The 72,089-nt window shown below is 38.7% G+C and overlaps 1 protein-coding gene across 1 annotated transcript; it reads right to left on the bottom strand.

Annotated features, from left to right (window-relative positions):
- Positions 1-32,537: 32,537 nt before the first annotated feature.
- Positions 32,538-65,009, bottom strand: LOC149300007 (lactadherin-like). Its single transcript, XM_089485499.1, has 11 exons — positions 65,002-65,009; positions 63,264-63,427; positions 54,546-54,668; positions 53,708-53,839; positions 48,987-49,100; positions 46,894-47,075; positions 41,341-41,496; positions 40,193-40,337; positions 38,024-38,208; positions 35,906-36,061; positions 32,538-32,681 (listed from the first exon to the last, which is right to left on the bottom strand). Exons 1-11 carry the CDS (start codon positions 65,007-65,009, stop codon positions 32,538-32,540), a joined length of 1,509 nt encoding a protein of 502 aa, XP_089341625.1.
- Positions 65,010-72,089: the final 7,080 nt, after the last annotated feature.

Genomic DNA, 72,089 nt, shown 5'->3' with positions numbered 1-72,089 from the left:
AAGCTAATGTCTACACCTTGATCCTCTCTCTAGAACATGCAAATACATCTCTCTCATTGTTTTGTATTGCTATATCACTTTCAGGGTTTTGCTTGTTGGGAGAATGAATTATGCATAATGACTTTAAACAACTGCTTTTCTGGAGTACATCTAGAAAAGATATATCACCTAATCCCCAAGCTGCATAGAAATTCATACTCACAGTTTAGAATGTAAAAAAAATAAAATAAAAGCCCTGATCTTGTGTCTGGAAGCCTTTGTATTTCCTGAACACCCTCTTCTGTGACTTGGTCTGAAGCTCTGTAGTAAAATGTGTTTGGGCTCCAGTCTAAATAAGTGTTCATTGGCAGAAAGGAAGCAGAACACGTCACATGAAACCAAACCCTCAATCAGACCTCAGCCACAGCCTCTTAAAGCCACACTGGGCAAATACCTCTTCCCATATGGTCCTCTGAATGGATGGGTGGTGATTGGGAGTAAGCCAAACAAACCATAGCTCCATCCATTAAGGCTTACAACTTGGTTGGTAATCTCTTCTGCATGTGCAGTTATGCAATCTAATTACTTCCACATTCCATTTGGTTCAGTGGTGAAGGGGTTAAGCCATTCTAGAAGACATCCTCTGCCCTGGATTGTGAATTCCCAAAGTTCTTTCTGATAGAAGTGTAACATTGTGCTGTGTTAGATGTACAAAGGAAAAGAGCAGATTTGGTAAAGATGATACCTTTATTGGATAACTGAAGTATAATAGAGTTTAAGCTTTCAATCGTGCCATATGTACGGTGTGATCTATTACAGATGTCCTCTATAAAGTACAACCTGCTGGGTTTTTTCCCAATATACCGATATAGAGTGTTAAATGAACATCTGTAAATAAACAATACATTTTTAAAGTTGCGGTTTTTAGTTTCCTGATATGCCACAGCGTTAATGAAGTGTCAGTCGGATATTACCACCGTCACTGATGCACACAGAGTGGGTATCTCTTTACATCCTCTTTATGGGCGACTGTATGTCTACAAAGTTGTCACCTATACAGAGACCTCTATATAGGGGAGCCGACAGTAAAATAAATGTTTGTATTGTTAATATGTTTAAGAGGCAGACCAAGGGATGAGCGGGTATTTAGACGGTTTATTTATTTATTATAGAGCTCATGAAGACCTTGGTTGCTTTCTAATATCGTTGTAGGAATGTTCGAGTGATGTCTTGTTCTTCTAAATATTCTAGAGATGTAATACAAAAAAAAAATAAAAAAAGTTCTCACCTAGATGCAAGGAGGGTCAAACATGCTTGAGGTTACCTTTAATTAGAAGAGTGCAAAAAACATCCCTAAATACACAGGAAATTTAATTTTGTTTGAAAAAACTTTATATTTTTTATTATAATTACTTTTTATTATTTTGATTTAATATTTTTTGGTAAAAGAGTATTGTAAATAGTCAGTATTGGGTTTTTTATGTTCGGAATTATATTATTTGGAATAAGGCTTTGCCGACCCTTTAAATGCTCTTCTAAATAACAGGCATATGAAAAAGAAAGCCCATGTAACATTCGGTAAGGAATCAAATAAAAAAAGAGTAATGTCTTACATAGAAACATAATTTGATAGCCTATTTATCCTGGTGTTGAGACGCAACAACTTGGTCTTGTGTTAGATTCAGGATAGCTTTATGCCTATCCCATGCATGTTTAAATTCCCTTACTGTATTAGCCTCTACCACCTCTGATGAGAGGCTGTTCCATTTATCTACCACCCTCTTCTGTCTTTAGATGCAAGTTATAAACTTGTCCATTATCAGCATAAGTGTAATTTATTTTGTTTCACTTTACTCAGACCTTGTCACTTGTTATCACACTTGCCATCCTATTACACCTTTAGAATTTTTACTTAAGTATACTTAAGAAATATATGAGCTCACGCTCAGGAAGAGGGGCTACAGATTCATCACATTCAGCATTTCTTTTTGGGAATAACACCAGCTGCACATTCCCATACAGCAATTTAAACCATTTGTCGCAGTTCCGCTTTTATTAGGAAAAACATTTACTTTTTAAACTGCGGTGGTAAAAACATAATACGTTAAAAACCCTGAGCTATATAGGTGGTATTTTAAAAGGTCACCTTAGTCGTGATCTTTTATACAAATTCTTGTGTTTTGTCCCTTTAAATATATGAAAACATAGATATAGCCATATTAGCCCATGAGGAGGTTTTAGTCCAAATTAATACCTTTATTGGGCAAACACAAATTATGAAAAATGACATGTGGTTCCAGGGCATTATGGGTCTCATGGTTAATGGCGTCTTTTTTTAGGGATTAATAATATATTGGTAATCCGTAGGGATTTTGGACCCCATAAAACAGACATGAGATTATTTGAACCAGAAATTCAAGCAAATAAAAGGTGTGAACAGGAGATGAAAGCTCAGAGTATGACATAAAACCTCAATCTTGGTTTATTTACTGGTTGTGATTCTCCAGTGAAGTATGTTAATGACATTGGCCTTTATTATTAATAAAGTGATAAACTGATATCGTGTGTCCAAGCATTGAGAAATGTTGGCGAACCATGGTTCTGCTATCAGGGTTGTATACAGAGCGCACATGGTGATGGTCATTTGGTCTTTTGGGCAGGGGTTGCTTGTCGGAAAGTGATTTGCATAGAAGTGCCCTGGCACGTTGCATGTTGAGGTGCCAGCGATAAATGGTACAGCAGATCAGTGGCGTCTCCAGGTTTCATATTTAGGGGGGGCACATGGGGGGCCAGGGACCAAAGTAGGGGGGCCAATTATAAAACGGTACATATACACTATATATATATATATATATATATATATATATATATATATATACACACACACACGTTAGACGTGCATTTTTAACTACATAATATGCACTTATCTCTTTGAAGTAAAGACTGTGATTAAAATATGATTTCAAAATAACAGCTAAAGTGACAGTTATTTTTCATTCTTTAATATTAGCCCCTGGTGACAATATATATAAATATTAGACCCTGCTGCAGATATATAGAAATATTACACCCTGCTTCCGATATATATTAATATTAACGCCTGCTGCGGATATATATTCTAATATTAGCCCCTGCTGCGGATACATACTTATATTATACCCTGCTGCCGATATACATAGAAATTATACCCTGCTGCCAACATATATTAATATTAGCGCCTACTGCCGATATATAGTATTAGTCCCTGCAGCCAATATATATAAATATTAGCCCCTGCAGCCAATATTTATTGATAATAGGCCCTGCAGCCAATATATATTAATATTAGCCCCTGTTGCCAATATATATAAACATTAGTCCCAGCTTCCGATATATATTAATATTAGCCCCTGCAGCCAATATATATTAATATTAGACCCTGCTGCCAATATATTTGCCACACTGACTGCAGATCAGGGGAAGACAGTGAGAGTCAGTGCAGTGTTCCCTCCTTCTGACTGCACCGTGACATTGAGAGGTCCTCTCCCCTGTAATCATCCCCAGAGTCCCTTTGTCCCCTCATTCACTAAACCATAGCGCTCTTTTACTTACACCCTGTAGTTCAGGTATAGATCAAATAAACAACACATGGAAACAGCACATGGAACTGAATGAGATAAAAAAAAAACTTGTATTTGCAGGTATACATAAATAATGTATGGAAACATAGCATTGCAGGTATAAACCAACAGAACACACAAACCCAGCATTGCAGGTATATATCAACTGGAAATCACATGTACACTCAGCACTGAAGGTTTAGATCAAATAATCAACACATGGAAACAGCACTCCAGGTATTGATCAACTGAATAAGACATGCAAATCCTATATTTGCAGGTAAACATTAATAATGTATGGAAATATAGCCGATACAGATGAACAGAATGACACAAAACCCAGCTTTGCAGGTATAAATCAATTGGAAATTACATATAAACTCTGCATTAAAGGTATAGATAAAACCCCCTAAATTACAAGCATAGATCACTGGTCACACACCCCAAAGCCAACCCTGGTGTCCACACTGCCCACATAGAACCTGACCAGCACCTAAGTTACACATTATGTCAACTTTGTCCCCAAACAGCTGAACGTACGCCGTTTTTGTCCCCCTCTCCCTGCCAATCTATCCCATCTACCCCCCTCTCCCTCCCAATCTATCCTATCTACCCCCTCTCCCTCCCAATCTATCCTATCTACCCCCTCTCCCTCCCAATCTATCCTTATCTACCCCTTCTCACTTCCTATCTACCTCTTCTGACTCTCTAACCCCCTCCTAACTTTCTAACCCCCCCTTTGAAGTTCACTTACCTTGGGCTTGTCCAGCGGTGAGATCGCGAGGTCTCTGTATCCCTGGTTCTGCCGGCTTCACTGCTGGGCGCCGGATATGACGACATATACCGGCGCTCGGCTTGAAATGCCGGCACTGCGAACCAGGAAGAGGCCTCGCGGTCGCGGAGAAGAGTGAGAGGCGCCGAACGGTTGCTGAGAACTTATTCCTCAGCAACCGCTCGGCGCCTCTCATTCTCTCCTCCGGGTCTATTTAAAAAAAAAAAAAAGACGGCGTTTCAATTGGGGGGGCACACCGGGGGGCACAGCATGATGTAGGGGGGGCCATGGCCCCCTCTGGCCCCCCCCTGCCGACGCCACTGCAGCAGATTGAAGTCTGTTCCTGACCAGAAGACTATGGAGACTGGCTGACAGTTTCTGAGATATGACCTGTGTAAGTGTCTGATCCTCAGATAGTATTTATTGAAACTTCTTATCTATGTCCTTGAATGGTTTTGTTACATTGTTATAGGTAACAACCAGTGCCTACTGGCTGAATATGCCCGGTTGCATGCCATATTTGCAGTCACCTATATCCAGCCATCGGCCGCACCCATGTCATCAGGCAGCCTCTGGACTTAAAGTGCAAGGACCACTTTATGATTGCCAGTCCAGTCCTGGTAACAGCTAGGAGAACATAGGTGTCCATTCCTGAGTATATTTAAGTTGTTCCAATTGCCCTGCTGAATGTCCTTGCCGGATTAACAAATCACTTAGACATGACTGGTGTGCGTCTCCAACTGCGTCTAAACCAGGACTGCTAGGAAGCAGGGCTACCGGGATTATATGTTAGGCTCTGCACTGTGATCAGATATAACAGGCAAATATGTTGGTCTCGAGAGATATGAATGCACACTCTGTGAATTCGAAAAACAAAATCTAAAAGTCCAAACCACAGATTTGTATGCAAATAGTTAGTTATATGAAACATGCAATCATTCTACACCATTGGTGGCTGTCTCTAAATACAAATATCATTATATAACTATGTAATTATATTAGATGCCATAGAAAACTACCATGCAGTAGCTTTTTTGGGGGGGAGTATTGCTTGTATGTACTGTCTCATTTCTTATACTGTACTTAAGTTTAAAAAAAATCATGGCAACTCTTTACATCAGATGTATCTTTTTCGCTAATGCAACTCTCCCCTAAATTTCTGCTGTTGAATTAACAGCCTATCTAATCTAATCTACCGCACAGGCCGGCTTTCATTTTCCAGAGCTGGCCTGCTTGTGGAGGCTGGGCTCAAATGGATCACATTACTTGGCCCTGTGGCAAGTGTGCATGCTGCCCTAAGGAAAGACTCATTCTCCGCTTAGGGTGAGCATGAATGTCAGTGTGTGTGTGTTACAGTGATTTCCTATCTGGGTGTTAGAGTGAGTAGTGTGTGACACAATGATTGGGTATATGTCTGTTGATATAAAACTATTATACAAGAAGGAACTTATCTTTTTTGCCAGTAAAGTTTTGTCTAATTAGTGAACAAAGCTGTGACAATATTATAACTTGCTTTACTTCAATTTATAACGTAAAAAGGAGAAATGTTAGAACAAGAAGGTCATAATCTAAAACTAGAGGGTCAGAGGCTTTTAGGTAATGCAATATGGTAGATATTTGGAAAAGTCTCTCAGCATATGTGGTAAAGAGGGAATTTAAACATGCATGGAGTAGGTGTAAGGCTATCCTGAGTCTAAGACAAGACCAAGGACTGATGAAGGTCTGAGTCTGTCATTGGGAAGCTAGATGGTCATCTTATCTGCCATCAAATTCTATGTTTCCTAAAACTGCATAAAACAATGCAAATTAGTAAAAAATCTTTAAAAGCACTTTAACAGCGCATTGGCTGTTTGCAAAAGGATAATTAATAGCTTGGCATAATTAGATTCATATTTTTGTGCTCACAACCATTTACAACCATCTAGATCATGACATATTTATTCACTATATCCTAATTCCAGTGAAATGCAACTCACAGGTTTAATTTATTCAAATAAACAGTCAAAGTTAAATCCACATGTTACAGTAAACCCAATATACAGAGAAAAAAACTTTACAGTGGGAAAACGATACACTCTTCCCATACAAAAAAACATCAGTAATATTATACACTAATCACGATCACATTTTTATTGACGAAACTGGCAGCATCCCAAGCGTGGTTACCTATTTTATAAAGGCACAGGTATGCAAATGGGAACCTCTGGAGTACAATGGACTTTCTGTTTCCTTGTGTTTACTGGGGTCTCTATATGCGTAAAACTGCGCTTAATACATTATTCTAATTACAGTCATGATTGGGTATACACAGCAGACGTCTATTAGTAGACTTCATATTTAAGGGAATAGTCCAAGAATGTAAGAAGAAACTTCACTGCAAGTTAGGTGTGTCGGTGAAAAATTAAAGGTGTACTTTGGAGGCTGATTTTCTTTTCTAAATGTGGAGGTAGCTGGAGATAAGAAGAGATAGCAAAAGACCGGGTCCATCTACCTCCATTTCAAAAGGTCAAGGTTTTGATCCATAAACAAATCCTTAACCCAGTGCTCTGGCATGTTAAACAAAGGTAATTAGGCAAATCAGTTATTTTATTGTTTCCTTGAAAGGAATAGGCATATACACACACAGATATTATATATTTTAACTATAGGTGCACTCTTACAACTAGAGGCTACAATTAAGGACTCCCTAACAAATATGCATAGATCAAATTTTCATTTAAGAAATATTTCTGGATGGCTTTTGGCATTCATTAGTACTGCGATTTATGCTTCTAAAGTCATATTTCTTTCTAAAGGTGTTATATCCGGCAGGTACCAGCTTACCACAACGGCTGATCACTGGTGTATTTTGATTGTGGGCTGCCCAAACCTGATGTTGACCCCAGTATAGAATGATGTGCAGCACCAGTAAGGAGCCTATGAATATTACTGGGTCTGATCACAAAGAAGCTCAAGATTTCCCTAACCAACCTAGTGAAAAGCGTCAAACTCGGGAGCCCAACAGATTCCATGCCCCCAAGGTCAACCTGGGTCAACGTCACAATCATGGGAGGTGAAGTCCATGTGGAACCCTAGTAACTGGAAATCTGGCTCAATCGGAACTTAGCTCATCTCCCCAAGAGAGTATATTTTGGTTACATTGTATAATTCATAAGTGCCCTTTATCTTACAAAGTCAAACATTCATTTGCAAGGTTTACATGCATGTCATTCATTTGCTTGCCTGTTATGATGATAGAGCTTTGTAGATGATGTAATGTGTTGTAATCTTCTTTGAACTTGTGTAAGATGTGACTGATCGCAACAATCTTATTAATAAACAAAGTGCATTCAGGAGACATGTTTTAATTCCCTTCGTATCTGAAGAGTCGCCATCAGCTATGTTCTCTCTCCGCATTTCATAACCAATCAACTAAAATACACAATAGTAAAACAACTTTGCCCGTGATTGCTGATCTGTAAACGTTTTGTTTACGCTACTCTACTTTTCATCAGTTTTCAGATGTTTTCATGCTTAGTTTGTAAATGTTTTTTCTTTACATTCGGCGTCATATTGTTCATTATTTATATAATAAGTTTGTTTGACTCTCCGAGTCTCTATTTATTTTAATACTTTTGCTTTATATTCTAAAACATAAGAAATGATAGATTTAAATAGACTTTCAGTGAAAGAGTACATTATCACATATTCTTTTATCTGAATAATCTTTTTTTTACAGACTAGGTGATGTTTAATTTCTTTATTAATCATTTTGTAGCCCATTTAGAATGGCACCAATGCATTTTCCTGCATGCAAATTGGCACATACATTCTTATTTTACATAAAAATAGGTCTGGAATGGTACTTAAAAAAACGTAAAAAAAAATGTCTTACTATCCAATCTGGGATTTCTCTTCATAAGTGTGATTATATATACAACATATAGTATATTTTAAACCTGTCTCAACATTTTTATGTTATGTTTGCATCTCCCGGGCTTTGAAGATGGAATGATCGTTCTGAGGTCTTCCTTTCCTTTGTTTTGTGTTAGTTCAGATTGCCCCGTACCCTGCCATTTTTTACCCCTTCCGATGCTTGTTTGGCAGACACCGGGTCCAGCTGCTTCACGCTCTGTTTAATCACTTGCTGGGAAATGTATTCTGTTTGAACCCAGGCTTCCTTCACCTGCCACAGCAAACAGAGGGGACAGCTTCTGATCCCAAGAGAGTAAAGTGTCTTCCCGAGGAACGCACAGCTCTCAGCCCTGTTCATTCATGTTTAAAAATTGTATCGGTAGCGGTCACCGTCTTTTACAAATAATAACATTTCTATGTCAACTGTCTTCTTGCAGGAATTATATCTTTGCGTGAGATTATGATTACAGCTGCAGAACTGAAAAAAATCAGAAAGTTTAACAAATTTACACGGCTTCTTGAAAGCTTTGTTCTAATATTATGAGAATATTATGAGTATCACAGAAGTATCTAATGTCAAGGCTGCAGGCCTTGCACACTTGTTTTTTATAAATAAGTAACATGTTGCACATATTGCTCGTTGTATGTGTTGACAAAGCCCCAAAACTTCTGGCAGGGTTATGGATCTCGATGATTAAATTCAATATCATATCATATCTAGTCCATTATCAGTTGACCACCTTTATTCTGTGTTTGGGGTTTAACTTGAAGTATGAGGGACGTTCGAAAAGTTTCGGCAATTTAAATTTAAATATAAAATATAATATATATATTTATAAAAGTGCGGAAACCTTTCGAAGTCCCTCGTATCTACTCGTTATCTGTATTTATAGTGTATTGTAATCATAAAGTGTAACACAGAGTGCTAACAGATCTATACAGGCAATATATTTATTACATATTGCATATTACAAAATAACTAAGCTTGCAAGCAGGGCCCTCTTCCCCCAATGTATTGGTTTGTCTTAGTCTGTCAATTCTAGTCTTGTCATACCCCTTGAATATATGTATTGTAAGAAGCGCTGCATAAAATTATTGGCTCTATATAAATAAATATATACAATAATAACTAAAATGTCTGTGTCCATTGGCTTAGAGACAAGACAGAACATATCCAGACATGGTTCGGGAATAACGCCTCTTTGATGCATGCTTGTCACATAGACACAAATCATAGCAAACAGCCTTCAGACACAGATAAGTTGTGTCACAGCTTATCAACCTCTTTCCTATTTAAACCTCCAGAAAGATCAGTGTAGAGGTCTGCCTTTCGGTTTATCCTGATCACTTGTTACAGAATGTATTCCTGCTTCTAAACTTGTTGCTTGCTCCTGAGATGACTATTTTGCCTCCTGAACTGACCCGGTTCCTCTACTGACCACCCTCTGCCTGACCCACCCCTGGTGCGTTGCTGCTATTATACTATCTGGCCTTACTTTTGGGGTCCACCACCAAGCCATATTGTGACAATGGCAGACAGGACACACATACACAGGGCTGATATTACACATAAGGCACATGTTTGCATGTTCTAGTTTTACGGATGTTTGTGTATTCTGTATTATATTTTCTTGCATGTTAGTGGAGTACTGTGTGAATAACATCTACATGGAAACTGAATGCAGAGTAGCATTGGTCCTGACTGGCCTCTTTTGCTTCATTTTTATTTTCTAATTGATTCACTCATGACTTTGGTTGCTATCAATCTGGACACATACACCTGACTATTATACCAACCTATTCCTTTACAACATTGCATTCTAAATACATAGACATTAATATGTAGTTGGTCCTTAGCAGCTATAACAGCCGCCACTCTTCTGGGAAGGCTTTCCGCAAGATTTTGGAGTGTTTGTGTGGGAGTTTTTGCCCATTTATCCAGTAGAGCATCTGTGAGGCCAGGACCTGATTTTGGATGAGAAGGCCTGGCTCGCAAACTCCATTCTAGTTCATCCCAAAGGTGTTTGATGGGGTTGAGCTCTGTGTGGGGCCGGTCAAGTTCTTCCACACCAAACTCATCCAACCGTGTATTTCTGGACCTTGCTTTTTACACTGGGGTACAGTCATGCTGGAATAGAAAAGGGCCTTCTCCAAACTGTTCCCGCAAAGTTAAAAGCACAGCATTGTCCAAAGTGTCTTCAGCATACCAAGACATTTTGGACAATGCTGTCCATATAGTCTAGCTTTACCAATAACTTATTTCACATCTTAATGCACGTCTCTGATCTAGAAATAATTTGGATAGAAATATTTCAGGAAACCCTTACGAAATTACCAAAAAATTGATTGCCATATGGGATTGAGTCTAAGCACATGCTGGAAAACTTCCTCCTGCCATAGGTTATTCAATCTGTTGCAGAGCTGTGTTTATTTTGGACAGATTAAAATACACGCAGGCATGTGTTGTGCTTGGCAAGAATATAAAGTATTTGAAGGACAGACAAAGAGAACAATTTAAATTTCTTCCGGTACAGAAAAGCGGAATTCACATACAAATCGCTGTTAATGCTATTTTCTTTCCTCCAGTTTTTTTGATCATAATTGTGGTTATATTTTTGTTCCCTGTTATTACAGTTAGACATTTAATCTAAGGCTTCCTTTAGCATCTAGAAGACCCATGTTTGAGTTTAAATGTTAATTTCGTGGTAGATGCATATTAACTACTGACTTCTGGATACTTTTTAGGACATTGAACAGCACATAAGGTCACCAGCAGTTCTGCCCACTGAACACAGAGCCTAACATTTTGCTTTTCTAATTCTATTAAGATATGCAGGAAATTCCTACTTGAACAAAGGTGGTTCCTTAAAGATTCCTTAAAATCTACTTAGTAAAAATGTTGTACCCTCACTCATTTTGATGGATTTCAGGGCCATAATTTTGAATGTTTCCCATGAATACACATACCATATCATAAAACATAACATTTTCATTGTAAATGAATATATATATTCTGTTAGTAGCTTGATACAATTTGTGTGTTCTGAAGCAATGCATTAACTGCACCAGTTTGAGTAAAGTGACAATTACCTTAAAGGTAAAGTATCCATCAAGATACCACCCACTACTACTTGCCCCTTTAAATTATTTCTCCCAAATATAAGAATAATTCAATGAAAACATTTTTAAATTTTAACTCTTACCCTGAGAATCCACACATAAAAAGTATGAATGCACATCAAGGGTTATTCATATAGGTGCCGCAACTGCAAACTTGCGCTTGATCTATAACATTTTTAAACCAAACGATTAAGATTTTGTGAATGTGATTGTCACGGACTGGGTCCAAACAGATGACTGAAAGGACCCAGTGCGACCGAAGATTGTATGCAGGAGTCCCAGTGCAGTAGTGGAGATGGACAGGGCCTGGTTGCAGGGCGACCACACTCACCCAGGTGTTGAGCACCTAGGGTAGTGCAGCCAAACACCAGCGCCCTGATATGGCAGCGGATGAAGTCCAGAATGAAGCGAGGTGATATCCTGCAGGCACCCTGGAGCAGGCATGAAGCAGATCACTAGAATCACATGCAGGATGCTGCAGGCTGGGAGTATGGAAGCTAAGCAAAGGATATAGCAGAAACATAACAAGCAAGGGAGAGGGAGACCAGGCACGAAACATAACCAGACAAGACATACATGTTACAGGGCACGACAGTGAACCAGACAAGGAATAAACATTACTAGACAAGATATACATGATACAAGGCACAACAAAGGACAGGGAACAAGACAAGGAACACAGGGGAAGGAGTGAGGAGCCGGAATCCTCGAACGCTTCTCCTTTAAGCAAGGATAGGTCATATTAACTAGGACAAAGGGAGAGGAGAGAGGAACCAGAATCCTCAGTGATACAAGGAAGAAGGGCAAAGGTACATAAGAGACAAACAAACATGAATACAGAAACTAGCCTAAGACTGTTTGATAACAATTGGAGTTTCCGTCACATGATATGGCCATAGTATGCTTAGCCCACCACTACGCCAAAGTACTCCAATGACGGTGGGTCCTAACGCTAATCCCTGCTGACAGTGGTACGAAGTAAACCAAACAAACATGTAAACCAAACACATAGCACTGAGACATACCTTAGACTGAAGACTGAGACAAACAGAACACATAGGAGGGGCACACCTTATAAAGGAAACAGAGCTGAAGCAAAGAGCTGAAGCAGAAGCAAGGAATGGAAGATCAGAACAAAGCAAAAGGAAATCCAGGAATGGATCGAAGCAAAACAGGGAAACTGAAACAAGACAGATATGCAGCTCCGCAGCCTGGGCAGAACGTGACAGTGATACCATCGGTTTAGCTGTGGCGATTGGTTGGGTAGGATTATTTGGCACAAAACCCCAAATATAATATGTATGGAAAAGCACCCCTTTTTATGGTGTGATTGTGTGTGTTTTCTTTACCATTTTAAATGTTGGATGTGAATATATCATTCCCGAAACTTCTGTTGCAAGCTTTATAAGTTCTGGCCATCAAATACTTCTTTCCATGCCTGGACACAGGTTAGTGAGACCAACTAACACGAATAAGTGAATGGTGGGTTATAAACTTGATCAGAGACAAACCAGGTGCTCTGAGTAACACTAAGTACATTGCTTCGTGATATATATACTGTAAATTAGAGACATCTTTAAACACCGGGCTCCGGTTTTAGCTAAGTAGGCAAGTATCGCACCCTGGACCTAGCGACATTGCTGACATTATTTAAACACCAAGCGCTATTATTTCCAGGGAAACCTTCAATGAGGAATGCAGCGGACACAAAATAGACAATTTATAGGAAACTTTCACATTGCGCAATTGTGTCAATTGCAGATGGGAATTCCTGGCAAAATGTTTAAAAGTCTATTTTAAATGGGTTATTTCATCAAGTTCAACAAAATGCCCCTTAGTTTCATTTAATGCCCTGGGACAATGCTTTTTTCTTCTACGTTAGAATCTTCCCCCATTACTAGTGCTGCAAGTATACTCTGGGTTGCATTGGTTGGTGATGACTGATCAGTAAAGGAATTTCTTTCTGCATAATGTCTAACGCTCATGAACACACGCCTCACAGACCCATATATAATGAGAGGCTGCAAGTGCATTTACTTTCATTCACTAGATACACATCAGTGTCACGCATGACTAGGCTCTTTATTCTTAAAGAAACATAGAAAGATTAAATAAAACACTAAATAGGTAATATCCATGTAGTGGCGCCTAATGGGTTATCGGTTGCGCATCAATCATTTGAGCAGAACTTTCCAGATTTTCTTGCAGGAACAGTCGTTGTCACGTAACTAATGATGATTGTTGAAACGTGGGCTTGCACTGGCATTTCATTAGATATGCTCTGATAACATTGTCAAGGAAGTTTTCTGGGTTAATGGGGCAGATCAGGAAATGTGAATTCCCCTGGCAGACACATCTAAAGGCACTTTCTCCCGCTGATGTTGGGCTGTTATTAGGATGCTGTTACACGGGTATCCCAGCTCCACCAGTAGGAGCAAAGATGTCTTAAGACATAGCAGTTTAGCAAATTCTTCACAAGACATAACACATCCTGGTTGAATTTTCCGTATTTTAAAATTTCATGTATTAACGACCCTTTCGTGTGATTTGTAATGTTAAAGTATAGTACAGCCTGTCTATTCATCCTGCCTGTGTATGCAGCTTATCAAGACTACACAAGCAAGTACCAGGCACTCAAAGACACAAATCCCACAGATGAATGACAATGGCCCAAACTCAGTATCACTAAAGGGCTCTAGGTGATTAGTGCTTAAAATGCAGAGCACTGTATGGCTGGGTACCAGGGCCTTGGCTACTGTCTAAGGCAATGAGGTGATACTTCCATATGTAGCAGATTTTATAACTGCTTAGGTTACATCACTATATTGTGTGTAATTGTTGTTGTCATCACTTTTATTAGAGGTAGGTTAGAGGTGCCCAAGGTCTTTGACATCCTAGAGCTACCTCTGGACAAGCCAGTGAGGGCAGATCACCAGGTTTCAAATTGTCACCCTACACACACTCACTATTACACAATGACAAGCTTTTCTTGCATCCTGCTCACACAATACTACTATTCCAAGGTCATGTAACATTACCTAGGGCACGAGATTAAATTAGGCAACACACTCTAGGTAGTTGGATGTTATCTAGGTGTTGAGGAGATGGTCTTGGGAATAATTATTTCTGAGGACATAAGGGTAAGCAGACAACGCAACAAAATGTTGGAAAAAGCAAGCAAGGTGCTGGGTTATATAGCTAGAGGCATTAGATCTATGGCCAGACCTCACCTACAGTATTAGGTACAGTTGTGGAGACCCCATCTTCAGAAGGATATTGACATATTGAAGAGAGGATGTCAAAATAAAACGCTAAACAGTTTTGCAGGATAAAACTTATCAGGAGAGACTAAGTGATCTCAATATGTATGCCGTGAAGAAAAGAAGAGATACACGGAATTAAGTTTATTTCAGAGGAGAAATGGACAAACTAGATGGGCTGAATAGTACTTACCTGCAGTAAAATTCTAAGTTCCTAGTACAACGCTTAGCCTCCACCCAGAAAGATGATGGTAGTTTATTTTCCAGTCTCATGGCTCATCATGGCTACTTCAGCTGACTTTTTGTAATGCTGGCTTAACATTTTTTCTTTGTTGACATTATTATTGATGTTTTCAGACAAACAAGTGTCATTCCATTGTTTCAACGTATAGGAAAAAGCTGCAGATTGCCCCTAATTTTAGAAGGTGAGTTTCCGTCCTGACTCTAATGTCCTAGATCTGCTGAGTTTTTAGGATTGATTTATATTCTTGTCATCACCTGTTCTTACATATTTCAGGGCTTTGACCAGTGTATGATACATGCAGACATGTATAAGATTAACGCTAAAGATCCATTCATTTTTTCACAGGTCTGCTTTAAAGCCACCCTCACACTTTCACTTACATGTATATGTGTGGCTAGAAACAGATCCATCCTTAAGGGAGTGCATGGAGGTGCCACCTGTTGCAGATCTGCCTCCTGTCGTTTTCCATCAGAATGTTCAGGGATGCTTTAAAGAAGCAGTAAATGCTAAATTTAAGGTAGTCTATTAAACCGACTGGTATATTTAGGTAACCTGTTCTTGTAAAAGAACATTTTACAGACAGCTTTTTCGTTACATGGTAATATTATCTCCTGGTTACTATCAGGCATGGGGTGATTCACACTGGTTGTAGTCAGGGAAAATATCTGGAGCCAGGTGTCAGTTTTAATGGGTTTTAATATATTTATATATACCTCTCATTTATATTATGTTTATATATTTGTTGCCAACTTTATTAGGTTAAGAAGCGCAGACAGTTTTTGTTTTTTGTATACATTGCACAGCCAATTCACTGTTTTTGCAGCATGCTTACACCTGTTTGGTAGGCCTTGTATTATACATTTGTATTATTTGGGCCTGTGACTAGCTTAGCGCACCGACATTTTTTCTTTTCCCTGTTTGGAAATAATACAGAACTGCCTTAAAATCACTGCTGCCTCCATGATACATTTTGTTAACCTGTGTGCCATTTACAGGATTCTTTGGGTAACCATATTTTTTATAATCTCAACATGATTTAATAAAGCATGGTAAGAGGGCTACTAGAAATAATTAGACACTAGAAAAATGTGATGGGAATTGTGAAGAATATGATATGTTATACATTAAAAAGATACATTATATAAACTATACTTGTTTTATACCTGTGTTTGTCTGTATATGATTGTGGTCACACTAAGTGCTCTGTAAAGAGGGGGAAATGTCTTCAACTTGCCCACTACTTCAGTTTGAAATAGCTTACATTCTGTCAGCATATGGGAACATTTACATGTTACTTTGTAAAGTTCACAAACCACTCTTCCCTTTAGGAAAACACTAGAACTCTAAGATAATTTTTATTTAAATACTCCAAATAAGAATAACATGAGTGGGTTTTTTGCGTGTCTTAAGTACAGATGCAATAGTCAACTTACTTCTCAGAATAATAGGCACATAGGGTTTTTTACATATTGATGTAGTGGGTTCTGCTTGCCTTGTTTCCTGTTGTGAAACTAGGCTGCATTATTGACCTTTGGCATGCTAAGGGTCACACATGTCTACTCCTAGAAGTTTGAATTCCTTCACTTTATATGAAACATCCCAAGATCAGACATAACATTCACTTAGCATACCAGGCATGCTTGGTGGAGTCTTGGTGGCTTTTGCCCTTAGGACATTTGTGTGGTCCATGAACCAGCTGGTAGGAAGGGCATGTGTAGTAGATGAAGAACTGGAACTGCAATATGCAAGTTCAGACAGGGCCTGCCTATAGAAACTCACTATATATATATTTTTTTTTCTTATATAAACCCAAAAAAGGAAAAGGCAAATTGTCCATACAAGGACACCAGTGTTCGTGGCAAGGTTCGTGAATGGCCATGGAACATCATTAAATTGCCCACTACAGATCTCAGTAAATGTCCAGCATGAGCAATGCTGGTACCTATCCCTGATTTTATTCTCATATTTCTTAAAGTGTAAAAGTAAAGTCGCACTGCATTATATAATAACCAGACCTGATATTTCATATATGTAAAATTTTATACCCGGTTTTAGATATATAAAGTACTGAGAAGCACTGAGATAGTATTTAAAAAAGAACAATTGCATTCTGTATCTCAAGGTTGTAAAGAGCTTGGCTTACATGGTCACTGAGGTTAACAATCGCTAACAGCTATCATAGTGCAATCTAGAGAGATGGAACAGTCACTAATTTAGAGAAGGTGCATTTGCAGAGACTTGCATATTATTGCCTCCATTTAAGGGGGAAGCAGAGGTATTATTAAACACTTATTTACACGCAGAAGCCAGAAATCCTAAACTCTTTGTGCTACCTCCACTGCAAGGGATTCAGCATAGGCATATGCAAACAAGGTTAACTATGATCACCATTTTGCCTCTTTATCCACTTTATACATGGAACCTTGGGGGAAATACCCACTGTACTAGACAGCCTTTAAACAAAGCCTGGGGCAGATGTTCCAGATAACCACTCAATAACCACTTAATGGCAACTCCTCAGCATGAGGTTGATTACTGACTTACTGCTTGAGACTTGGAGCAGTAAGTGAAGCACACACAACATAAGTTACGGTGTGGGTAAAGGTAATGGAAAACCTCTCCACTTAAAATTAAGGTGGTAGCAGAGGCATTTAACACTAGTCTACCCACTACATCCTCTTTATACCTGGACCTCTTGGAAAAAGCGTCCGCTGTACTACACAGCCTTAAAACCAAGCCCAGGACAGAGGTGCAGAATTATTATATAATCAAAAAATATATTGTTAGTTTCTAAAAGCAGACTCTGCCTGAACTTGCACATTTCAGTTCCAGTTCTTTATCTACTACACATCCCCTTCCTACCAGTTGGTTCAAGGACAACACACATGTCCTACGGGCAAAAACCACTAAGACTCCACCAAGCCTCCATTTGTCAGAGAGTTTCACAAAGTAACTTACATTTAGTGCTGCTACGCAAATTTAGTTACATTATGACACTCCGTTGTGAGGAGCTTTGATCACATAGTATGCCGGCTTCAGTATGAACACGTTCCCTAATAGGATGGGAGCACAGTGTCAAAATCACAATGCTTTCTAGGTTTGCTTTCATTTTCCCTAGGGTGACATTTGTCATGCATCACATGTGTTTAACAGGGGTCAACATTGGGTCACGCTCAGTTTTCATTGCAATTAATCTCCCTAATAGAGTGTTACATAATTACATGGGGCCGCTGAAGTGAAAGTATTTACTTTGGAGCCCATTACCCTAGGGCATTTTACTTCACTCATATTTAAATTTGAACTTTGCTAACATTGTTATAGCAGTTGTTTAATCTGCATGTGTTTTATCCATGAGTTAATATTAGCTAAACCAATATATTAATTGTAGCCCAGAAGTAGTCATCGTTTTAGATTTTATTACAATGGGTATTTTCAAAGTCTTAAACTGTATTAGCCCCTACGATGGCATTTATAACCCCTAATCTCCCTCTAATATCAAAACTTGGCTTCATGTACCACCCTCATCCTCTTCTTTCCTATCTATGATTACTTTGGTCCCTACCATAATTTTGACCCAAAGCTGCATCCCCAATCACCCCTAATCAAGGTAGGTGCTTTAATCTTCCTCTTGTTGTGCATCCTCCATGTGAAGAGCACCAGGACATACATCATATGCCACCATAGGCCTCAGAAGGACACGCAGAATGATGGAGAAATACTGCAGAGGCTGTCCCATATTTCATCAATCAACCCATCAAGCTGGATTCCACTTGTGACCCCATTCACCCAATAGATGGCTTCAACCAGAATATGCCACTTTTTATGTCTTTCTTAAAATGATGTCTTCTTCACTGGATATGTTCCTCTAGGCTGTCTAAAATAAACGATCATCATTTTTCTATATTTCTGTTAAGAGCATTGCTAAAATTTAGGATTGAGATTGTATTTTCTATTTCACCATTCCTCTTGACTAGATTGTAAGATCGTTTGAGCAGGGCCCTCCTCACCTGTTGTCTCTGTAAGTCAAATTGTTATGTTACATACTACTTGTTTGGTCCTGTCCACCCATTGTACAACGCTACAAAATTTGATGATGCTATATAAAACAATAAATAAAAATAATAATAATAATTTAGGTGAGCTGTAGCATAGTAAGCGGATGGACTGTCAGTCCAGAGACTGAACAGGAAAACTCCCTGGGAAAAGCATAATTTAGAATTTTTTAAATCCTTAGGTTACTTAATAAATTACAGTCTTTGGAAATTGATCTTTTTTTGCAAGATCAGAGCACAGCATAAAATTGTATCCATGACACATTCTCATTATTCATATTGCTTTTTCCATTAAGCTAGTTGTTACTGGATGGAACAGAAAGGAATAGTGAATGCACAGCCAGACAGAATGGAACCTACTCTCTGATAGTATCCTCTACAGGAAGAGGAAACATTCCATCTCACAGCAGACACTGGGCATTTGATCACTGACGCAAGCCAGTGACTAGAGGCATGGTATAAATGTTCATTTCAGACAGACATGCTATTCTTCACAATGTCTTCTAATGTGACTAGTGCTGCACTGCACAAATTATCTATATTTCAATGCACTAATGATCAGTATCCCATTATTGAAGATAAGTACTTGGACAGCCTTTGTGTAATGAGCATTCTGGGCTATGACCTTAGGCCCTCTCTTTTGGAGGAAGACAAACAACACTTCTAAACTCTTACAGGAGTCCATAATGTTTTTTTATATATATATTTGGGACTCTTTATGTAAGGAGCACAAGGTTGTTAAATGTATGTTCTACAAGATGGGTGACACAATACCTCGTGACTTACATAGCTGCCCAGTGATCAGGACCACATCCTTATCACCATATTGTACTCCATTCCATTTTGTGTTTTGGTATTTATTGATTGTGTTATTCTGAAATTCAAGACCAGCCCTATCACAAGCAAACTAAGCTGCTGCCCTTGAAGCAGGGGTACGAGGCACGGTTATGTTGATGTTCTTTCCTACTAGCAAGCAAATGTCCTTAGGAGGGGGCCTTAGTTGTATAGTTTGCTTAGGGTGCTGAAGACCCTAAAGTTGATTGTTGCATATTGAATATTGGATACATTTCTTAATATGAATATTTTATAAAAACTTTGTTTCTCCAGACAGGGAGATTTTAACACAGCAACGTTATGAAGGTGACTGGCCTCTGCATCACACATGGGGTCTAGTTCTAGAGGGACCACACAATAGACATTGGAGTCTCTGGATCTGGGCATTTCCTGGCACAGTATAATGCAGAGGATGCCACAGTGACCTTTAAGCATCAGCAGAAACACATTTTAGTGTTGACAGGACTGATTAGCTGGAGCCTCTGACAGTGGCCAGTTATGTTCTTTGACCCCCTAGGTGCCAGGTCTCTGAGACACATTTCCTGGACTGTGAATGTGTTGGAGGGGGGAGACATTCCTGTCTCTGCTTTCCATTAGTTAATGCCTCTAAAACAAAAGTTACATTTGTTAATTTTGCATCAATCTGGGAAGCTCTACAAACAAGATTACTACTACTATGTTCTAAGATACTTTATCCAGAAGAGAATCCTAGAGATAAGAACTCCAAACACAATAGAAACTGACACATTCACTAGATTTTTCAGTGCAAATGAAAAAATTATGGTATTCAAGCTTCAATAAATAATAGTTAATAATTCTTCAAGTTTGTATAAGCACTCTCATCAAATTTAAATGTAGAGAGGCATTGGCTACTTGCCCCAAGGCAGTCTATCATCTACAAGTTTCCCGGGCAAAAGCATGTCCCCCCCATTAGGCCCTATCCCTGCAGTACTTGAGCCTCGGAACAAACCCACAGCTGCTTATACTGTATGATTGCCATTTTATCCTAATAAACATATGTTAATTTGTTAAATTCCACCAAAAAGTAGAGTTTGCTGCTATCAATAGGCAAACAAAAAAATAATACATAAAGAGACCTATGTATTTCTCTGAATTTACTAAATGGAACCGAAAAAAGAGCAATGGTGAAAATAATATTATAGACATTGTGCGGATGGTGGAGGCCACTGACAAATCCAGAAAGGGCTAGTGATGTGAGTGGTGGTGCATCACTTACAAATACTGTTCTTGACCATTTATATTGTATTGTGTGAATTACGTCCGTGTGGTGTTTTACATTTCTATGTGGTCAGGCATATCCAGCCAGCGGCCAAACACTGTAACATCCAAGCTGGAGTGGCAGACCAGGTGAGCATGGGGCGTTGTGGGCTAGCAGCCCACTGGGCAATTGCCCAGTGTGCCAGATGGTCAGTCTAGGCCTTTCATTATCTTGAAGGAACATGGTAACTATATGGCATCCAGAAGAGTAAAGAAGCAACTGTCCATATCAAGTATATCAGTATGTTATATTACCATACAAACCATTACTTGTTCATAATCGACTCTGTTCAAAGTTGACTATATCATCACATTTGTCAGGGGCTTCTATATGCTTCGGGCTACCACATCAGAAAGCAGAATGGAGAACATTCATTTTCTCAGACTGCAGGGATCTAATTGCTTATATAAGGGAATATTCTACAATACTCTCTTTTCTACACTGCCAAAATTCCACTAAGAAATAAAGCTGCATGAAAGTTTGCTACATATTCTTCAGATCTTGTTAAATCCAGCCTGTTATCATGTAACAGGCAATGTTTGTTGCCATTGCAGCAGAAACATGTTTCTTGAAATGTTTATATAATGTTATATTATTTTATTGTTTTGGTTATATACTAGTTTACATTTAGTGAGAAAGGAATAACATAGCATAACTGCCTATTTTTCCTTCTTAACATATTAAAAAACATTAAATGTTTTTTCCTATACATTTTGGACTAGCCCAGAGCCAGCCATCCCCTGCTGAGTAACTACCAACTCAAGCCATCTCTCACCATCTTTACTCACACATGCACACACAAGAAGTCCAGGAATAGCACTGGAATTATTTTATCTAGTTTTAGTACACTACACCTGACTTACAAAAAGCAGGGTTTGGGGAGGTTTGGGAAATGGATATAATCAGGGATGGAAATGTTAACTCTGAGGGCTGGTGCTGTGGAACTCAGATCCGTACTTCTGAGGACCATAATGTAAGCTGTGCTAAATAACCTTCACCACAATAGTGAGCCCCACTCCCAGCAAAGAACATTAGAACATTTTATAAAGGTGGAAGAAAATGCTGAGATCATACAATTTCCCATTCCCTTTGGTAGAAAGGATATTTACCTATAAAACTCAATGAGATCTTTAGATGCAACCTGCCAGCCAGATGTGCATGCCCACCATACATAATATCAGTGGTGGCAAAGCCGATTTAACAAACAAATTTTGTGTTCTTATTTTTATATAAACCGTTGCAAATATTGGAATTCATGACAGTTATAATGTTTCATGTCACTCGGTAGGTTTAAATAAAGGAATATATCCCAACCATCAAAATAATATACAAGCTCTGTGATCTGTGGACCGCTATACGAAAATACAGGTGCAATCCGCCTGATTGTCTGACTGCTGATCTTGGTATCTCCAGAAAAAAAATCTAAACTTTAACCTTCGAGTGCAGGGGATCGGGGATCATTTTTTCCCACCAGGTACCAGCCTGGTTTTTTTTGTTAAAGGGTTGGAGACAATCCTATGGAAAACTTACACATTCACTAGGGACACCTAAATACAGTATATTGTCTCTTTTCAAGACAGGTTAAGCTATTCAGTTTAAGGTAATTTATCAAGCAATATATTGGTAATAATCTGAAAAAAAGCTATTCCCTCCCAATATTTCCCCATAAATTCAAAACCAAATGGTAAAAGTAGCATAAACTGATTTTTTTCTTAAAATAGATGTGGTTGTACATACATCTAGCTTGAACACATAGCCAATGAAAGTCACAGTACAACATGTAGCACAGGGTAGGCACATACAGGAAGGGGTTACATTCCGTAATCATGGAGGTCTCCTCATTTATTGTACAGAGCCGAATTGGAGCTAACTGGGTTTGGCCTTTCATACTGAATAGTTTAGTCGGCAAGATGCAGTGCAACATATCATTAAGGAAGTTCTAATTAGAGAGCATGCATGCATTGCTAAATACGATGTTCTGGAATCAAGTGCCCACAAAAGCTACATCTCAAATGCCTGTACTAGTAATATTATGCGATTTGTGTAAAAGGCAGAACATATGTGTAATCTAAACACATTTGACACCAAGGGGGTCCATAAAATGTACCCCTGGGCCCTGTTGCAAGGGGGAGCGTGGGCAATTGCCCCCTCAACCCAGTCCAAATTCTTAAAGCAGGGATCGTCCACTTCTTCAAACAGGGCCACCCCAGTGTGACCCTTGACACTGAACCGAGCCACTCTGGGAGGCAGGAGCTGAGAGGGGTCACGTAATGCAATCTTACGTGACCCTGTAGTAGTAGCACCGCGGCTTGCACCGCATGCCAGGAAGCCAGGCACCGCACAAGGTAAGTGTGTGTGTTCAATGCAGTTTTTGTTTCTTTTTGAAGCATTGGTAGGGGCATTAGTTAGTTCTGATTACTGTGTTTGCTGCCATTAACTCATATTCTGTATCTGGACAAAATATTACATAATAATTAGCCCCCTCCCTAGAAAAGCGATACCAGATAAAGGCCCATCTGGTGCATAGTGTTGTTTGCAAAGACACAGATATACTCCATTGGTAATGCCGATAAGAACAGTAGTAAGAAATACTTTCTTTACATGAGAGTTGTTTTAATGGTTTGGGTCATGGTACAGTGTTTAACGTATAATGTTGAGTTGGGGAGTTAATAGGCCACAAATAGAGTATCATCCAGTTGTATTTAGGGGTTGGGGCCCCTGCCTCATGACACAAGCTTGGAAGGCATTCAGTGCCACTGCTTACAATATTCTCCCCCTTGTTTGTAGTATCTGCATTGCTGAGCGAAATATAACATTGAGATAAGACATCATACCCCAGTATTCCACTTCTCAATGTTAGATAGAGGCCCATCTTGCCCCTTCCTAGGGACAAAGGGGCCTTGCAAACCCTAAGGGTAGTCCTGTGTACAGAAACAACAAGCTCATGGCATAAGGTCACACCAGACATCCATTCACTGAAAGCACAAGGATTACCAAACCAAACAAAAAAGGCCCGATCACATCCATTGTAAACAGGGAAGCAACTTCTTGTTTTATAGGGAGAGCTGGTGGTCGCTGAGTCTGCAGACTGGATGTTACCATCATTGACCTTGTATTACAGGTTATTTTATAACAATTTCCCTAATTGACTAGTAAATGAAGAATACAGATTACTTTTATGTTCCTTAGTATTTCATCTAATAAATTGTCCGAAAGACACATTCATTCCTAGGTGCCTCTGGCAGGGCAGGTTTCTTTACAGGTGTAAGTAAGGCACAGGTGGAGTGAAGCGGCATCTCATTGATTTAATACAAATATCTATAGTAATGAAAGAACATTCATGAACTAATGAAATGAACATTGAAAACATGGTACGACGGATCTGCTAGAGGGATGTAACCTGAGGATTAGGCAGAGAATTACATAACACGGTCTCCATTCACTTATACATCATCGCCTGCCAAATTAATAAAGGGCTGGATTACATTGAGTTCCTATTAAGTTACATGAAGCCACTTCATTGTGTATTAATAATGGACCGTGTATGAATGCTTCCTATGTATCACATTCCATTTTACATTGTCTTATGTTTACTGAGAACCGCCTTTACTGTAAATCTTTTAGATCTCTGTACCACATCTGTATATCCCCTGTGCCCTTAGTGGGTTCATGTTGACCCAGACCAGAAGAGGCAGACAAATAGACATGGCTTCTTATACTCTCTTCATGGCACTTAATGATGGGAACTTATTGAGATTTCTAAAGAAAGTGATATTGTATTTTTAACATGACGAGTCCAATAGTGTAACTCAAGATAATGGTTCTTGAACATTCTTGAACATTTTCAGATAGGCTACTAATCGCCTAGTCAGTAAGCTCTATGGGGCAGGGACCTCTCTATCCCAACATATTCATTCCTATTGTACCCCAATGAAAAGGTCTGTTGACCACTGCGCCTATTAAATAACTACATGTATTCTACCACCTCTGTTATTATATTGTAAACTGTAGAAATAGAAATCTACATGCATACGTGAGAGGTTAGTTGGGTCTGGAATTGCTGGTTCTCAGTGTATGATGTCTCCTAATACAAGGCAGCAGATGTGGGGTGGGGATATGGCCAGACCATACAGCTATTTGCACCCGATACCCAGACCTTTAGATATTTATTTAGTCATCCAGAACATCATCATTGGGTCATCAGTAGCAGAGATTAGCCAACAAATTGTTGAAGATGCTAAATACTAGTTTACACACTATACAAGTTACACAATATTAAAGATACAGTATGGAAAGTGTTGTGAAAGCTGATACATATTTTCTCAAGTATTTGGTAAAGAAGCCTAGTTCCCTAACTCCATCGTTTCCTCTTTAATTAATATACACATTGAGGTATCTAATTGCATACGTTAATCACTTGAAAGAACAGTAGCTTTACTGTGACTCTGGAACATCAAAGAGAATGTGCTCAGGAGTTAGAACACGTGACACGTATGTGCTAAATGATCTGCTCGCTTCATGCCAAAATGTATTTATTTAACCTGCATTTCATCATATTTCCACTTTCACAAGTGCATTAACCCAATAAGTACCAGAGGGAGGTAAATAGAGTAAAGTCAAAATGCATTTCATGATCCCTATTTTTCTAACTGCATTCATCCTTTAGGTGAAATCGTCACATTTAGTCGCCTAGAATTTAATGACTTCTCTTCTTGTAGAAAGGAAATAACTCTTTAAGTGAGAGAGGAGTTTCTTAAAGTTGTCATCCTCTAGATTGTAAGCTTCCTCTTATGTCTGTCAATTCCAGTTTTATCAGACCCTTTCAATATGTATATTGTAAGAAGTGCTGGGTAAATTGTCGGCGCTATATAAATAAATGATAATGGTAATGCTTAGTTTATGAATGATCAACCCTTGCAGGAGTAGCTCAGTTAATAAAACCACAGAAGAAAAAAAACATACTTGGCAACTTGCCTGTCACACACTCTGACACTGAGGCTTACGTGTTCTCACCTGTGGCTCTGCCCAGAATACCTGAGCGACGTTATGTTTGGTTCCTGCCATTATTGATGACGTGAGCACCCATCCCCTTCCTTGTTCTGTCTACACAGCACCTAATTTGGGCATATAAGCGCAGATATCAAGACTGTCCTGGGATATATGGGGTTGTTGTAAGCTATGATCCATTATGGGTCTTAAAAGGGCTTGGCCACAGTGTTGAAATGATTTTTAAAGAGAAAATATTCTCTACTGGAACTGAAACACATGCATTCAATTGTGATAAAAGCAATTATTGCGTTATTTGTTGTACATGTTTGGGACAGTATAAAGCATTGATGGAAGTGGGAGTTCAGTGGACCAAGGGTAAGCAAGATTTCTTGCTGATGACACCAAGAATTCAGTAAATTGAAATTTTTATTTGTTCCCCTTATCACCTGGTTCACTATTTCCGGCACCGGTTTACATCCTGCTGCAAAGGGTACCTGCAATGTGACCCCAACCCTGTAACTGAAAGGCAACTTCTGATTGCCAGGAAATTTGCACAATTAATTGTTTTACAAAATATATTTTTAAAACTACATTATCATACAAAATGTTCCAGATGTGAAAGGATGCCAGGGCATGTTTCCAATAGAAATTAATAGCACCTGATAAGAGACATTTCCCTTCATAGGAAGAACCCCATACCATTCCAATATTATGCTGAGCTGATGGAGTATTGTGGAGAATTGTGGGTCTAGGCGATATGTAGCAACCTATCTATTGTTGTTTTTACATCTCCCATGAACCCCAGCTGGCTGTCCTTGCATTAGGTAAATCTTTTAGATCTCTGTACCACATCAGTATATCCCCTAGTGCAGGGGTGTCCAAGTTTTTTCTGCAGTGGGCCACTTCATCAGAATTGTATACGTGCGAGGGCCGCACTCATTTTTCACTGTGAGAAAATATGGCCTTTAATAAAATATGCAGATTAAAATAAAGTAAATGACACAAAACCTTTACTTTTCCTCTCACTGATTTCTGGGCCTAGAAAGTTTTGTGACTACAAATTCAGGATTCTGGATAAGTTAAAATAAAATAGTTCTATTTATTTTAGCGATGCACTAAAATGAAAATTCTGGACCAAAACCGAAAATTCAAGGTTCACTTAGCCGAAACTGAAAGTGACCGCCCCACACACTTATAATAAAAGTAAGTTACACACCAAAATTGTACAAAAAATGATATATTATGATTGTTAACAGCAATCTCAGGCATACCCAGATTCCAGCATGTACTGGTTGGCTGGGCATTGTATTTTTTGTCCATTTTTAGTGTGTAACCACACTTTTATTAAAAGTAACACACCACAATTGGATAAAAAAATCAACAATATGACTTCGCATGATAGGAGTGTAATTGCTAACAGCAAACACACTTTTTATACCCAGGCAACCAGTAAATGCTGGAACCTAGGCATGATGGGACTGTGATTGCTGTTAGCAGATTGCTGTTAGCAATCACACTCCTATCATCCCAATTCAGCCAGTACATGCTGGTACAGGGTGGCTGTAAGTGCAGACCCCATACTGCTGGCAGCATCAATACACAAGGGGGCAGCTAGCCAGGTTTCAGAATGTACTGGCTGACTTGGCATGATAGGAGTGGGATTGTTAACAGGAATCACAGTCCCATCATGCCTAGGTTCCAGCACTTACACATCCATGCTATCACACACACACACACACAGATTAATTCATTCACAGATTAATTCCCTCAATCAGGCATACTCATTCAAACACCCTCCCCCACCTGCACTACAGCTCTCGATGCCGCTCACAGATTTCAGCAGGGGGCGCGGCCTCCCTCGTTCTCCCCACAGAGGAGGCAGGACTGGAGCAGAGAATAGCCCCTCCCACAAGTAAGCAGCAGGGCTCTTGTGATCCTGGCTGCCGATCTCACGCGGGCCGCACCTCGAGGTCCCGCGGGCCGCATCTTGGACGCCCCTGCCCTAGTGGGTCCATATTGACCCAGACCAGAAGAGGCAGACAAATAGACATGGCTTCTCATCCCATCAACATCGCACTTAATTATGGCGTTAAGGGTAGAAATGTCTTGGGACATTTAGAAATTGAGATTTCTCAAGCAAGCAATGTTGTTTTATTAGCATATTTTCTAACTCGGAAGCAGAATAATGGTTCTTGAACATTTTTAGATCGGCTACTACCCTCCTAGTCAGTAAGGTCTATGGAGCAGGGTCCTCCTATCGTAACAAATTCATACCTATGACACCCCAATGAAAATGTCTGTAGACCACTGTGCCTATTAAATAACTGCATGTATTTCACCTCCTCTTTTATTTTGTATTAGTGTATTTAAATTTAAAGTCCTTCGAAACTCAAAAAAAAGAGAACGGGGAAAAATATACCAAAAAAACACACCCTGAAAACCAGGATGCAGCCAAAGGAAAACCGCTGTCTTCTTTCCTAGTTTGTGGTTGGCCTCAGTACGGACCACTCTGGACTTAACTGAGTGTGAGTGTGTGAGTGTGAGTGTGTGTGTGTGTGTGTGTGTGTTACTGAAATTTGTTAGCTGATACCGTTCTTACACATAGAAATATTTCCAGACTCCTCAAAAGGGAGTTGAACAGGGTTTCATTCAGAGATTCAGAAATAATCATTGCAGATCATGAGAACAGAGAGTTAAGAAGCATAACAGGACTTACAGGTCTACTCGTAAAACATGTAATCCGTTACAGCAGCATTAGAAGAAGAGTAATTCAATATTTTGTTATTAAATATTATGACACGAAACGTGTTTAATCGACAGCTGTTTTAATACCACAAAAGAAAGACGGGCAGTTAATGGACGGTCAGCAAACAGCGAGTGTATAACAATTAACATTTGTCTTCTCATTGTCGAAAACCCACCTATTTGTCAACGTCATTTCACAACACGAGAATAAAGCTACAAAACAGAGGCAGCGGCTTTCCGCATGAAATAAACGCACTTCCATCATTTCAGACATTGTTTATTTTTCTCGCATGAAAGGTCAAATTCTTTAAAATGTCACTTGTAGGAGAAAGATCAAAGATTAATCGCCGGCTGACATGGTTATCGCGCAAAATGTGAAAAGGATTGATTCACCTGGACGCAGTTCTCTAACGCGTCACGTGCGGGCGTTGTGGTTTTCATTTGATCGCATTCATTTAGGTGGCGACGTTATATTGTACTTGTATGCAGTCAGGGACGTTGTAACCTAAATAAATCGGCACCGCCAACGTGGAAAGTAGATTGCTATCTGCATTATAATCCAGCCCGTAACACAAGACAATCTGATTAGATGAGCGGAAAGGATCTGACATGAAATACCTTAGTGTCCTAGAGAAAGGATTAACTTTATGTCACAATATATCAGAAAACAATCCCATCTGCTGCACTGTCATGATGTCATACTCCACAAATCAGTTCGCAAAGAGTATAATCCACTCTGGGATTCCTATTCAATAGGATACATATGTACGGGGTTTGGTGAACCCTGTTACATACCGAGAGGTTAGTGATTACCAGTTTTCCCAATCAAAGAGTTAAATAAAAAGTCATGTTTCCAGCTGTAGCAAAGGTCAGAGCTGGTCCTCAAGAGTCTACTTGTCCTATCCTGTAAATGAATAACATTCACATAGAAAATGAAAGGGATATGACTCAAGGACTTAAATCTAACCAGCACCAGAGGGCCATGCAAAGTTTAAGTGGGTTAATCATATTGAGATAAAAATCATGAAAAGCACGCGTGTATTAATTTATCAGGTCACCTTCTCAGGGAGGTGACTTTTCTGACGTATTTTGAAAATGTTCCTGTTTTTGTAGTGAGTGTACCAGCAATCTCTTCTTTTTTTGGTACATGTTCATAGAAGTATGTGGTCAGGCACGGTAAAGAAAAGCAGTGTTTACATACACCAATATGTACTGTGATCTGAGCACACGTGTTACATATAAAATCAGACAGAAAACTTTCCAGGTCTCCAACAATGTGTTTGTCAACCGTCCTACATTTATTGAAACTCAGTGTGGACTGTCCTCAAGCAACCTTCCGATGGAACCAGCATATCACATTATCACAATCCATATGTTTGTTGAATTTATTGGCACACAAGAAGCAAACAAATATGCCTGTCCTATGTGTGTTTAAAGGGACAGTGTAAGTAATGTATTATTAACCTGCTGCTTAAATTAATGAAAAAAGGTGCAATGTATGTGCATGCGCAGGTCTCGTTGGACAAACCGTAACTCTTGCACGAGCCGGGGTCTTTCCCTACACCCAGTGTTGGCGCTCTTATTGTCTGCCGTCTCGTGTCGCCGCTGCCTGGGTCAATTTATTTTCTCCCCCTCCAACACTATGTGTTGCTTGGGTCTCTGTTTAAACAAGGAAAACTCAACAATCATCTGCATTAAAGTACTTATGATGATTGTTAAAATTCCCTTTGCGGAATTTTTTGAAAACTACCACTTCTGCCAAAAGGCTGTTCCACTTATCTACCATAATCTTTGTAACATCTGTCATCACATATAAACCTCTCACCTTTTAGTCTTAGACTGTTTTATTTGAAGGCAAAGGTGAAACGCATGAAATAAAAATAACGACTTGCATGCTAACATGATTAAATTACGGCTACGCCTTCAAGATGTGGTGGTTGTTTCATGTAGCAGGACATACACATGGTGCCTTTATAATCTGTCAGTTGTCTAGATTGTTGTAATTGGAAGTTTTTCCAAGACCCTAGAGGTTAAAACCATATGGAGTAAAATGCTTGCGACCATCCCTCATCTGGAATCCCCTATAACAGATCACGCAGGCTCATCTTTTTCTTCCTGGTCTGCAAATGTTTTCGGTTATTTCTGTAACAAACACCGCCCATGCTATATTTCTGTTTCAAATAACTTATTGCCTTTATTCAGGTTTAGATAATATTGCTGCTATGTACGGCTGCTTAAGGGAATTCAAAGTTATATCATCAGTTAGCCCCGTTCGCCATGCATTCCAGCAGATTGTTAATGCGTTTGTGATCGGGGAAGTCAGCATTTCATACTGTATCCATTTAATAAGGTTCCTGATCAAAACACTTCTGTCTAATAACAGATCATTTCTATAGCACAACATACATCTCTCAGTTTGCTTATTCTGCTCTACTTATTATTATCTGGCTCTTATTGGGCCAGTTTTAGCCAATTAAAGGTAGTGAAGAATGTTGTGCTATTATGTAGAGTAGATATTTTTCCAACCAGAACCCAAATGTAGGTGCCAGGTTCCTGGTTATCTACTATTAATTTTAACAACTTTTTTTGTTGTTAAGTGTAGCAGCAAGGCAGGAAAAATTGGCATTTAATGGAGGACAAAGTAAAAAAAAAATAAAAAACATTTTTATTTTTTTTTTTACAATGGTTGACACCACCACTTGTATTTGACTACTGCGATAAAACTAGAGAGCAAGCGAGACGGAAATCCGTGCTGCACATTTTACGTTACGCGTAATATTACTAGCTGTAATTAGATGTGGCTGTACTGAGCGGCATTTCTAGTCCTAGGCCAACTTGCCAAAGTCCTAGGGTAGTACTATCAGAGGGACTGAGAGGTGTGCACAGCTCAGGGCCATAGGGATTTGTGCCAAAAAGGCCCCCTCCACAAGAAAATGCGAGGGGATTCGCACATGGGGTAAGGGAGGCTGGGGGTTCTACTTGCTGGGGTGGGGGCTACAGCATGGTATATTTGTGGCAGACGGCCAGCATCACCACTACATTAATAACTGGAAGAACTGGCAACAATTTAATTTATTATTGTTATTTATGGTTTTCTTCAAGATAGCAAATGCATAATATCAACATTTTAAAACCGCCATACAGGATTGAGTCAAGGTGTTAAATAAAACCTGCTGAGCAATAAAGTATTTTTTTTTTTGTTATTAAGTATGTAAGGACAGTGTGAATCTATCAAGAAACTAACATTTACACAATTCTGGTTAGCACACAAAATAGCTGTATTCAAATGCACATCCTATATACACGGGTGAAACAAAGAAAAATCCATTCTGTGAAGCAGCGCATATTAATGAAATAAGAACTGTAAAGTAAGGGAAGATATCGGTTCCAAAAGGGAAGGGATTGCACTTGTTTAAAACACTGAAATGGTTACAGCAAAAAAATAAAAAATCAATATGCATATTACAGTTCTTAAATTACATAGAATACCACATTATTTCACTTCAGTACAAGATATCAAGCTACCGGCTTTTAATTGCATTTTAGTTTGATTATAAGGAACTATTAGAGTTACAGGGAGCAAAAAGTCCCAACCTGTCCAACCATGTTATTTCCGTAAAGTCATATTCTGTCCGGGCTGGACTTGGTGCTTTAGTGAAGATCATGTTTAGAACAATAAGGTTCTAACAGCCATTATATCAGTAGATGGGTCGATGACAGTAGCTTGACCGTTCCGTGCGCAGCGCTAACTTCATCTACCTGTCCAACGTCTAGTCTTCACATCCCAGCAGCTCCATGCGCAGTGTGATGCGTTCGTGCCACGACTGGGGAAGGATACGCACAAACCTGGCTGTAAACGGTGGACTGAAGATGTTCTTTTTATGCGAGTAGTTGTCATTATTTCCAAGGAAAACCTATGCCAGAATAAAAATATATCAAATCGGTTACTAAACTTGAATCTGCATCATATAATTTTAATAGGCGCCACTAAAAACGTAATAAAAAGTAACAGAAGTATTATACAATAGTCTTTGTGAGAGGTAGATAGTGTAACAAATGAATACCCTTTCATAGCAGTCGCCATGTAAGCAACCACGTGCTTGGGGGAATAACCATGCCCAAGGGACCCAGCAACAGGATTCGGCAGAAGAAAAAAAACCAACAATAATATTGGAATAATTACTGGTCCACAACACATTTACACATCTATGCATGTTTACATGGGTCTAGTAGGAGCCCATTGATGAATTTATGGGCAAGGGGGCAGCAACATCACCCAAAGTGGTAGTTAGGGCAGTGACATCAGGAACCAATGTGGATTACAGAGGTATAAGCCATTGGCAACCACACATTGGATCCTTCACTGCTATCCAGCAAACCTGTGTTCTATATGCCCTACGCATTTATTAATGCATAGTTTTCTGTACTTTAAAAAATATATACTGATTACTTTTACTGCATGTACCTGACTTTTTTTTCCCCATTTATACGTTTTTAGTACCAATTTTGGGATATGCTTTTAGGGAAGATGTCTGCTACATTTCACTCTTCTGTACTTTTCTACCTTTTTTTATTCTTAGCCATATAATACAATCCTTAAAGTGGATACGACTTCCTTATGGGCAATAAACAGTTTTGGAAAAATATTTCATAAATGCAACAAAAAATATTGCTTTAAAAATGTTTTTACAATACTATATTTTCTTAAAGGTCTTCAGGATTAACAAAGGAAGACTTTAGGGGAACGTGTCTGCTGAAATAGTTAGGAAAAAGGTGGCTGTGGCACATTTCTTGCTAGCTATGGGGAAAGGCAGATATAAAATTTGCTGTAGTGTATTAAAATCAACCAAAAAAGCTTGTCCCCCATAATAAATATCTAGAGAATTTGGTTTCCCTTACATATATTTTCAGGCTCACAGTTTAAGCAGCTGTTGGACTAAAAATGGGAAATATATATACACAAGTGTAGCTTTATTGTTACACAATGCAATTTAAGCAGTTTCTTTAAAAATAAACATTTGGAAATTATACTTTTATACACATTGACATATATACCTGTGGTTTTTATTAATTATGAGTATTGGACACTTTCACTGTCCACTGGTGGGTTTTTTGTGTTTTTTTTTTTACTTTGGTCACTAATACGTTCACAGCCTTGCTCTGCTGGCAGCTATAATCCTGTTCTGGTTGCGCAGCCTGTGAAATAATACTCCTGTTCCTCTCTACGACGGTACATATTCCAGGAATAACACTACCCTTGCCAGTTGGCGGCACTTGCAAATCATCATTCTAACCTCATTCTCTTTCTCTTCATCTCACTGCTGGTTCTTACACATCCAGAGTCATCTTCTCTGGTTGCTTCCTCTCCTACTGGCTACACAATCGTTCTCATGGACAATGTTACAATTATTATGTCATACTTAGCCTATGTTGACAGATAGGATTGTATTATAGAAATGTTTTGATATTAGAAGCAGGAATCGTGATATGGATAGGAAAACAAATTATGTGAGATGATATGGGGGCATTTAAAAATGTGAGGTGAAACATTCCACTGAAGGTTAAAGAAGCCACATTTATTATAAGATGACATGGATAGACAATCTGGGTAAAGGACAACTTTTCAACTGACATCTTACTACTTACAATACATTGCCCTTTCTGTACCGTTACTCTGCTGTTAAACTTTCTCTTTGTGTTGGAACTATTGTGTATTTCAAGAGAGAAATAAGCCATAAGACCAGAAGTATTTGGGCCATCACCTATATGAGCTTGATGGACATCCCATTCCAAAACCATGGCCATTTATACAGAGCTTGCGCCCCCCTTTGCGACTAAAACACACTTCTGGGAAGGCTTTCCACATGATTTTGGAGTGTGGCTTTGGGCCTGCCTCACAATCGGTATTCCAATTCATCCCAATGGTGTTTAATAGGGTCAAGGTCACAGCTTGAGCTCCATAAACATGTCATTATGGACTTTGCAGAGGCACAGATATGCTGGAAATGGAAAGCACCTTTGCCAGGGTGCTTTACAACACTCCACCTGATGCTTCGCATTGCAAATAGTAATATTTGGCAAGAGTGTAGCTCCTTGGCCATGGAAATCCATTTCATGAAGCTCCTGATGCACATGGCTTGTGCTGATCTTGGCTCCAGGGGCAATTTGGAACTCTGTAGTGAGTGATGGCACAGAGGACAGGAGATTTTTACATGTTACAGGCCTTGGCACTCAGCGGCCTCGTTCTGCGAGTGCGTGTGTGGTCTACTGCTTCATGGCTGACCTCTTGTTACTACTAGATCCTTTCATGTCACAATAATAGCACTTTCAGCGGGCCTAGGTAGTTGTAGCAGAACTGAGCTCACAAACTGAGCATCCTATGACAATGTCACGTTTAAAGTCACCAAACTCTTCAGTAGAACCCATTCTACTACTGTTTGTCTATGGAGATGGCTTCCAATGTGATTAATTTTAAACACCTGTTAGCAATGTGTGCTGTGTACGCAGGGACATTGGATGTGGCCGGATTAATTAGTGTGTGCTGTGGTTATTGAGGTGAAAGGCAATGCTCAATGGGTCGGTAACAAGGGAGATCTCTGATCTCCCCAACCCCCTCATTAACACCATGGAGGTACAGCCTACACAAGGAACATTAGAAGGAGCTGCCTAGGGCAGCATCCCAGGTAAATACACCACTGACAGTAAGACTCCTTCCACGTTGGTCTGAAGCAGCCTTCCTGCCAATATCACTATTGCCATTTACCGATTTGTGTAGGACCATCACATTCCACAGCTCTGTACAATACCACTAGCAGAAAAGCGATGGAAAAACAAACGGTTACAATGTTCATTCTCAAAAATGTATGAGCAGAGTTCTCATTTGCTAGTGACACAAACCTAACCTTCCACCATTTAATGCTTAATGGTTCTAAAAAATAAAGAACAGATTCAGCAGATAGGTAAACTAATGATGTAGGACTGCACATCCCGTGGTGCTTAGCAAGCCTATGTGCTGGTGATACTCATAGGGATGCCATGAGACTGGTTCCATGAGTTATGAGGAACTAAATATCGGCTGCTCCAGTATCAACATGAAATCTGATTTTACTGTAATACATTGGGTCAGGTAGACAAATACCTTATCTGTTTTTGTATGACTGTCTTGGTATATAATCCAGGTAGTGCCATTGTCACTATAAGCCACTTTGAAAGCTTCCACATATTGAATATTGCCAAAATCCTTTGCACCCTGCGTCACAATTCCAGAGATCTTTTTAGGAACTTCAAGGTCAATCTGTTGGACACATCAAATGCTGTAGTTAGAAAAATAGAAAGCTTAAACGAGTGTATTTGTGAAACAGGTACAATAATTTAACTCATTGTAAATACTTTGAAATTTAAACACGTGTATGTTTTTTAAGACAACTCCTGTAGACCACAGTAGCTGGAATGCCCAAGATTGCCTTTCAATGGAGCACAGCCACCGATTCCTTGCAGAGAATGCCGCTTGTGTTCTGTAATATGCTTGCTGTACTGCCTTTATCAGTTGTATTTTATCAGTCTCATAAAAACTTTTCAACAAATTATAACCAAAAAAACCCCAAACCCTTTCAATAACCAACAATTTTTTTAATGCGTCTTAGAACAAATTCCATATAATTTACATCAACATTTCAGGATTTTCCAGCTGGCTTACAAAATAAAATCTACTAAAAAACAGAATATTAGCCGTTTACAAAAAAAAACAAAAAAAACCCCAGAACCAGCCTGACTTCCTAGAAGGGAGAATATGGAAAAATTAAACAACAACCATCTAAAAAGTTAGGGTTACGACCTTGAGTGTGAGTTTTCAAGGACAAAGGCAGACAAACTGCAGGAATGTTAAGGAATTAAACCAAGAAAACATGGCATGGCTAGGACTCAGATAACATCTGCTTTCAAGCTGAAACAGCAGTTTAAGCATCACAGTTTTCTCTTATTTACATAGAGCCGGATTTCATTGAAGAACTAAATTAACCCAAAGAGTGCCAGGTAGGTGTGCCTCAAACTAAAAATAGAGGGCATTCATATATTAATAGAACTCCTGGCTACAATAAGCTGTCAAAACATATCAATCATTTTTTAAACTGTTCTGGGTTCTTAAGAAATATAAACATAATGTATTACCCCAGTCCTCACTGGAAGACTTTCACGCATGGCTTCTATTAGTAGATAGCCCACTCTCTTTTGATGTTCTAAACTAAACTAACAAACTGTCATATAATCCTTTTAACAACCAAAACAGTCTTACTTATAGAGCAATAAACTCTTGCTGCATTGATAAAAATCAGTTACAGACAGATCTGGTGACACATATGGATTTATTTACTAAACTGTGAGCTGTAGGTAATGTCTCAATTGAGAAATGCCACCACCTTCACTACTCATAAGTTTGCTGAGCTGGCCCTGCATAATGAATATGAATTACAGCAAGATTTAAACTTTAAAACTGGGGCCCTATTGACTTAAAGTCAGGATGCGTTAAGCTAATAACACAGATGCTAAACTCCCATGTGAGCGACTATTCATAGGAGCATAGAATCTGAAAGCAGATGAGAACCATTCGACCCATCTACTCTGCCCAATTTCCCTGATGTAAAGACTCAAACTCAAATAAGTCTTGTCTTCAGGATAGCCTTCTGCCTATCACACACATATTTAAGTTCTATTAGTGAATTAGACTCTAGAACTTTTTCTGGGAGGCTGTTCCACTGATCTACAGTAAAGTAAAATAATTATCACAGCTCTCCAGAAGATGAGGATGGAAGGACCTTTGTAGACCAAGCTCCCCAGGAGCACTTCCATAGTTTGACTGTTCATAGCAGCTTTCAATGACTTGACACTAAACCACAAATAGTCTCAGAAGCAGAAGAGCCATTTCCAACTTGCAGGTATAGTTAAGGTGCAGTTTAGTAAAATGTGGCACTTTACTCAAACATTTATCGAATTTCCCTGGGAATGGCAGAGCTTGTACTTTATATGAGCAACATTCTATTGATGGAACCCAAGATGTCCATGATATTCCTCATGAGAGAACTGGAAGTTAATACCTTTCGCTAGGACCTACTTACAATGAGCCATGAATGTTGATTAAGAAATTGATACTGGGAGTTTGGGGATGGAGTTGGAAAAGAGATACATTTAATCGCTTCATTTCTGGGAACACGTGCATATTTTCTTTGGTGTTACAATAAAAATGTAAGCATTGAAGACCCACCTGCAGCCATTCGGAGTGATTATTCTCCCGTGCAGTCCAAGCATTGCTCTTGCCAATCTTGTCCAGCCGAGCAAAATGTGGGTACCATGTGAAAGCATCGAGACCCCAGGTTTTGTAGACACTGGATGCTGTGATTTGCTTATCAGAAATCAGATGGGATTTCATTCCTAGCGGTTCAGAGCAACCTACCGTGTTGAAATACACTGTAAAATAACAGTTCACAAAAGGGTGGAGAAGGGAGGTGCTCAGAATCACAAGCTCAAAGCCAGCGTAATGATAAATGCAGTAAAAGCATTAAATCCAAATCAAAGCAGTTAAAATATAGTCAAAAACCCAGAGCTGAAATATCTTTCTAGTCCCTGGTACATCCCCAGCCCGATGGACTCATAAACTTAATCTTATGCTGTAGAAAACAGGATGTTCTCTATTTGATTTACTTAATATTTTATTGTTATATGGGAATTATTATTATTTTATTTTTTTCACAATTAAACATCTTCTAGATTTTTGTTTCTACAAGTAGAGAACATTCATGAATTTATTATTTATACTTTTAATTTTATATTAGGACTTAATAATTCGCGTTAGCTGCTATTGTCCCAGTCATTACTGTTAAATAATCAAGAAAAAATTGATGTGTTAAAGAAAAATAAATTGGGAATGACAAGCAATCCCATACATTTTATCAATATATAAAATAATTTCAATATTCCCGTGGGAAATGTAACCAGGGAAAGAAACCAGGAATGAAATCTAATATAGCAAAGATTACGTACAATGTGGAATTTCACCATAAAATCAGTTTAGGAGAATAAAATGTAATTAAATTAATCTTTATATAGTGGACAGAATTATTGCATACTTTTCATTGTGACTCATTTCCATTTAAATTCATTTGATCCCACTACTATAATTGGTATGATTTGGTTCACCAGTTTACTTCATGCATTTGTGGAATTATTTTAAGTGATGAATCTGGTATATAATTCTACATTTTATACATATAAAAAAATTGTAAAAATTATCTAAATTAACCTACTAAAATATTTCAAAAATGTAATATTAATATTAAGATTTTAGTGGGAAAATCTGAAATAAAATAAAAAAAATTTGACTTAAATGTATGCCATTGTTCCTTTGTTTAATTCCATAAACTGCATGTGAGAGTACATCCACAAATAAGGAGTTGGCATTGCGTCCAGTCCCCCCCCCCCCCCCGAGTCATTTGCCAAAACAATATTACATAGAAACAACGTACATACTTAGTAGTGTTTAAAATCTTGTATGGCAAATATCAAATAGACAGTATTGATGATGTTATTTAGTTATATCTGCTGAGAACTAAATCATTCCATTTTTTTTTTATTATTCTTCACCGACATAGAACATAGCATTTGATGGCAGATGCAAACAATTTGGCCCATCTACGCTGCCCATTTTTTATTCTGCCTTGGAAACCTCAAACTTTATTTAGCCCGTGGTTCTAACTTCTTGTCCTAATTTATTATTTTTTTTATATATATATATATACCTACCACTTGCACTTTGTTGAATGATTTTATGTATATAAAAGTTTCTATCATAGCCCCTTCCTTTTTTCAAAAATAGAACAGCACGAGGAAGGTGTTTCTTGGTGGTTTTATTTGGCGCTCAATGCCAAATAGGACTACAGAAAGAGATTTATTCAGATTCAACATAGCACAAATGTCATGAATTGTAGAATCTGGCTACAATCATTTGTTGTGTTACTAAAGCCATGAGTTTGGGGCTGTTAATATATAGTGATGACAATATGTATCTCTACGGGTCGGCAGAGAACATTCAGAATCGTAATAGCTTCTTAACGATTGGACATCTCCAAGTTGCTGTTCCAGGGCAATACAACACAGAACTTGCATTTGTTACAGCTTTGGTAAAGGTTCTGAAAAGCAGTTTGTAAGATAGTGGTCATGAAATTCCACATTGTGCCTCTAGATGGAGCCACTGCTAAAAAGCACAATCCCTAAAACAAAGACAGTTCAGAGTCTATGCCGTGTTCAAAAAGATGATTAAGTGAAGGTCTCTGAATTGCCTTTTTTCATCATGTAAAAGCATCAATTTAAGCAAAGGGAACGTACAAGACTAAATGTATAAAGCAATTCAGCTTCACAAGGTGATTTATACACTTACCACTCATTTCACAGCCAAAAAGTTCAAACCGTAGCGTGCAGGCTCTGCGGCAAGTCAGAGGGTAGATACGGATGTAGCGAGCGGAAAATGGAGGACTAAATATGTTAGCCTTCCTACTTTCATTGTCTACATTCCCGGCAAAAATCTAGAAGAAATACAAATAAGCTGTTTTACTAAATGTTTATTCCACTGATTGGCAGTTACTGCTTTACATACAGTACACTACATTGAAGCTATGGAGTATGATTCCTCGGTGGCTACGTGGAATACAGAAAACGTAGTGGTTACCCTGCGTGAATCAGAAAAAGAAACACTGGCACTCCATGAAGACTGAAGTAATCAAATAAACGTATAATATATAAAATATATTTTATTCAGATGCTTGATCCCATATCTATAAAAATATAATGTAAAAAAAATATATATCCAAAAATTATACAAAAAAAAGAAACGGAAAAAAATGAGAGCAATGAGCTCATACTAGTGCAATCCAGAAAGCACCAATGTCTTTTTTTCATACTTTTTATACTTTCTGGCTGGGGTAGGGGGCAAGTCTGGCTGCTGACATCACGTCATCTTCTTTTTGTCCTTGTTTGGAAGCAGTTAAAGAATAACTCAAGGAGCAACCAGCTTGGATATCACTTACAGAAGAAAAAAAAAAAAAAAAAAGGGCCCGGCTCAAACAAGGACATATAAAAATGACCCTTTGGTTACACTCACCGAGATACGTGCTTTTGGAATAATTGGGAGTGTTACTTTTCACCTATTCAGATGTCTGAGGATTAACATAAATTAGCAATTGTCTTTAAAGAGAACACTGCAGCCATTATATGAACTTTAGTTCTCATGATAGCCATGTGGTCCCTTTTACAATTTCAGAAGTTTTGTTAATTTATAGCGGAATTCTGCAGAAGGCACAGAGTAAACTGTCCTTTAACCATTTGAGTGCCAGGGTACATTTTTATGCACTCGAAATCCAACAAATTAGATTTCCTATAGTTAGCTTTAGGTGACAACAAGTGTAGCGATCTGGGATCCTCCAGTGTCCATGCTTGAGATCCATGGTTGGTTTCTGGGGACCACTTTCCACCTATGTGGTTAGGTTTGGCATTGAAATGGTGAAACCCACATTGCAGATAATCACTCACCTTGTCTGTATCCTTCCCCTCACTCTTGTAGAAGGTAAAATCAATCCCGTCCATACTGTACGCCACTTTATACTCTCTTACGAACTCTGCAGTACCCATTCGGCTAGCTCCTTGTGTAATAATGCCAGATACCCTCATTTCTCTTAACAGATTGACCTATCCAAATAAAAGAGGTACCCAAGTAAGGAACCAAAACATACTGTTCAATAATCGTTATCAAAGCAATGAAGAATCAAAAATCCATAATCTTTACTTTGATCTATACGTTTATAGTGATATACAGAAAACTCTTAAATTGGCTGCATTTAGACACAAACTTGTTTTTTTCTTTTTTTGAAGGAATAGTACAAAACTATTTTTATTCTAATAATTCTTAACAAAATATCCCTACCATTTTGGATGCGGTTTAACCCCTTCGTGACAAAGGCTGATTTTACTTTTTGTACCCTTCGTGACAATGGCCTTTTTAACATTTCTGCGCTGCTCGTGTTTAGCTGTAATTTTCTTCTTTCCCGTTTACTGAACCCACACACATTAGATATTGTTTTTTTCAGGACAAGAAGGGCTTTCTTTAGATGACATTGTTTTGATTGTATCATATTATTTACTACTAAAAAAAGTATAAAATATGGTGAAAAATTTAGAAAAAAATGACTGTTTCTAACTTTTAGTTGAAAAATCTTTTACTCATCTATAAAAGGTAATGAAAAAACCTGCTAAATGGATTCTACTATTTGTCCTGAGTTTAGAAATACCCAATGTTTTTATGTTTTTTTGCTTTTTTCTACCCATTATGGGGCAATAAGTACAGGTAGCGTTTTGCTATTTCAAAGCCATTTTTTCCAAATCTGGTAATTCTTCCCCCCATGTGCCATTTCGGGTATCTTTGAACCCGGCCAATGCAATTTACCCCATCAAGTCATATATTTTTGAAAACTAGACAGCCCAGGGTATTCCAAATGCTAGTATTTTAACTATTTCCATGCACCATATCTACCACCAGTTTTTGTCAAACTTTGTGGTAGTCATTTTTTTGCATTTGTTTTGTCACACACATTTTACTTCAGGTATGAATTAAAAGGTTCTCGTTTATGTCACTATCACAAAACACCCCAATATGTGTTCAGCAACATCTCCTGAGTACAGCGATACCTCACATGAATGATTTTGCCTGGCTGTTTGGGGGCAAAAGGGCCACATTTGGGGCATGCGCATTTTTCAATGTTGAACCTTGGCATTTGGGGATCCACTGCCCATGCCCTATTTGGTACATCTTTGAGCCGGGCCATTTCAGTGTGCCCAATAAACCCATATATTTTTGAAAACTAGACACCCCAGGGTATTTCAAATGCTAGTATTTTAACTCTTTCCATGCACCATATCTACCACCAGTCTTTGTCAAACTTTGTGGTAGTCATTTTTTTGCATTTGGTTTTCCACACACATTTTAATTCAGGTATGAATTAAAAAGTTCTCGTATACGTCACTATCACAAAACACCCCAATATGTGTTCAGCAACATCTCCTGAGTACAGCGATACCTCACATGAATGATTTTGCCTGGCCGTTTGGGGGCAAAAGGGCCACATTTGGGGCATGCGCATTTTTCAATGTTGAACTTTGGCATTTGGGGATCCACTGCCCATGCCCTATTTGGTACATCTTTGAGCCGGGCCATTTCAGTGTGCCCAATAAACCCATATATTTTTCAAAACTAGACACCACAGGGTATTTTAAATGCTGGTATTTTAACTCTTTGCATGCACACATTTTACCACCAGCATGTTTTCAAAGTTTGCAGTAGTATTTTTGTGTGTGTATTTTTCCCACACACACCTACTTTATGTATGAATTTACAGCTCCTGGTATATGCCGCTGTCACACGACACCCCATAATGTGTTCAGCAACATCTCCTGAGTGCAGTGATATCCCACATGCATGGGTTTGTCATTTTTGTGGGAACTAAAAGGCCACATTTGGTACGTGTGCATTTTTCTAATTGGAAATTAGATGTGTGGCCATCCTTCCCCCGGTGTTAATTGGGACGTTGTTGAACCCGGCCAATTCAATTTACCCCTTCAAATCATACCTTTTTTAAAAGTAGACACCCCATGGGCATTTAATATGCCAGTATTTTAACTCTTTCCATGCGAGAATTGTTTTAAGCTAATATGCTAATTTTAGGACTTGCTCACAAAAATATATTTTTTATATATATAGATTTTTTTTTTGTCTTTTTTAACCCCTTAATGACAATTGCCGGTCCTGGCACGGCACGGAAAAGCATGTGCTTTACGACAATTGACGTGCCAGGACCGGCACGTCTTTAAACGGGTGCAGAAAGCGATCTACTATCGCTTTCTGCACCCAAAAAGCGTTGCTGAATGCCTCGACCTCGAGGCATTCAGCAACGCCGCGATCGGCACGAAGGGGCCATCTCTGGCCCCTCCACGGGGCGTCAACATCCGCCATACTTTGTATGGCGGCGGACGCCCGTTTTAAAAGCGTTTAGGAGGCGATCGACGATCGCCTCCTAAACTTAAATGGTGTCGCTGGAATGCCTCGATCAGGAGGCATCCAGCGACACCAAACACTAACCTTTTGATGGGCTGTGACCGCTCCGGAGAGCGGTCACAGCCGCAGCTGCCGGCAATCTTCGCCATCAAGGAAGATGGCCGCCGTCCTGTAACAGGAACCACAAATTTTAAAAGTTCGCTAGATAGTCCAGACCATCTAGAGAACTTTGGCTCCACTTGCAGGTTGAATACAGGTACTGCATTCACCATGCAAGTCAATGGAGCCCAGCTTTCTAATCACAGTGTGATTAGTAAAAATAAATTAAAAAATAAAATAAAATTAATAATAATTAGAAAAAAATAGTAAAAAAACAGTAAAATGTAAAAATCATTTCCCACTGATGTCACTATCAGGGGAACCTCCAAGTTGAAAAAAAATGTTAAATTTTTTTTTTAAAAAATAAAAAAAAAATATATATATATATAAAAAATATATTTTTGTGAGCAAGTCCTAAAATTAGCATATTAGCTTAAAACAATTCTCGCATGGAAAGAGTTAAAATACTGGCATATTAAATGCCCGTGGGGTGTCTACTTTTAAAAAATGTATGATTTGATGGGGTAAATTGAATGGGCCAGGTTCAACAACGTCCCAATTAACACGGGGGGAAGGATGGCCACACATCTAATTTCCAATTAGAAAAATGCACACGTACCAAATGTGGCCTTTTAGTTCCCCCAAAAAATGACACACCCATGCATGTGGGGTATCACTGCACTCAGGAGATGTTGCTGAACACATTATGGGGTGTCGTGTGACAGCGGCATATACCAGGAGCTGTAAATTCATACATAAAGTAGGTGTGTGTGGGAAAAATACACACACAAAAATATTACTGCAAACTTTGAAAAAATGCTGGTGGTAAAATATGTGCATGCAAAGAGTTAAAATACCAGCATTTAAAATACCCTGTGGTGTCTAGTTTTGAAAAATATATGGTTTTGTTGGGCACACTGAAATGGCCTGGCTCAAAGATGTACCAAATAGGGCATGGGCAGTGGATCCCAAATGCCAAAGTTCAACATTGAAAAAAGCGCATGCCCCAAATGTGGCCCTTTTGCCCCAAAACAGCCAGGCAAAATCATTCATGTGAGGTATCGCTGTACTCAGGAGATGTTGCTGAACACATATTGGGGTGTTTTGTGATAGTGACATAAACTAGAACATTTTAATTCATACCTGAAGTAAAATGTGTATGACAAAACAAATGCAAAAAAATGACTACCATAAAGTTTGACAAAGACTGGTGGCAGATATGGTGCATGGAAAGAGTTAAAATACTAGCATTTGGAATACCCTGGGCTGTCTAGTTTTCAAAAATATATGACTTGATGGGGTAAATTGCATTGGCCGGGTTCAAAGATACCCGAAATGGCACATGGGGGGAAGAATTACCAGATTTGGAAAAAATGGCTTTGAAATAGCAAAACGCTACCTGTACTTATTGCCCCATAATGGGTAGAAAAAAGCAAAAAAACATTGGGTATTTCTAAACTCAGGACAAATAGTAGAATCTATTTAGCAGGTTTTTTCATTACCTTTTATAGATGAGTAAAAGATTTTTCAACTAAAAGTTAGAAACAGTCATTTTTTTCTAAATTTTTCACCATATTTTATAATTTTTTTAATAGTAAATAATATGATACAATCAAAACAATGTCATCTAAAGAAAGCCCTTCTTGTCCTGAAAAAAACAATATCTAATGTGTGTGGGTTCAGTAAACGGGAAAGAAGAAAATTACAGCTAAACACAAGCAGCGCAGAAATGTTAAAAAGGCCATTGTCACAAAGGGTACAAAAAGTAAAATCAGCCTTTGTCTCGAAGGGGTTAAAAAAAAAAATTAACATTTTTTTTCAACTTGGAGGTTCCCCTGATAGTGACATCAGTGGGAAATGATTTTTACATTTTACTAGTTTTTTACTATTTTTTTCTAATTATTATTAATTTTATTTTATTTTGTAATTTATTTTTACTAATCACACTGTGATTAGAAAGCTGGGTTCCATTGACTTGCATGGTGAATGCAGTACCTGTATTCAACCTGCAAGTGGAGCCAAAGTTCTCTAGATGGTCTGGACCATCTAGCGAACTTTTAAAATTTGTTGGTTCCTGTTACAGGGCAGCGGCCATCTTGCTTGATGGCGAAGATCATCGGCAGCTGCGGCTGTGACCGCTCTCCGGAGCGGTCACAGCCCATCGAAAGGTAAGTGTTTGGTGTCGCTGGATGCCTCCTGATCGAGGCATTCCAGCGACACCATTTAAGTTTAGGAGGCGATCGTCGATCGCCTCCTAAACGCTTTTAAAACGGGCGTCCGCCGCCATACAAAGTATGGCGGATGTTGACGCCCCGTGGAGGGGCCAGAGATGGCCCCTTCGTTCCGATTGCGGCGTTGCTGAATGCCTCGAGGTCGAGGCATTCAGCAACGTTTTTTGGGTGCAGAAAGCGAAAACAGATTGCTTTCTGCACCCGTTTAAAGACGTGCCGGCAATTGTCGTTAAGGGGTTAATCAAATGACTATATTGATTGACTGGATGTTTAAGAAGCTCTGTTTCTATGGCAACAACACAATCAATGTATGCTTTTATATTAAAATGTGTTCTTGCCCAAAAGTCCTTAATTATGCAAAATTTGATTGATTGAATATTTCTGGGAAAGGTTTGAGCATAAATCAATGTTAAAAATCATACTTCTAATGTTTCATTTAGTTAAAAGCGTGTTTACGTGGTCTAGTGGACTGAACAACCCTACAAAACAAGGAGTCCTGGAAGTGATGATATGGCCGCCACAGAGCCCTTATCTCAACATCATCAAGTCTGTCTGAGACATGAAGAGAGAGAGAAGCAACCGAGGCTGCCTGTCTATTTTTGAAAGCAGTCTTACTTTACAGCACTTTTTCACAATATATATTATATATAATATATTATATATATTATATATAATATAGCTGAGCCCTCTGGATAGGCCATGGAATACCTGAATCCATGGATGACGGTCATAGCTGCTTGAAGTCCACGCATTAACCATTCCCTTGTTATTGAGACGGGCTAAATTTGGCCCCCATCGCTGCAAACCCAAAAAGCCATGGTAGAGTGAGGAGGCGGTTATCTGGGCATCTGATATAGCGCCACCTTCCATGCCCAGAGCATTGGCGCAACCTAAAAAGACACATAGAGGATGGTAAGGACAGGTAGAAAAATAAATAAATAAATAAATAAAAAAAAACAAGTCAGAGCCATTAAAAGTAGGCATAAATATAGGGAAATAAAGAATGTTCACTAAGCAATGTTTTAGAATTTCAGCATGCTTTTGAAAGCTTCTGTAAACTATATTATAACATCCAAATTATCCATGTAAAGTATTACCCCACTTCTATGGGCATCCCTGGTGATTAACCCAATTAAACCTATGGATCGAGCACTGCAAACACCCCCAAATCTTTTTTTGTTTTGTTAATGGCCATTTTCTCCTGGTCAACTCAATTGTGAACTGTAAATTAGCATGTAACAGACCAATGTGTCACGAACGATACAATCTTGAGTCCTATGTCAGAAACAGTAACTAAAAAACACAACCATGGTAAAGCGATGTATACCTGGAATATCACCAATACCATTTACATATCACATAGATTCTTGGGTGATAGAGGGTGCCTTCCCCAAGTATCTGCATCAGGATGAGTTTAATTTTATTAGAAGCTTATACATGAAACAGAAAGAAGTCTGCTTTATTAACAAAACTAAACAAAAGTATGATATATTATAAGACATCTTCTAATGCAGACCTGGGCAAAGCACGGCCCGCGGGCCACATCCGGCCCGCTGAATAGCTCGGACCGGCCCGCAAAGAGTGTCCTGGTGACTCACCAATGAGTCCGGTGTCCCCCCCCCCGCCCCGGTCACTTACCTTAAACTCCTGTGTTGGAAGCGTTTGTCTCGGGTGCCGGCGCTTTACGCTGGGCGCCGGCATATGACGTCAGACGCCGGCGATCAGCAGTGAAGCGCCGGCACCCGAGACAAACGCCTCACGCTTCCAACACAGGAGTTTAAGGTAAGTGACCGGGGCGGGGGGGGAGATCCTGAGAAGGGGGGGTTAGGGAGTTAGAGGGGAGATACTGAGAAGGGGGGTTAGGGAGGGAGGTCTTACTGTGTGTGTGTGTCTTACTGTGTTTGTGTGTGTGTGTCTTACTGTGTGTGTGTGTATCTTACTGTGTCTGTGTGTGTCTCACTGTGTCTGTGTGTGTCTTACTGTGTCTGTGTGTGTCTCACTGTGTCTGTGTGTCTTACTGTGTCTGTGTGTGTCTCACTGTGTCTGTGTGTATCTTACTGTGTCTGTGTGTGTCTCACTGTGTCTGTGTGTGTCTTACTGTGTCTGTGTGTGTCTTACTGTGTCTGTGTGTGTCTCACTGTGTCTGTGTGTGTCTCACTGTGTCTGTGTGTGTCTTACTGTGTCTGTGTGTGTCTCACTGTGTCTGTGTGTATCTTACTGTGTCTGTGTGTGTCTCACTGTGTCTGTGTGTGTCTTACTGTGTCTGTGTGTGTCTCACTGTGTCTGTGTGTGTCTTACTGTGTCTGTGTGTGTCTTACTGTGTCTGTGTGTGTCTTACTGCGTGTGTCTTACTGTGTTCATAGCTTATTCAGTTATTGTAATAAATATTTTAGCCCATTTTTTAGCTCAAAATATTTTTTCCTTTTTTTTCTCCTCTAAAATCTAGGTGCGTCTTATCAGCAGGTGCGTCTTATAGAGCGAAAAATACGGTATGCACTCCGAAGCCTTGTTCATTTTGTTCACTTCTGTGCTGTGCTAATAGTTATTCAGGCCTTACTTATTCAAGCACCTCTACCAATGACGTAGGCTTGAATAACTTTATTAAACAGCACATAAGTTAACAAAATGGACAAGGCTTCGGAGTTTGTAGTTTGTAGAGGTCTGGCCCTCTAAAACCATTCCAATTTCTCATGTGGCCCCATGGGAAAATTAATTGCCCACCCCTGTTCTAATGCATGCTCTGTTCCTTTAAGATGTTAGTTCATTGATCTGAAACATAACTATAAACTAAATGTACTCACGGATATGGCATGTCTTCCCTATAAAGGGTGACGCGCATTTACAAGTATAACTGTTGTCCCGGTATTTGCAGGTCCCTCCATGTTTACAAGGATGTGAGGAACACAGGTTGTCACCTACGAGAAAAAAAGGGTTTGGATTACTTTATGAATAATACAAATCTAAACTTTAGGAGAATAAGAAAACAATAAGGCTACCAACATAGATTTAAAGTGGCATATTTTTATTTATTTTTTTACTATCAAGAAAACTATTAAGCAAACCTTTGTTATATTAAAAGTAAGGTTTGCTGAATGGTTAAAACTGTTGTTTACTAACCTGTCGGTGATCACGTCTGCCTGTCGTTTGATCCCTGGTATTAACTGCACAAGCTGGTCTCCAACAGCACAGAAGCCACCCATGTCCAAAAAGCGCATTCAGCTCCTTGCAGATTAAGGGGCCGCTTTTTGGACACATTCAGTTCCTGTACTGTTGGAGACAGGATTGGTGCTGTTTTTCTTACATAAACCAAAGATGAACTTCTTATTTCTCATCCAGATACATCACTTGGTTGTTGGGCTCTGCATTTAGTAGTAGCAGCAGGCACAAGAACTTGGCAGGGACAAACACTGGGATCATGGTTGTGGTGTTATTTCATATCTGCACAATAACTAATATATATATATATATATATATAACTAAACATACCACTTCTGTCAAAAATGGGCACCCATGACTTTAAAAGAAATCATTTTGTGGAAAAATAGAAACAGAATTTGACGGCAGATAAGAACCATTCGGCCAATCTAGTTACTTGTGTTTCTGCTTTAGAAGTGTGGTTCGTTGTCTTGTCATACTTATAGAATATATGACTGTCCCATGCCTGCTTAAATTATATCACCGTATTATTTTCTACCACTTCAGCTGGGAGGTTATTTTGCTTACCCATCACTCTCAGAGCGAAGTAGGTCCTTGCATTTAAACTTTTAGACTATGATCTCTTGCCCAACATTTCTCTCTTCTTATATGTATCTAAAGGTTTCTATCACATCCTTCTCTTTTCTTTCTCTGAATTAATATATATATATATATATATATATATATATATATATATATATATATATATATATCCTCTTGTACGCAGAAAACAGAGTATGGAAGATAAGAGGACGCATCTCTGTAGACATGGAAACAGTGGGTAATGATTACTCAGGGTATGAAAGCACAGGTATCTGGCATCGCTTTGGTTTTTAATGACTACATTTTGTAGTCACGATGTGGAATGTTTGAGTCATAAAGTTCTGTTCAATCTGTTTGTCCTCCTATGGCCCTCAGCGCATACCGGAATGATTTCAGGATTATTACCAGGCTCAGGAAAAGCCTAAGCGAATGGAGTTTGTGTTCGGAAAGCTGGTTTTAAGCACAATTCTTTATTAAAGCCCTCTGGAGATTTCTGCAAATCGGTGAGGTTAAACAGGAAAAAACAAACGCGCTTATGTTGGCAACATTTTTGCACATTGATAATTGGTAAAAATTAATCTTTTAATATAAATGTACTCTTAATATAAATGCCTTTTTCAGGTGCATATTAAAGTAACAGTAGACGAAGTAAGTTAAATTATATCAAAGTATATACAAGAAAAAAATTCTGCTCTTTCTCTGCTGTGAGATTCCATAAATACCATAATATAAGCTTGAACTTTTATGAATGTAAATAGATGGTTGATCTGCTGCAAAATTTGTCATCTTTTCATTCAAGAAAGATTTTTGCCCCACTTGTAATAAACAATGGGTATTCCGCCTTCTACAATCTCAAAAATGATTGCACTCACAATTTTTATTTTATTTATCATGTTAATTGTAGAATACTATTTATTATCACTTCTGATTCTGAAGCTCTCCAAAAATGTACCCAGGATGAAGGACTTCTAGAACAGTTGTAACAAAGATGCATCTCACCAGTATATAACGGTTTACTTCCCGTCAAAATAAGGGCAAGCATGCTTCCATGTAACATGTTAACACATGTTAACACAGAACCTATACAAGAGCATCCCTTCATGGGTATTCTGGAAATGCGATCACTTTGTTTTCTTCAATTATTATGACTAGTTCAGATTATTATGTTCCCCAAGCTCACAAAAGCGATGGATTAGCATACATCAATGAAAGTTTTTTTTTGTTTTTTTTTTAATTAAGTTTGTTGAACTCTTCTATATTCTAACATTTTTTGTGGCTTTATACTATTTTTTTTTTAAAGGGGATTTTGTTTTTTTATACAGTTACTATATCCTTTGGCTGGAGGCTGATTGATGTGCTACTGCTTAGGAGTAAAATAATATATACATGAGCAACATTGACAGTTTTGGTTTGTTCTTTGGGGATACGATGATTTTCTATAGTTTTCTATATTCCTGTAGACTATTCTACAGTTCAATACATTTGTCCTAATAAAATATGTATTTTGCATCTGAGAATAATATATATATATATATATATATATATATATATATATATATATATATATATATATATTATATCCAGTATATGTGAGGGCAACAGTAATCAATGTCTGTATGGTCTATTTCTAGCACCCAGACCCTAATGTGAGCCATAGGTCTTATGTCGCATAACAAATTATGCTGACTCAAGTACTGCTGGTTGTCACAGCAATCGAGGATTGTTATTCAGCAACCGTTAGTCGAAAATTAAACAAAAACATTCCTCAGAATGTAAAATCTAATCTCTTTTCCTGCAAGCCTCTCATGTATAACGTTGTTTCGCAAACGATTATTTTGTCACAAGGATTCTGTGCCTGGCACAATTCAACAAAGGGCTAAAATCCCCATAATAATCAGTTACATGTGATACGCTGGCAACAAAATTTCTTCCGTTCCCAGCCCCAACTAGCTTCCTCTCAACCCGATGCCAATTCATCACTAATTCAAGCCTACAGTACTTAGAATGGCCACTAGGGTTGGGTGCGAAGCTGCAAAGCATCACACGTTATATATATAAATGATTTCTTGCTTCAGGCACTAAATCTATTATCTACATATGTAAATACATTCACACTAATACTGAATGCCTGGACAACGTCAAACATGTTGTTTTACTCTCATGTCAGCTATGGGTTGGGTTAGGTTACAATAGTTATTTCTAAGTTGTAATGTTAGTTAAATGATGGCAGTATGATGGTTCTAAAAAAAAACTATGTAAATATAGTTGAAAAAAAATGAAAATAAACTATGATCCCAGAGCATTATTGACCTCAAAGCCTTAGTTCTTCTTTCGTCTGAAACAGTTTGGTCAAAGCATAGGTCAAAACGAATAGCTCTATAGATGTGGATCCAGCCTGTTGAACCTTGAAATATCTTCAGTTTAGGATGTAATTCACAGAACGTGACACAATGTTCTCATAAACCAGTCCAAAGACATTTCCGGAAAGCTTTTTGTGATGAGTCACCCAACCAAAGGCTTGCTATATTTATGGATTCATGTTCCTTAGCGTGTTTATGTCTGGAATCCAAAAATATAATCATACCGTGCAAAGAAAAATGCTTACAACAGTATTAATACTATTTTAAAAAAAATGTTCAAGAGATGTTTGAGATATAGTGTGCTCCTGAAATTTATGGAAAGAGAAGCAACTGAACATGCTGGGAAAACAGCTGGAAGGAAACTAGTCAGACTTTGTAGTCATGGAGTTTATTCACTAAAAAGGAGAGTTGGCAAGAGAGTGTGTTTTATCTCACTTTACTGTTCATTAGGAAGGGCCAACATTCGAAGGCCCTGTATATAATACATGATTTAACGTGTTAGGAGACTTCGAAGAGAGCTGACTGATTTCACTATACATTATACAGGGCTGGCTAAGTTCTTCCTGCAGCAGAAGCTCATTGGGTTGGCTCGCCATACAGTACAGAGAAGTTAAGGAGCTGAGGAGGAACACATATCTCCAGTCAACAATCACTTTGTCAACAAAGTAATTCCTATGTATCAGTAGAAGAACTTAAGATGAAAACTTGCTGTAAATTGTACTAATTTGGTTTATTACACCTGAAGATCTACATTTCATTTGCGATTAACTCTCCCCCAGAAGAGTATTAGGATGCAAAAGGATAAACGTTATGATGAAGGCATGTTGGTTTAAGGGTTAACTGCTGGACAAATGGTTAAAAAGGCAATGTTTTTTTGTCAAGTTACTTTTGTGCAAAATAGAAACTTTGTCTCAAAACTATATGTCAACATAAAATACTTCAGTACATTCTTATACCTGGTGTGAGGGGGAGCAATTCTTGTTTGAAAGAACCATAAATCAAGTCAAAATGGAAGAAATTGTGTACAGAAAGTAATTCCTCTTTTATAATCATAATAAGTTAATAATTAATTAGTAATAATTTCAGATTAATTACATTTTTTATTTAATTGCTACTTTAACATAGATGCAGGTATGCCCATTTCATGTGGCTTTCATATCTGGACATATCTACAGGTGATTTTGACTGGCATGTGTCTGCTTACACCAATAATGGCTTAAACTGGACGTTCGGTAAATGTTCAGCTGATGCAACCGTGACCGGGTGATTTTGCTATTTCGCTGGTGCCCCTCTTACCAACTGCGTGCTTATTAATTATCCTTTCTGAATCAGCACTGGTCATGACTTAAGCAGTATGACCTGGATCACAGCTCTCCAACCCTTTCATGTTGAGAACATGCATTTAAAAAAAACACGCTACTTACTGTTCTCACAGTGGTCTCCGTTATATCCAGATGGACATTTGCAGAAATATGCTGCAAAGGTGTCACCTCTTCGAGAATTGGATAGCACTTCACATTCTCCATTGTTCTGGCAGGGATTTGGGTGGCAAGGGCCTAGCAAGTGGGAACATTCACAGCTTAGATGACTGGTTGACAGGATTTAATAGATTCCGCTTTATTAGCTACTATATCCCATAAATATATATATATATATATATATATATATATATATATATATATATATATACACACACACACATATATTAGTAATATGTAGAGTGATATAACCAAGTATACCATTAATTCTGCCCAAATTGTCAAGACACATACATACAGATACATACTTAGTGTGCTTTCCCCAAAAAAAATTGCACTAGACTATATCTTCTGTAATGTAGTACTCATAAACAAGCACTACACAGCTATGGATTAAAATAAGACCCACAAATATTTTAATTATTAATAATATTATTTATTGGTTTTATTCAGTATAAATACTACGCAACCACAATATTATAATGTTTACTTAGACAGAGCCTCACGGTATAAGAAACCTTGCTGAGTTCAATGACAAATAGCAGAACACAAGCAGCTGTATTCAGGGGTAACCTACCATCAATCCGGCCCGACAGAGTCCAAAAAAACATCAACCCAACTTGGGATAACTTGGCAGGGCTGTGCACTAACTCACCAAATTATTACAGCCAAGTTTTGCATTAGTGCGATCAAGTAGAACCAAGTTCCAGCTAATTAGTTCGGTTTCTTAAACAGTAAAAGGACAAAGCCCATATGTCTTGTAATTTTATGTTGATCTGCTTACCTTTCTCAGTCACGTTGCAGTGATAACCAGTATAGCCTTCTGGGCAAAGGCAAAATGGATCAATTTTTTGACCAAATAAACATGTTCCTCCATTAAAACATATGTTTGTTTCACAAAAATCTCCTTAAAAAAATGAAAAAACAAGTCATTAAGGTAGCAGAATAAGGCAAGTCATAGGTTTGTTTTAAAAATAATGCTTGTATTAAAGTCTTCTCCTTTTTAAGAGAACATTACATGAATCAGTGCTCAGAATATATTCCTATCTAAATTCTAGAACATCAAGTCTTCTCCACACAAATCCCATTTGGTAATGGATGGAAGGGTGCAGGTAGGGGGTTGATTTGAGAAGTGAATAGTTGATATTTAAACACAGTATAACCTAATACTTGTTTACAGCCTCTAAAAAACACTTCTCCAAGCAGCCCACTGAGATTCTCGAAACCTACACCACAAATGGTCCCTTCTTCCCCTTGACGTGAAAAGAGAGTTTGTCGTCGAACAGTGCGCGGGCACCACAGTGGTAAGATTTGGGCCATCGGGCCGCATAGACATCTGTAAGGCCCCAGTGCTGCTTGGTCGGCCCCTGGACCAGTAAAATCTGCAGGTGAGGTAAGGGGATGCAGGAAGGTGAATGAATGAGTGAGTGAATGAATGCTATAAGTGTTGAGGGGCAGGAGTGGCACAGGTCTGGCTTAGTATATAGTGATAGGGGTTATGCTACACTACTGTCAATGTCTGGCTTAGTGTATAGTGATGGGGTTACGCTGTACCACCATCAATGTTTGGCTCAGTATAGAGTGATAGGAGTTATGTTGTACCATATGGGATCAGTAAGTATTTTGTATGAGGTGCCAAATTCTCTAGGTACGCCCCTGCCACCTGATGACAAAAGAAAATCCTACAACACTTATCCATCTATGCCGGTTCCATTGCAGGGTTCTGTGTTTAATAAATGGGGAACAACTAGGCCAACAGAGAGAGGGGGACAGAAGCCTCAGAGTCTTCCGCATTTTTGTTCAACTCCCAAATGAGAGTAATACTGGGGTGGTTACATAGTCCGTAAAAAGGGAGTCTGATGGCACAATCATATAAACTCTGTTTTTAATTATTTAATTTGTTAGTGTCATTGCTTAATTTAATTTCAACTGGCTTTTATTGATCTTAAAGTCTTGCCTAAAGGGGTTTATTATATTCCCATAACAGCCCTCTAAAATCTCAGCTAGGTGCACATATCTGATGTTTTTTTACTGCGATTGATCTTCTTCTGATAAACAAAGAGCAACACTAAACAACATCTCATGCTTGTTTATTTATTTACTGTATTAGACTATACAGCTTCTACTGGGAGGCTGTTCCACGTATCTACCACCTATTCAGTAAAGTAAATCTTCCTTACATTATATCTAGGCCTTTGACTCTCTAGTATTACAAGCAACAAGCATGTTTTAGCTAGATTGGTGAAATATTTTACTTTATTGCTAGAATATGTGAACATAAAATTAGCATCAAATTTAATGTCACAGTTAAACATAAATGTAATTATAGGGCATATTCATAGGAGTTTCCTTACAATAGGTGGAATCACACAGCTGGGGAGTTTCATCCTAAACAGGGAATGGCTACATCCCTATGAAGAATAGATGTTACTCTGGGTGGAGATACCATGGATTGGGCAATGCAGCATGTGACACGCACTCACGCTTATACAAGAACTGTCATAACATCAGAAAGTGAACCTGGCAACTAAAATAGAATGTCAAAACTGTTTTTACCTATAAGAAATGACCTATAATAAACCTCATTATATTATATATCATTACAATGACAGAGCTGGTCGACAATATCCTAGTTGTGGTGGTGTGACCACACATACCTATCTTACAGGACAATTGTATTTTTAACATACGTTTATTATATTTTTATAGGCTATTGACTGACTGATACAAAGATGTCCCTAAATGGGAGCACTTTGTCGCCACTGATTGACTGTTTCACACAGCCAATCAGTGGCAAGAACATCCAGATCACGGACATAGATGGCAGCCTATTCTATGTCAGGCAAGAGCATTATTGTTATTTGAGTACAGAGAACTTTAATACGCATTCTTCTTTAGATGGGGTGTCAGGGACATTAGATTTTACTAAAGGGAGAGTTGGCAGGAGAGCTTCAATAGGGTTTCAACTCTCCTGTAGGGTTGTGGGTTAATGGAGCTGTACCTACTACACCACTTTCTGTCCCTAAAAATCTGGCACACAAAGCAAGCGGTTAGTTTGCTAAACGGAAAGTTTGGCCCTAATATTATCATAGCAAACAGAAAAGACTTTAGTGTCTCATCTGACACAAAGAAACAGTGACAAGTTCATGGCCATTATATCATTATAACTAAAGTGTTTGGATAGATTTATGCCTGGCTGTCCCATACATGTTTAAGTTTCCTTACTGTACTAACACATGACAGCTGTATCTTCTCACTGGGGTAATTGTAATATGGGGTAAACAGCAAACAGTCGCAGCTGCTTTTGCCTAACATATCTTTTCATAGACAAATACTTTCACTTGACTGGAACATTGTTTGTGTGTCACGCTATGATGGTAAAGTATTACTATACTGAAGAATTGGTTCATCTTAAAGTGGAAGCAAAATTAGCAATTATGTCCCAAGTGCTTTATTTTACATTTATCAACATTAAACGGCTGCTGCAACATTCTTGATTAATTTACTTAAACATTTTTTTATATTTTATATATATATATATATATATATATATATATATATATATACGGCTAAATCCACCCTGTTGCAGACCTTTGTAACATCGGCAAAAAACCATATCATTTAGACCATTCGTAATATAGCCAATAAAGCTGTTGAAAGGTTAGCGTCCTAGCACCGATGCCTGAGATACCCCACTAGTTACAACTAACTAGTAACTATCCTTTGGATATTCACTATAAACTACAACTTTCTGTGTCATATCTCTCAACCATTGCCTTAGCCATTCAACTATTTTAACATCCAAACCCAAATACTGTAATACGTGTATAAGTTAGTATTAGGCCCAGTATCAAATACCAGTATCTACTTTCAGGTACAGTTGTAAGTCATAAAAACTTATAATACATATATCAATTAAAAGAAACATATACTTTAAGGCTACTCAGAGCTCTCCCTCTTCTGGCTAAGTGGCTTCAGTGGGTCTAGCAGCATGTGGGTAGCCCCAGACAACCTTTAGTGGAAAGTGGACTTGGCCACGCACCATTTGTCTACCAAGAGGAAGAGGAGACTGACCCAGAGAACCAGAGCGTTCCCGGGTATGTTTATATACCAGAAAGAAGTGCTCAAATTAATTGACCCTGGAAAAGTCTCTGCTTTTGGACATCCCACAAGCTCTCCAGCCACTACCTTAGTGAGGCATAATGGCCAAGTGTCCTTCTGTAAGGTTTAGGTCCTGGACAGTTGCCTTTCTAGCACTGCCTCAAATATAGCCCTGACAAAAGTTTCTTACGCATATATGTTGCTTGGAAATGTAGCTGCTGTGGCCTCTCCCCAAGTGGACTCCAAGTGGCTAGTTAAGAGTTACACTGGACTATCCAGACATCCATCCCTGGTCTTCATGCTTTTATCAAACTACTCCTCTGGCAATTACTAATGTCTGCCATATCTTCTTCTCTTACAGGTATGACCATAACATATTTCATTTGAACCCCTCATCTCCTGCTGTTACCCCCGTTTTCCTCCGGGTATGTCTTTAGCCTGCCTGTCTCCATACCCTGTAAGCAATCACCTTATCTGACCACTTGTGAGGCAGCCCGATAAATTCCCAGGCCTCACTTGGAAATGTAGCTGCTGTGGCCTCTTCCTCAGTGGACTCTTCCTATAGTTAAGAGTTACACTAGAGGAAACGACATACCAAGCACCACTGCACAAAGCGGCTTCAACACATCATCGGAACCAGATCAACTCATCCCAATCCAAGCAGTCCTCTCCTATTGTCTCACTTCCCCCTCCGACTAGATCGTAAACTCGCACGAGCAGGGCCCTCCCCTCCTTTGCACCAGTGTGTTATTGTATGTGTTTTTGTTTGTGAAATTTTGTTAAACTTACTGTAACAGCACTGTGGAATCTGTCCGCGCTTTATAAATAAATGTAATGATATGTAATGTTGGGCATCCCAATATCATCATTGTAGTCTGAGGACTATTTCCAATTATCCCAGGTGGGCATTAATTCTTATCTAAAGCACCAAACTTAGCTTTCATGTGCCTTAGGCATTAAGACCACCAATGGGGCCCATGTTTTAAAAACATTGAAAGCAAATTAAAAAAAAAAAAAAAAAAAAAAAAGAATTTGTTGGTGATGCACAAGTGTAAAATGACAGAACATGAGGGGAAAGAAAACCGGTAGAGAAAAGGCCATTAATCAGCCAACCTTTGCATACGTTCTGCACCACTTAAAACATGAGTTTGGGCACATTCCCAATTACGCTACTGGGAAATTCATGATAAGCAGAGTAGGAAAGCTGGACACTCGAATATATTTTGTTACACATAATCCTAGAGGAGTTAAAAGAATTTGTTGAACTATCAGATAATGAAGCAGTTGGGTGTATCAGTAGAAAAAGGGAAGGCAGCAAAGGGGCTTTTTAGGGGCAAAGTTTGGTAAATGCCTCAGAGTCAAAAGCATATTCATACACTGATATATATATATATATATATATATAATATTATACACACAGACATAGAAAGTACATAGAACAATTTATTTTACATTGAATGAAAGATCTTTAAATAACTCTCCTACTTGTTATACTTGTTTCAGGCCTTTCAATATATTGTGTTTGACTGCCCAAAAAGACATGTCAGACACCAAACTAAAAATAGACAAGTCAGTCTGCGGCATTTAAACATAAAATATTGTTTTTAATACGGGTCATGTTTGCTTTCTTTGGGTGTCAGTCCGAGAAGTTACTATAAGGAATGTGAAAGTGCAATATTGGGGGAAGGGGTGACAATAAAAAGGACCAAAGTTTTTTGTTTTATTATTTAAGGATGAGAGGAGGTTTTCATGCATCTCCATTGGAGAAATGAAGGGAGCGAATTAGCAGAGGAGACAAAGAACGGCTACTAAATATGTGCCATTTCTTTACCAACTATGGGTATTCTTAGTGTTATTATTCTGGCATGATAAATCACTGAAGGACCTTCAGCTACCTCATCTCACTGTGAGTGTAAGAGCAGCTTCACAGGAGCGGCAGTAATGGTACGTGTCCCACTGGCCCATCAGGCACCTTCCCAGAAGGCCACTCCGAGGCTGATTTACCCTAAATATTGATTGTGGATTTAGCAATCAATGCAATTGCTTTAGAGATATGGTCTACATACAGACTAAGCTGGTGAAATAATCATTTGCTGTCCTAACTGTATCTCCCTATCTCACTCATACAAAGGATTCTTAATGTCCACCAAAAGGAGTACAGTAACTTAGAGTGGCATTAAGCTTTGTTATACCTTTTAAGAAAGCATTCGCGGAATTGTTTCCTTAAGAGCTGGGAAGAAAAAAAATAAAATAAAAAACATAACTTGTCTCCCGATGCTCACTTCCCTCTTTTGCTTTGCCCTGGTATTCACTGCACAAACTAGTCTCTGACCGTTCATGAGCCAGCTGTGTTCCAAAAGCGGTCTCAGCTCCTCATTTAAACAGTCTCAACTAAAATTATATCTTAATGGTCAGGGGTAGACATTTAATGGGGTATGCGGTAGACAATTTAACGATGTTCTGTGGACCTTCACAAATCATACCACGGACACTGGTGTCCTTGAACAGATACTTTGTGTATCCCTGCTAATGCTACCCAAATTAATTACCGACTACACCATCAGACAGCATTACAATCCATCTCCGTCCTGCTCAAAACATACACGTTTATGTAGTGCGCTGAACCCTGCAAGCTGCTAAAGTCGCTATGTGCCTTACCATTGTGCAAGATCTATAAAGACCCCCACCCAGTATGAAAGACCTTTATCACAGAAAATCTACCAGTCCTTTGAGCATATCTAACAAAAGGCCTATTAGCACATCAAAACAATGAAACAAGGTATGGGACATTATTGAGTTCAAAGGGAGTTGGAGTATAGCATGTAAACACTGTTTAATCTCCATGCTAACTTTTATTGGGCCAACACTGAAAAATATGTAAAGTCACATGAGCTGAGTTTCCATCAAGCAAGCGTATGTAACCACATATACGTTGGCCCAATAAAAAGGTATTAACTTCAAAGAATGTAAATTAAACATAAAAAGAAAAACAAGTAAAAATACAATGCAAAATATATCAATGTACAACACAATAGACTTATAATAACAAATAATAAAAAGATAACATTCTTTGGTATGAAGATAACACAAGATCTAAAAGGCGAAACAGTAAATTCTTTAACACCATTCATAAAACAGGCTTCTAAATTATATATAAAATATATATATATATATATAATTTTATATATAATTTAGAAGCCTGTTTCTAATTATATATATATATATATATATATATATATATATAAATTATTCTATTATTTTCTTTGATGTCTAAAATATCCAAGGTCCCCCACATCAGTTTCTTGGAAATGAAGAGAAACTTATTTTTCCTGGCACTCTAAAAGGAACAGTCCAATGTTTCACCATGTTTACACCCTGGCTCTGTGTATTACGCAACAACACATGGTTCTGGAACAATTTGCTACCAGAATTCAAAAAAGGAACATCGACAAAGGAAATCAAACAGCGTGAATCATCAATTCGATCTACCACCTTGTATACAAGTCCAGAGTTTTTGTGTCGCCTTTCAAATGCAGAACAGCCAGAGGACCTTAAAGTGACAGGCAATATTCCTAATGAATATCACATATATTACTTTACATTTAATTATATAGCGCCAGCAGATTTGGTAGGATAAATTCTCTTGCGAGCTTACATTCACTTATATTAAGTTCTTTTCACTGGGCAACAAATATTCGCAGTGCCATCTCACAGAAAAGCAGCGATAGGAAGATGCAATTTGTTGTCATAAAGGCTGCATACTTTTTTCATTAATGGTGTAGGTGAGCGCTGAACAGATCTGTTGGTTTGGGTGATATGCCTTGTAGTCTATTTGGCCCTGGAGGGGATAGAGCCTCTTATCTTCCTAAAGCTAGATCTCCTATTTTGTTCTGGAATTTACAGTAAGTACGCCCAATTCTTGTTTTCTAGATCAATGCCCTTTAAAATGTTTGGTTTTTTTTGTCCGCAATGCTTTGAAATAGTACAGCCAGCTCTAGGCTGTATGTCCATTAGACGTCTTAAGAACCTCATACTGACATCTTTATTCCATTGTCCATCATGCAGTGAGATGTAGGTCAATTGTCCATGTTCTCTTGGGTCATTACCTTGCATGAACCAAGGTTTTTTCCATGATATGCTGTTATATTCTATAAATTCTAATTATATTACTTTATATTAAATAAAACATAAAGTGCAAAGCGTGGATACCATCTGCTGATGGCAGCCGGGTAGCAAGCCCAAGATGCAAAAGGTAGAGAAAATGGGTAAGCCGTGGCAGAAAATCCAGGCCACAAACCAAAGGTCAGGGTCACAAGCAACTTTAGCAGAGCCCAAGAAACAGGCCAAATAAACAGAGAAATGAAAGCCGGACGGAAGTCCCCGGCTAAGTGTCACTGAATGCCAGTCACACAGAGTGTATAATGCATTGTGTGCGTCTTTTCTGTGTTATTATGTTTGAGGAGGTAGTGTGGACACACTAGACACACCCGCGCTTCCTGTGTGGCAGGTTGTGTACACGCGACAAGGTAATGGAAAGAACCAGGTGGGTGGAGTACGGCCATGACAATAAAAAGTCCATGGGAGCAGCCATTTTAGCTTCATGATCTCTGGATCTATGTGATTATTCCTCCTTATTAAGTGTGAGGTCTGTGCCTTTGCCATCATGTGTGCATCTTCACGCGCAAGAACATGACACGTACCCAGAAGTGGTGGATGCAGTAAGGGGGGGTCTACCAGCACCACGAACGTCCCACGCCTTTATGCTATGAGATACGATAAGCTGCTTTGAAAAGATGTCCTTGTCTAGGGGCCGTTTCATTTGTTTGATGTGTTTTTATGTGTGTGGGGATGTACAGGGAAGCAGTACAATACAGTACAAGTTTTTGCATACTATGTTTTCAGACATTTACTAGTTTACTAGACAAACACCCTGCCTGTGGCAAATAACAGAATGGCTCAGTCCCAATCAACCAGTCGGACACTCTGAGTAATGAAAGTCTATGGAAGGATGGACGTCATTAGCATTGCCATAAACAATCACTCCAATGTGATGACGAAGCTGGAAAAACCACCCAAAATATCACATGACTGACAAATTGTTTCCATCTGCAGACAAAGGAAGTTTATTGGAGCAAAGTGAGATGAAACAAAGTTATTATACATCATTGTATTTTATGATTTTATGTTCAAGGAGAAAAATATTGTTTGAGCTGCTTGACGTTGGAGACATCATTTTTTATTTCTTGTGACTACCTTAGTAAATGCAGAAAAGGGGTAATCGGTACGCGACAACACAGGGCATTTTTTTGTCAGGATATATTTCCAACACTGCTGATCAGCTCATGTAAGGCGCTGGGGTATGTGGAATATAATATGTATGATATTTATACATGCCACATACGGGTGGACTGTACTTTAAATGTGCTGTTCAGAAACACGTTAAAAGCACACGTGTCCTCAAATAAACCGCAGACGTGGTCACCCTTGTATGTAGCAACCCGGTCCCCTAGAAGACATAACCTGTTTGCCACATCTTTACGTCTAAGGGCATATGATCTGTAAATCCTAGGATAAAGAAGGTATAAATAGAATCATTACTAGAGTAATAGCTTTGAGACAATGCCGGAGTCTAGACAAACAATGTTACCCATGATAATTGGATTCGGCCACAGAGCAGACACAATAACATATCCTCAGATTAAACGCACGTTAACAAAAAGTTCCGCAGGAAAATGAAATTACCCCGTCGCTTTACTGATCTAAAATACTGAGAAATAAAAATAGTTTCGGCCCAGAGTCATATTACTAAGCGGAACATCAAGTCCCTGCTTGCAAGCAGCTCCTGTAGGTCAGCCTGTCTCCAACATGATCTCATTCTCTCTCCCATATAACGCAACGCCCAATTAGTTGCCAGGGATGCGAAACGCTACAATTTAACACGAAATCCTTCCGTAATTCAATGAATCCAAGCGCATTGCACCCAAACTACAATAAATCAAGATCAGGACGACAAAGATGAGCAGTAACCTCAATAAAGGGTTTAACAGGTAATCCCAAGGTAATTCGGTGTAAAGGCGGTTAAAGTGTAACCAGCAAATATTTACACTTAGCTGTTGCCAAACTCATTAAGGCAATCAGTTAACTGCTGCAAATCACCCAGACACAAATGGCAACAAGTGGCCTGGACGGGGTTAATTTATACATCACAAGCGAAAGTGGTTTAAGACAAATAGCACATACTAAATACAGAAGGTAGACAAATCCCGGATATGGCTGGGTTTAAATGGCTAATGCTGGCCACAGAAGGTAGCCAGGAGATCCATTGATCGACAAGTGTGTGAATCATGTCTAGAGGTGTCAATGCAACCTGGACTGACCCCTGTTCCCAAAATAAAAGTCACAAGATCTTCTTCACTTACCATGTGCAGCTGAAATGAGCCAGAAACTCAGCAAAGTGGCACTAAGAGAGCGAAAGCCAAGCATGGTCACCCGCATGAGCTGGATCTGATTTCCCAGACGTGTACCATGCAGAGCGAGACGAGGATCTGGTTTCCTGCTCCTCCTTGGATCTTTCCGAATATTGGCTGCTCGGGAAACATTCACAGCAATTCTGGAACTCTACCCAGAGCCTGAGATTGCAGATTACAGGGACACGTGACTCCCAGGCTGACCAATAGCGCTGGGTTGGGAGGCAGTTCTGGATACAGAGACAGCAGGGAGGATCCCGCAGGGCAGAGGGAGTTGTTGTGTCTACTGGCAGACTGGCTTTGCATCATGGGCTGATCGTGTTTTGCCCACCGTGGGTTTCCTCCCGCGTGTACTGGAGCAGATCTCCAAACTTCCTGCCCGTGTGTCATGTTTCCATTGGATGCAGCTAAACAATGAGTGTGAGATGTGTGATCTGCATAGATTGTGAATTTTGTTACCTTCACATTCCTACCTATGGTGACCATAAGCTCACAATGTAAACAACCCCGTCTACCTGTGATTAGAACCTGCAAAATCCATTGATGGTAAGGATCGTAGAAACAATAGCCTTAAGGATCTCCCTCCAGCCTCCTGCTAAATGGTTCTGGATTCTCAGTGACTTAATGATCGGGACAGTTCCAGCTCTCACTAAACTTGAGTTGGTCTCTTACCTGATCATGCTGGCTTCTTATTGAGACAGCTTTTTATTCCATACTTTCACATTAAATATGGCATTTTAATGAAACACCACAGCCGTTTTTACAGTTGAATGCCCTGCTTTAAAACAGGTTAGTGGAGATCTGGTTCCTTGGCACCCTAGAGTTTTAGTCTCCTGGTATAGAACACTTAAAACACTGATTTCCTAAACTCCACTTTTTTTGTCTGCCTTTATAAAGTATTGCTAACATATGGTAAATAATATACACAGGTAAGACCATACTGGACCAGTCAAGCCTTATCATTATTATCTACTACACAAGATGATCAAGTTAAAGAGTTAAAACCAAGTGTTCTTTTAAATGTAACTTTAGTGATAGCACAAAACGTGGACAATACAGCACCCCCTGAAATTAGATATCTTAAATTACACATTGGAGAATATCTTTAACCACAAAATCCCAGCATTTACTAGCATGTGTATGTTTATTATAGTGTTTCTTCACTGAGAGGGTGGTAGATAAATGGAACTGTCTCCCAGCTGCATTGGGCACTATATAGCCATGAAAAGTTAGACAGGACTCACCTAACTAGTGGCAGGCTAAGCAATATATGGCCATATAGCATGATGGAATCCCCAGTATTTATGCCTTAGGTGTTTTTTCATTGCATTTGCTGGGCATGCGCTGGATTCTTGCTTTGTTTTGTAGACATAATATACAGTATGTATTCATTTGGGTGCCAATAACGTTGGTTGGTGCGCTGGGTCATTTTTCAAGCATTTAGCTCGTCACACTGAGCAGCTTTCTTGATTATTTAATTAGTGTCACTTGGTGGATTACAGTGAATGCTGTAATTACTATTGTTTGTGAACTATGTTTCCAAGAGGATCTTGTGGATCAAGATCACTAGTATTTGAGCATTAGTGTTGTTCTTAAGCAGTTTGCCATTCATCAAAAGTGGGTTTTGTTTTGTGTCCATAAACATTCTTTATCTGGAGACCTATAGGTCACCTTGTTGTTATGAGGTTGCAAAGGACATTCCAGTAACTTAACCCCTTAAGGACCGGGCTCATTTTTTCTTTTTGTACCCTGTGGGACCGAGGCTGTTTTTTGCGGTGCTTGTGTTCAGCTGTAATTTTCTCCTCACCCATTTAGTATACTCACACATGTTATATATTGTGTTTTTCAGGGCAAGATGGGCTTTCTTCAGATACCATATGTTTTGATCATATCACCTTATTTACTATAAAAACAATAATAAAACATGGTGGAAATTTGAAAAAAAAAACACCTTTTATGACTTTGAAAAATCTTTTACTCACCTGCAAAAGGAAGTAAAAAAAACTAGCTAAATAGATTCTACTATTTGTCCTGAGTTTAGAAATACCCAATGTTTTTATGTTTTTTTTGCTGTTTTTTGTAAGTTATTGGGCAATATGTACAAGCAGCATTTTATGATTTCCAAACCTTTTTTTTCCAAATCTGGTCAGTCTGCCTCCATCTCCTCTTTGGAACATCTTTGAAGCCGGTTAACTTAATTAATCCCCATCAAACCATATATTTTTGAAAAACAGACACCCCAGGGTATTTCAAATGCTGGTATTTTAACCCTTTCCATGCACTAATTATACAACCACACTTTGTCAAACTTTGTAATAGTTATTTCTTTTATTTATTTTTTTCACACGAATTGTAATTTAGTTATAAATATAAAGGTCCTGGTATATGTCACTGTCAAACAACATCTCCTGAGTATGGCGATACCCCACATGCATAGGTTTGTCAGATTGTTTGGCTGGTAAAAGGCTACTTTTGGGACATGCGTAATTCAGGTAGTCATTTGGTAATTTTGCCTCTATCTCCTCTTTGGAACATCTTTGAAGCCGACTACTTCAATTTACCCCATCAAACCATATTTTTTTGAAAACTAGACACCACAAAGTATTTCAAATGCTGGTATTTTAACCCTTTTATGCATGAGATTCTACCACCTGCCTTTCCCAAAATGTAATTTTGTATTTTTTTCCACACAAATTGTACTTCAGGAATTAATTCATAGCTCCTGGTATGCGTCACTATCAAACAACCCCCCAATGTGTGTTCAGCAACATCTCCCGAGTGCAGTGATACCCCACATGCATGAGTTTGTCGGGTTGTTTGAAATTTTAAAATCCGACATTTGGGAAGTGCGCTTTTATTCTCTATTTTGGTCAGTCTGTACCTATGCCCTATTTTTCAGCCCGGCCACTCCAATTTACCCCATCAAGCCATTTTTTATTAAATTAGACACCCCTTGGTTATTTGAAGTGCTTTTATTTTAACTCTTTGTATGCTGAGATTTTTTTTAGAAATTTTAGCACTTGCTCAAAATAATAAACTTTATTTTATTTTTTAATTTTTATTTATTTATTTATTTTTTACACATTTTGCTGGTACTGGATGGTTCCTCTGGTGACATCACTGCATAATTACTTTTAAATGGTAGCACTTTTTTTTTTTGAAGCATTTTTTTTCCATATATATATATTTTTTTTTTATATTTTACTAATCACATTGTGATTAGAAAGCTGGGCTCCATTGACTTGCATGGTTGAATGCAGTACCTGTATTCAACCTGCAAGTGGAGCCAGAGTTCTCTAGAGGGTCTGGAGACCATCTAGCAAACTTTTTCAACTTTATTATTTTTTTTACAGGGCGGCCGCCATCTTGCGGATGGTGAAGATCACCGGCAGTGGCGGCTGTGACCGCAAGACCATGTAATAAAGATAAAAGAGTTGGAACACACAATATGCAACAGTCTAAAAATGTTTTTTGTTGTGTGAAAACTAAAATTATTGTAAAATAGAAAACAAATCAATATTTTAAAATAATGGTAGTTACTGTAAGTTCTTCAGAAGGTCTATCTTAGAAAGTTTGAATAACCAGAATGAGGAATCTGTACACTCCAAAAGAACCCAGGTGCTTAACTGTGCCAGGAAGTTCCCCAGTAAATCCAATAGATAAATAAAGGCTCCAGGCACTCAACTTCAGGCAGATTTATTGGGATAACGAAAGTTTAGAAAGTCTTAGAAAGCTTGGGAAATCAATTTTTTCCCCTGAAGCCCATTCTAAAAAAAAATATCTTAAAAACAGGTTTTGCAGAGGAAAAGTATATGGTTTTTTCCCAACTTATTTGTTTCGCATTCTTAGGTAATTTGCAGTTTGATTGCTTTGTTTTAAAAGTAGTTTGGCAATTATGTTGAGATTAGTTGTGTTCATATGGTTGATTGTGTGCCTGGTATGTATTAAATAAACACTACTACCCAAGTCTTCTGCTCTTACTTGAATTCATGCTAATTACAGGGTAATTTAAGATAACAATTTAAGATAAAAAGACTAATGTTCTCCAAAAAATATAAATAATAATTCCTCCCAGCTACACACACCTTTCTTAGCCACACAGATGACACACTCTACTCTAAGCCTCACGGATCACACTCTCAGCTAGACAGAACGCACACACTTATTTTATGATAATGTTACAAAAACTGTAAATAATTGAGAAATATACAGTAAATCAGAAAGTGCTAGACATGCAGGAAACAGGGTACAATCCTTTTATTTGTTTATTGATTTGTCTGAATAGTAAGTTTACTGTCATCAAGTACACAATTACAGAAACATTTAATCTCATAGTAACACTTTAAACAATGAGTAATGTGTAATTTGTTCAAGAAAAAAGGAAGGTAGTAGCGCATATCTATCAAAATAGAAGGGCAACATAATACTTTTTTTTTTTTAATAATTCCAGTTTTTCAATGATGGCCAATTCCAGAATAATCCAGCCAAAAAAAAAGATATCAGAAAAAGACTCAGGTAAAATATAATTCGGGAGAAAAAAAAACCCTTCATATTCCACAAATATTCACCCGTTCCCGTGTTTATTTGGGGGGAATATTTGTATACGTTCTTCGTGTTCGTTTTTTTCTTTGTTTTCTGCTGGTTTTCTAGCAGGGGTTAATACGGGGTTAACACAGTAACAGCAGCATCTTTGGCACCAGGATTTTATACGTCCGTAAGAGCTACTCTTCATTGGTTGATGCCAGACCAGCCTCCTGCCAGCAACCAGTTGGGTCGCTCTTACGGACCTATAACTCCTGGCTCCGAAACCATTGATCTCCCCAGGCCAAGTTGCTCAGAGGTGAGACTCAAATCCTGGTTGATCCCCGGCCAAGTTGCCCAAAGCAGTTGTCTGAGACTCAGGCAACCACTTTCTGAACTCTTCCCTGCACTCTCCTATTACTGAAAACTGCTGTGCAGTCAGACTGTCTTTTAGGCTAAACACACAGTCTTATCTAGCCTACTTTCTTTCTACCTACCAGAAACTGTTCCACTGCCACTACCTAAACAGGATAATAACTGTGACTTGGGCATGTTTACTTTCCTTCTTTGTGTGGACTCAAAATTAAAACATTTTAAAGAAGCATGATTTTTGTGAGTGTTTCCATGTATTAGTAGCAGTTATTTTTCTAGCACCAACAATTTACATAGAATATATGGCCAACAGACTACATATGGTGTAGGAGATAATAACCTGGGTTTTTGCAAGACTTTACACGATGCATCTTTCCCTTCTTGCAGGAGAAGCTCACTAGGGTTGACCATTTATAAAGGAAAAACCTTGTAAGCTTCATCTGCAGGAAGGTCAGATAGATCTTTAATGAATAGGCCTCATAGTCATATCAGGTAATTGGAATGCTGAACACTCCTGGAAACTCTTAAGCATACAATCTAGATGGAATTAGGTGTATTTGAAATACAAAGTATGACACAAAAGGAAAGATCGCTATTGTGAAAATGGAAATCTGCTAAATAGGTGGTTTCATTGGCCGAAAAAATATTTACTAGTCGAAGCTAAATAGGTGGATTCAATGGACGAAAAGATATTTACTGGCTGAAGCTAAACAGGTGGTTTCACTAGATGAAAATATTCATACTAGTTGAAGCTGTAAGCTTTTTTGAAGATGTAAATTGACATTTTCTTTAATACTTAAATAAAGGAAGAGGACTGAAGGCTATGTCAAACTGAATATCAGAAATGTGTGGCAGCGCAAGCAAAATCATGTATAAAAAGAAAGAGGTGAGAAGGCAGGAGAACAGTTTGTAAGCTACAAGCATGGACGCGTGGGAGAATATTTTGTGATATGTTCTAACTTAGATTTATGAGAACCAAAAAACCCAAAAATGTCAGTTATTTGCACACTTTGCCAGCAGTGACAAAATAAATGTTTTCTTGAATGAGTAAGTGCTGCAGTACCGAATAAAGTTGTCAGCGTGCATTATATATCATGGGCGTGGGAACCAGGGAGGCCAGGGGGGGACAAATCCCCCCCCCAAGAAATCATGCGGGGGGGGACAGATAATAAAGAAATCCCCCCCAGGGCCGTAGGAAGGAAAGAAGAGAGGCACTCGCCTCGGGGAACAAAATGGCACAGACAGGGTGTTTATGGGACAAAGATGGCTCACACTAGGCTCTTTGGGGACAAAGTTAGCTCACTCTGGACTGTAATCTGTTTGTGTAATCTGGGTGCTGGTCAGGTTCTATGTGGGCAATGTGGATGCCAGGGCTGGCCTTTGAGGTGTGCAACCTGTGATCCATGCCTGTAATTTAGGGTGGTCCCTGGAATTTTGTGGTATGCCTCTGATCCATTGTTTATTACATCTATGCTTACTTTCCTAGCAGGAATTGCCAAGCATAATGCATAGTTCTATAAATGAGATGTTTTTGACTGCTTTAAACTTGTTTTATACAGGCCATACAAGCTATGCTTGGAACAGAAGCTCACTGGGATCGGCAGAAGCTTGACAGCATTGAACCCTTCAAATTCATAATGATGTTGGGGAGTTGAAACTACGATTATTCTGCATGGTGTTTGGCCTGTTCCTTTTAAGTGAAGAAACACCAACCTAGGATTAAAAAACGATATAACGCAGCACTCTGTAAACAGCGACTTTTATTTGATCAAGTGGTGAATAAACATCATTACAGAGTGCTGAGTAATATCATTTTTTATTCATACTTGCTCTTGGATTGGGTGGAGTCCTCCTCCGGCACCTGAACATTGACTGCTGCCTGACAATAGCGTTGTTTCTCTTGAACACCAAGGTGGAGCCCTTCCTTTTATCATTACAGTTCTAATGCGTGAACTGCTAAAATCAATGCGACCATTCTTGTGGTGGAGTGTAGACGATACCAAACCAACTTTGGGACACAGTATGGTTTACAAATGGTTCTAATAAGGGGCACTTACATAGGCATGTGCGATCATGGTACTCTGGTGGCAGTCTTTAGACTGCCCTCTGCAGTGAGGATGGGAAGGTGGCTGCTGGCACCCTTGGTATCTCTTCCTATACGCATAAGGAAGGGCGAGTCATTTCTGAGTAAGACTTTTAGATGATTAAACTGGTTACAACAACAATTATAATTATCACAAGAATACCTAGAACATTTTTTCTTCTTCGTAGCATTCATATATTATATTTAAAGTTTGGGGATGCATTTTTATTTGCCATGGTGCACACCATATTATCAAAAGGCATCTCAACAATCCCACCTTCAGACATACTGTCATCGGAGCACAGTTAAGGTTGACAAGGCATGACAACCTTTTATCTTTTATAAGTATGATGTTTATTCATAGTGCCAAAGGGCAGTGACACTCAAAACTGACATGACTGGTGTTTTAAATAAACAGCGGTGGGCACAGGATTTTTATATGTGGCTCTTGGCAGCTATCGTTTGCACTTTTATGCTTGTGATTGCTTAGAGATCACTTTAAGTGTACATAATGCCCCCTTGCAAATGCATGTGGCCTCCCCAGGAGATCCATTCGACCAGACACATCTCTTTGCATGTGATATACTTATTGCCTGTCAAATCTAGCACTGGCTCAGCAAACAATGCGGGTCGGGGGTCTAACAAGACCCTGTGTGCACGCGCGGAAAGCACTCCCACTGTCCCCTTCGGTTTGTGGTGTGGTGCTTAGGGGTATTTGTCGGCAGGTGGACATACAGGCTAAAAATTGCATGGTTCTATCATGGTTCTGTTGTGTAAAATATAA

Source organism: Sceloporus occidentalis, unplaced genomic scaffold (assembly GCF_023333645.1).
Source record: "Sceloporus occidentalis isolate IW3139 unplaced genomic scaffold, rSceOcc1.0.p SCAF_26, whole genome shotgun sequence".
Lineage (NCBI taxonomy): Eukaryota > Metazoa > Chordata > Lepidosauria > Squamata > Phrynosomatidae > Sceloporus > Sceloporus occidentalis.
Note: the sequence above shows the minus strand (reverse complement) of the source record. Positions and strands in the feature narration are given on the sequence as shown.

Excerpts from the sequence above, each read along its gene's own strand:
- LOC149300007 (XM_089485499.1), bottom strand. Across the intron at positions 54,669-63,263 it reads ATTTAAAGTACAGTCCACCC|GAGATTTTTGTGAAACAAAC; the intron begins GTATGTGGCATG and ends CATTTTTTTAAG. Across the intron at positions 53,840-54,545 it reads CTGCAACGTGACTGAGAAAG|GCCCTTGCCACCCAAATCCC; the intron begins GTAAGCAGATCA and ends CCCACTTGCTAG.